Here is a 72,089-nt window from a genome sequence, read left to right on the forward strand (position 1 = left end):
TCTATTCTGTATTTATATTCTGGTGTTGGAGTATAAAATAAAGTTTTTAAAAAATATTGCTGTTACCATGTATAATGTTCTCCTGGTTCTGAAATCATTTTGCATCAGTTCATATAAGCCTTTCCAGGTTTTCCTAGGGAAACCATCCTTTTCGTTATATCTTATAACACAATAATATTCTGTCAGAATCACATACCATGACTTGTTCAACTGTCTCCAATTGATGAGCATCTCCTCAATTTCCAATTCTTTGCCACCATAAAAAGAGCTGCTATAATTATTTTTGTAAATGTGGGTCCTTTTCTTTTTTCTTTGATCTCTTTGGGATACAGACCTCATAGTGAAATTGCTGGGTCAAAGAGTATGCAATTTTATAGTCCTTTAGGCATAGTTTGAAATTGTTTTCCGGAATGATTGGACCAGTTTATAATTCCACCAACAGTACATTAGTGGACTTATTTCTCCACATCCTATCCAGCATTTGTCATTTTTTTCCTTTTCTGTAATGGTAGCCAATGTGATAGGTGTGAGGTGGTACCTCAGAGTTGTCTTAATTTGCATTTTCTACTTAGTGGCAATTTAGAACATTTTTATATGACTATTGATAGTTCAGTTTCTTCTTCTGAAACTGCCTGTTTATATCCTTTGACTATTTGTCCATTGGAAGGTGGCTTTAATTTTTAAAAAATTTGACTTACTTCCCTATGTATTTAAGAAATGAGACCTTTATAAGAGAAACTTATCATCAAAAAATGTTCCCAGTTATCTGCTTTCCTTCTAACTTTGGCTACATTGGTTTTGTTTGTGCAAAAAGTTTTTAATTTCATGTAATCAAAATTATCCATTTTACTTCTCATGATACACTCTCCCTCTCTCTCTCTCTCTCTCTCTCCCTCTCTCTCTTTCTTTCTCTCTCTCTCTCTCTTTAGCATTTGGCCTATGGCCACTCTTCTCTTATCCATAGATCTGACAGGTAATTTTTTCCATACTCCCTTAATTTGTTTATGATATGTAACCATTTTGACATTATCTTAGTATTCAATGTGAGATGTTGGTGTATGCCCAGTTTCTGTCAGACTGCTTTCCAGTTATCCCAGAGGTTTTTGTCAAATAGTGAGTTCTTGCTGCCTCCAAAAAAAAAGTTTGAATCTCTGGGTTTATCAAACATTAGGTTACTATGGTCATTTACTTCTGTATATTTTGTGCCCAATATATTCTACTCCAATGTCACAGTCCTCTCCTTTCAATCTCTTAAGTTGTCTTAGGCTAGAAAAAAATGTCTTACCTCTACAATTTATTTGAATATGTCTCTCCGGAATTCAATTTGAGGTGTTATTTTAAAGTTGTTTGGAGGGGAATGTTGAGAGAGCTTGGCTGTAGTATTTCCTTTACTACACCGTCTACAGCTCTATCTATGCTTCAAGGTTTTAAAGTGAGCTCAGGGCAGTTTTGGCTTTAAACTTTGGCAATCTGAGGGCAAGTGGAGATGATGTGAAACACTGCATAAGCAGGGCGTAGAGATGACCACAATGGAATTCAGCTTTGTTAACCAAGGCCAAATGGGTCATGTCTGGGGCTAAGGCAAAAAGTGGTTCTGATGATGCTAAACTTTCCAATTTCTTTGAGAGAACTCATTTGGACGGTAATTTTTCCTTTTCCTTTTTTCTTTCCTTTTTTTCTTCATTTTCTCCCATCAGAAAAGCATATGTTAAAAAAAATTCCAAATTTTCCTGTACTTCAGAGATACACTGATCATTTCTGTTCAATTAGTTTTGAATTTACCAGCTGTATAAAATTATTGATCGTAACTGCCCTTCATTTGTGAATGGAAATGTGGAAAAAAGAGAGAACAGTGACTGGAAAATATGAGAGAGAGATTAAAGTTCAAACCTTTTTGATTCTATCCTGATTGGGGGTTCCTACACTTAATGAAAGAGAATCTTAAGGGATGTGTATTGTATAACTTTCCCAAACCAGAGCAAAAGATGAATTTAAGATTTCCCCCTGGGAAAAGTCTGAGTCATAAGTAAGCAGATTTAAGTGGAGGAAGAGGGTTGGCTTAGTAAATGCAGAAGATACTTCCTCCAGATTTAGGCACTTCAGCCAAGTTTACTCACCTCCAGCAGAGCCTGGGTCCTGAGTAAAGGTATTGTCTAAGAGAAAGTCATCCCTTTCACTGGCTAAAATGAAGAGTTGAGAAAGTGTCACCTTACCCATATAAAGGTGGAGGCCAGCAAAGAAGGAATAACCATTACTGCTACCTAAGTATTTAACACAAATGTCTCTGTGTCCTTGGCTATCCAGTGTCAAAAAAAAAAAACCTGTTACAGTTCTCAAAAAATCCATAGCAGGCCACAATGTTTTTTCAAAAGTGCTATTATCAGGGCAGCTAGGTGGTACAGTGGATAGAGTTCTGGCCTTGGAGTCAGAGGACCTGAGCTCAAATCCAGCCTCAGATGTAACACTTACTACCCTGATTGCCTCACCAAAAACAAACAAAAGTACATTTATCCTTTCATAAGCACTCCCAAAGTTGACAGTCTTTTTTGAAAGTACATATCCATCTGTATTCCAGTACTGAGCAGCCATGGAAGTCACTTACTCCAAACACATAAAAATCTGCAATTATTCAGAGGTCCCTTGGCTCATGCCTGTCTTTTTTTTTTTTCAGGCAACTGGGGTTAAGTGACTTGCCCAGGGTCACACAGCTACTAAGTGTTAAGTGGTTGGTCTGAGGCTGGATTTGAACTCAGGTCCTACTGACTTCAGGGCTGGTACTCTAACTACTGCATCACCTAGCTGCCCCAAAAAGGGATTCTTTTTTTTTTTTGGCTAGGCAATGGGGTTAAGTGACTTGCCCAGGGTCACAGAGGTAGTTAAGTATTAAGTGTCTGAGGCCGGATTTGAACGCAGGTCCTCCTGAATTCAGGGCCAATGCTCTATCCACTGCACCACCTAGCTGCCCCTCTTTTTTTTTTTCAGTGAAGCAATTGGAATTAAGTGACTTGTCCACAGTCACACAGCTAGGAAGTATTATTTGCCTGAGGCCAGATTTGAACTCAGGTCCTGCTGATGCCAGGGCCGAAGCTCTAGCCACTGTGACACCTAACTGCCCCAGCTCATGCCTGTCTTGATGCTTGTAAGGTTGCTATTACAATAGCCACTTACAGTGCAGAAAATCTAGGCTAAAAAATATTAAATCCTGATGAGTTCCCCAGTTGTAATCCTCATGTCAGAAGCTACTTTTTGACAGAAGGGGCCTGGATTATTTTGAAGACATCTTACTTCTTACTGACTGGGCTGCAAAGGTGTGCTGGAGTCAATTCAAAGGGGCTTGGTTGAGCTGATTTTTAAATCTCAGTGTGAGCATTTATACCTCAGAAATAGACAAGTGCTGCAAATCAGAGCTTAATGTATTGTGTTGCTGATCGTATAGACTTAAGAAAATGAAAAAGAAAATGTTAATAATTCAGATTAAACTTAAAAGAGTACATACTGGGAGGGCAGAGCAAAGATGGTGGAGAAAAGGCAGAAACTTACTAGAAGTCTCCCCAGACTGCTCCAAACGACTTTAAATAATACCTCAAAACAAATTCTGCAGTGGCAAAACCCACAAAAGGACAGGGTGAAAAAATGCTCTAGGCCATAACAACTCAAAAGGTTGTCAAGTAAAGTCTATCATACTGAGGTAAGACTGGAACACAGTGCTGTGCAGGCTGTGCCCCAGCAAAGTAGTGGTAGGCCATGGGGGGTGACTGAATCAGTGGTGGCAGTGGGGTTTCTGGATCTCTCAACCCACAGAGAGTAAGGAGGTATGGGGGTTAGAGAACTGATCAGAAGGAGATCACAGGGGTCCCTTTGATGGCATCGTACAAAACTCTGTTGCATTGCCCATACTTGTATCTAGGTCATAGTCTTGGGTCTCAGAGCAAGAAGAAGCACTAGCACACTAGAGCTTGCAGCTGCAAGGGGAGCTGGGACCCTGATCACAGTTCCAGGGCTGAAAAGAATGCTTGTGGTCACTCACAGACCAGAGTACAGGCCAGGAGAGTAGTAAACACACTGCTCCCTAGATCATACCACCTTGGAAGAACTAAAAAGTTATCTCCAGAATTGTCTCTGAACACAGCTGCACAAAAAACGTGAAACAGTGATCCCTGAACTCCAGAAGCAGAGCCACAATTTAGCACAAACTTCAAAGTCAAGAAATAGACTGGGGAAATGGGGAAACAGAAGAAGAAAAAAATCCTGATTATAGAAAGTCACTATGGGAACAGGAAAAATCCAAACACTAACTCAGAAAAACAACAAAGTCAAAACTGCTACATCCAAAGCCTCAAAGGAAAATAAGAATTGGTCTCAGGTCATGGAACAGCTTAAAAGGGATTTTAAAAATCAAGTAAAAGAGGTAGAGGAAAAATTGGGGAAGAAAAATGAGAGTGGTGCAAGAAATCATGAAAAAAGTCAACAGCTTAGTAAAGGAGGCACAAAAAAAATACTGAAGAAAATAACACCTTAAAGAACAGAATAGGCCAAAAAGTAAAAGAGGCACAAAAATCCAATGAAAAGAAGAATGCCTTGAAAAGCAGAATTGGCCACATGGAAAAAGATTTACAAAAATTCACTGAAGAACACCTTTAAAAGTAGAATTGGCCAAATAGAAAGAGATACAAAAATTCACTGAAGAAAAGTAGAATTGGCCAAATGGAAAAGGAGGTACAAAAGTCCACTGAAGAAAGTAATTCCTTAACAAAGTTCATCTGGAAGAACAAAAGGTCCAGACTATCAAGGGAATTAATGAAAAGAAATGCAAGTGAAAGTGGCCTACTCATGCCATATCTCAAATTGTGTTATAGAGTAGCAATCATCAAAACTATTTGGTACTGGCTAAGAAATAGAGTGGTGGATCAGTGGAATAGGCTAGATATGCAAGACACAATCAGTAGTCAATGACTATAGTAATTTATGTTTGATAAATCCAAAGACTCCAGCTTCTGGGATAAGAACTCACTATTTAACAAAAACTTCTGAGAAAACTGGAAAATAGTATGACAGAAATTAGGCATAGACCAACGTCTTACACCCTATACCAAGATAAAGTCAAAATGGGTATATGATTTAGATATGAAGGCTGATGCTATAAGCAAACTAGGAGAGCAAAGAATAGTTTACCTGTCAGATCTATGGAGAAGGGAAGAATTTATGACCAAAAAAGAGATAGAGAACATTATGAAATGGAAAATGGATGATTTTGATTATATTAAATTGAAAATTTTTTGCACAAACAAAGCCGATGCAACTAAGATTAGAAGGGAAGCAAAAAACTGGGAAGCAATGTTTATTGCCAATGTCTCTGATAAAGCCTCATTTCTAAAATGTATAGAGAACTGAGTCAAATTTATAAGAATAGAAGTCATTCTCCAGTTGATAAATGGTTAAAGGATATGAACAGGCAGTTTTCAGATAAAGAAATCAAAGCTATCTGTAGTCATGTGAAAAATGCCCTAAATCATTATTAATTAGAGAAATGCTAATCAAAACAATTCTGAGGTACCACATCATACCTATCAGGTTGGCTAACATGATAAAACAGGAAAATGATAAATGTTGGAGAAGATATGGGAAAATTGGGACCCTAATGCAATGTTGGTGGGTTTGTGAACTGGTCCAATCATTTTGGAGATCAGTTTGGAACTATGCCCAAAGGGCTATAAAACTGTGCATACCCTTTGATGCAACAATACCACTTCTAGGTCTGCATTCCAAAAGATCATAAAAAAGGGAAAAGAACCTACATGTACAGAAATATTTATAGCAGCTCTTTTTGTGGTGGCCAAGAATTGGAAATTGAGGGGATGCCCACCAATTGGGGAATGGCTGAACAAGTTGTGGTATTATGAATGTAATGGAATATTACTGTACTATAAGAAATGATGAGCAGGTGGACTTCAGGAAAACCTGGAAAGACATATAAACTGATGCTGAGTGAAATGAGCAGAACCAGGAGAACATTGTACACAATAACAACCATGTTGTGTGATGACTAACTTTCATAGACTTGGCTCTTCTCAGGAATGCAAAGATCTAAGACAACTCCAAAAGACTCATGATGGAAAATGTTGTCCACATCCAGAGAAAGAACTATGAAGTGTGAATGCAGATAGAAGCATACTATTTGCTCTCTTTTTTTGGTTATTGTTTTGTTTTGTTTCTTCTTTCTCATGATTCTTCCCATTGGTTCTAATTCTTCTTTACAATATGATTAATGTGAAAATATGCTTAATATGAATATATAGAGAGACTATATCATATTGCATGCCATCTTGGGGATGGAGGAGGGAAGGGGGAGGGAGAAAATTTAAAACTCAAAAGCTTATGGAAGTGAATATTGAAGACTAAAAATAAAATAATTGTAAAAAAAGAAAATAATTCCTTAAAAAATTAGAATTGGGCAAGTAGACGCTGATGAACTAGTGAGACATCAAGAAACAATAAAACAAAATCAAAAGAATAAAAAAAACAGAAGAAAATGTGAAATATCTCATTAAAAACAACTGACTTGGAAAATAGATCAAAGAGAGATAATTTAAGAAGTATTGGACTAGGGAGAGGATTCTGGGAACATGGTAGAGTAGGTCAGAAAACTTTTGACTCTCCAAACTTCCTCCACAAAAAGAGATAGAACATTGCCTCATTGGGAAAGTAGAGCAGCAGAAATGAGCAAAAGTCAGGTAAAACAGTTGTTCTCCCAAGACAACTTGAGAAGACCCCCAGGAAAGACTGAACCTCCAGAGGCTGAAGTTCAGCCTAAGTGAAGTGGAAATACCTCCATGCAGACTCTGCAGAATCTACAAACAACAAACCCTGGAGGCAGCTGGGGTTGGGAGGCAGCCTCAACCTTAGAAACTTTCATTTCATATACAGTGTGGGAGTCTGATGGCTTAGTAGGAGAAGATTGAAGGACCTTCCACTGTGAAGGAACACAAACACAGCTGTGCTGACCAGATGAGTCCTGAGCTGGGCTACCATTGCAGGGGAGAAGTAGCTAGCACACACCTAGTGAATGCAGTAGCAGAGGGGCGGGGAACCCGAGGAGAGCAAAGTCCCTGGTTTCAGTTCCAGAGCAGAGAGGACTGCTGTAGTTTGCAGCTACCAGAGGGATCTCAGGGAGCAAGAGAATTTGTGGCACAGCATGGCTGGAGGTCCTAACTCGGGCTTAGGAGGGAATTTAGGAGCCCAAGTTAAGAAAATAACAATAAGAAGGACCTGAGGCTTGAAGCATCATTCTCCATCTCTTTGAACTAGAACTTGATTACACTAATAGCTGCTAAAAAACAATAAAAAAATAAAATTAAAAAAAATAATGATAATAATGAGTAAGCAAAGGAGAAAGAACTCAGCCATAGATAGCTACTATGGGGATGGAGAAGATCGGGATTCATGTTCAGAGGAAGATAATGAAGCTTAAAAAGGCACTCCTTTTTCAATGAGAAACATCAAAGGGTCCCAAGCACAAAAGGAAAAATGTATAGTATTGCAAACTAATTAGAGACTAAATTCATGAATTGAAAGGAAATCTGTTTACATTCATGTCCTAAAATTATGATGAAAATGTAGCTCTTTTTTTTTTGAATGCTAAAATATTCAAGTGAGTGAGAGATTTATTGTTTTGGAGTAGACAGTGATTTATTTCACCAGCTAGAAAACATTAAGAAAGCCATAAAATAGGGGGGAAAGAGAAAAGAAATGAAAAAAAGCAAGAAACAAACAGTTTTGCAGTCTGTAGTTTCTAAACTTATCTGCTGTTTACCTACTACTATTACTAATTCTGTCTATCTTGGAAAGAAAGAGGCTTTTTTAAATCATGGCAAATGATTTAGAATAAGCAAAATTTAATTTTAGGAAAATATTTTACCTTACCATTGTGTTATGTAAGTGATTTAACAGAATTGAAATACCTAGACAAATTAGAAGAAAGCCATATAAAAGGAAGTGGAATACACTGCAGGAGGGCTCTAAGGAAGGCTTCCTTCAAGATGGTATCAGTGGGCTTATCAGTAAAATGCATACTAAGGATAATCTCTATTTACACAACCTTGCAACTGCTTCTTTGATCTCTGAGGTTACTTTTCTAAGAAGACATTTTCTCCAAACTCAAGTTGATCAGGGAAAAGTAAAAGTTGTGCAATTAATTCCTATTGTGCTAATTTGCTAAGGAAATATTTCACTTGAGTAAAGAAAACTAGTTTTGTAGATAATTTGGATATTATTGGGAATTTAAAACATGAAGGATTGAGAAAAGTGAAGGATTGAAAAAGATTGTGGAGGTACAATTTTAGAGGGCTTTAATCGAAGTCCATGGGAAGAAAAAGAAAGAAAGTTAAAAGAGGATTGGAGGGGCAGCTATGTGTAGCAGTGGATAAAGCTCCAGCTTTGGAGTCAGTAGGACCTGAGTTCAAATCCAGCCTCAGACACTTAACACTTACTAGCTATGTGACTGAGCAAATCACTTAATCTCAATTGCCTCAGGAACAAACACACACACAAAAAAAGAGGATTGGAGACTGGAAAGTAAAGATTAATTAGAAAGCAATGAGAGATAAGGGTTTGGATTTCCTGAAGAGCAGGTTTATAAAAATAGTGATTATCTTTAATCACATTGGCATGCTACAAAGTCATCATCTTTGCCAACTATCAAAACGTCCAGTATAGATTGAAAGAAAAGCCAAGAATGACGTAAAATATTACAGAAGAGTTTAGGTTGTCATATCTCATTTAGATAGAGAATAAGATTTCCATGTCTATAAAATATTATCCTATTTATAGTAACTTTTTTCCTCTTCAGGTAGTTAAAGTTAATTTTGAGATTTCTCATGATCTCCAAACTTTATTTCAGCAATTTAGATGTTTTTGTTGATGTGGAAATATACCAAGAATCATGTAGCACAACTTAAAATTGACAGTATCCTATACATTTACAACATTTACCAAATGGAGAATATAGAAATAAATTTGTAGCATGGAATTATTTGACTATAATATACTGAAATTCTGTCCTTGAAGGACAAAATCAAGGGTATATTCTAATCTTCATATTAGCAAGTATACATTAGCCAGTATAGATTCAAGATTTCATCACTTTGTAACTGAGGTTGTATTTGCAATTCTTGTGTTTTAGAAGAGGTGAAAATAAACAAACAAACAAACAAACACAATAAAAATGCATGGCTGCCATATCTTCTTTAGCAAGTATTAGGGTCTATAATTTTAAGTGCTTGTAGTGAATAGCCCTTGGGATAACTGAGATTCCATATTATACCATTTGTAACTGTAGATCTAGATTTGATTATATTGAGTTTGTCCTAAGCAAATTGTCATAACAATTTCACTTAAACTGAGGTTTGTATTTTCAATTAGGCCATTTGTGATATTTGACCTTCTCTCAATAGAACAGACTTTGATGGAAAATACACTTGAAATATGGCATTAATATAAAATGTTTGTAGACTTCAAAAATAGGAACTACTTTTGTAAGTATGAATGCAACTCGACTTCAATTACTCTATATTGTTCTCTGACTGCAAATTGTATAGAATGCCTAAATTGATAGATGGACGAAATGATCTTTTCTTTTTCTGTAAGATAATTCAGAAATGTTTTGTTTTGGGCCTGTATTTCAAATCCATGATATTATTGTTTTATGTTAGTATTGCCTTTAATTTCTTGTATGGTGATTTGGGGATCCTTATATAAGATATGCTGCTAATTTGAGATATGATAACTAGATGCAATGTGTTTGTTGGAGGGTAGCGCTTCTTGTGATCTGAATGCTGTGATTTTATAACTTTGAACTCTTACTTATTGGGACTTTTGTGGTTAAAGATTTTCTTCAATACTTCAAGGAGTACCTAAGTAACAGCTTTGGAAATTCTACTCTGAGATTAGAAATTATATAGGACATTATCTTAATCTTACGGAGGTACTAAGTCCTTCCCCCAATTCAAAGCCAAAGTGGGGAATGACCTAACTTTATTTATTGCATAGAAGTGATTTTATATGATGAATTGTCTGACTATTGATTATGAAAATTATGAAATCGCATCTGAGATAGTACGTATTTAAGTTATATCTTTGAGTCAACAGGCCCCAGTTTAAAAGGATTTTTTCTCTTTATTTTAGGGATTAACTAATGCAATTCTTCAATACATCCAGGCTAACAATGCCCAGTTATTTTTTCTGGGTTATAAGTGAAATATCATGTTTTTACTTTCTATATAAAACCCTAGAATGTGATTGTTTTCTTAACCTTTAATAATTATTACATCAGGACATCTGAAAATGTGAATTAAAGAGATTTTGGGGGGAAGGCTTTTTATGTACTTGATAAGTACTTAAGATAAATGGTTTTTATTTATTATTTATTTTACCTGAACGTTATTATAATATGAAAAGCAACTATATCCTGCTCTTAAGTTATAAACAATGGAACTTGCTATGTGAAATAGAACTGTAATTTGATTTGGTCTGGGTTTTGAATTCAGGTATAACTGTCTGAATTATTATTAAGCCAGTATTCTACCATTCAAGGAAAAAGGGGTACCTTCCAGAAAATACTGCTGGTGAATGCAGATGACTAGGAAAGTTGAGAAGATGGCTTTATAAAAATAATGGCAGGAGCTTCCTGACTCAATTTCCTTATTGTGTTATTTCCTTTTTGAACAGGAATATGTCCTACTTGGTTGATTCTGAGCTCAGCTAGAATTCACCCTATGAATAAAATGGAACTCTGCTGCATGATTAGCTATTTCAAAAAGTATCTTTGCTTTTTACCTGAAATCAAATAGAGCTAGGAGAGTTTTCCCTTGGTATACCTATGATAGGTTGGTTTGTGATTTTTGACTTAGGCCTAAGGGAGCAGTTTTGATTTTGCTACAACCTACCTTCTTTCAATAGCATATTTCTCTGACCATGTCAAGAGAACAGCAAGTGTTTTATAATGGATCTTTTTGTTACAATTATCTCTAAACTGCTATAATGCAACACAAGTACATAAGATCCTATTGTTTTGATTTTGCTGTTCCAAATACATGGCCATTCCTTGTCTCAATGTCCAATTCTAGGCAACTAGGGAAGATCATTTCCTAGACTTGTCATCTCTTTGTTCATTAGTTTAATAGTTGTATCTTCATATAGGTCCTTCAAGTTTAGGTCTGTGCAGCATCATGTCTTTTTTGAATTATATAGGGATAATTTATATTCTCAGAGAGGGGATAGGATAAAGATGTGATGTGATAAAAATGTAAAAGTTTTCATTTTTAATGGATTAATAAGCTTCACTTTGAAGAAAACAATGAGATTAGATTGTTTCAACTTGAGAACTTAGATTTATGTGATTGGCTTTCAAATTGACTAAAAGAATATACTTAAAGAACTCATGATTACTGTAACTGTATTCGTAGTCTTAGATTTTCAGCTGTTATGACAGTGAAAAACAGTGGAAAATGCCAAATAAAAATGATGGACCTAAATGATATATATTAAATTTCATCCTGGAAATAATAAGGAATTGCTTACCTTCTTTCAGGTCTATTTGAGTATTTGTAGATGTCTATCCATACAAATGCCTAAATACACAGACTGAATATATTTCAGTTATCTGTCTTTGGATATGTTTTAGGAATTGCTTGCAAAATCTCAAGTTGGATTGAGACTTTCACATATAGAATTATTTTAATTCATTGTCAAGATATTTCTGTTCGAGATTTCTCTAATAACATCAAGAAAGACATATTTTACAAAGACAGTTCCTCAAGGATTCTTTTTTGAAAAGAGATTTTTCCTTTAACTTACAGATAGCATTATCCCTGCAAGGGGACAGGGTTCAGAAAATATTGACAAAACAAGTAGAGTGTAAAGACTGAAATTCTCTAAACTTTCAAATGAATTTCAAATAGCTTAATGTGATGTCCTTGCTTTATCTCTTATGTTTACAATGTAAAATTCATCAGGCATTCACCACATGAACATGAACATGATACTGGATGGTCAATGTGATTAGGATTTGCAAAGTACTATTAAATTATATAAACTTATTTCTAGCAGGTTTCAGCATCATTATGTAGGAAATCTCCACAATTGGCTCGGAAACTGGAAAGTTGATCTAATGGAAGGAACCATTTCTCAAGTCTACCCTAGAAACAAAGCCCATTCCAGGTGTTGTTAACAATTGACACACAAGTTAAAGATATAGAGATGTTGATTCAGAAATACATGTATCTGAATTTGAATGGACCAAACTGGATAATTTGTCAAGGATAGACCCCTTTAACACAGAATTTCAAAGGAAAAATTTCCCAGAAGCAGACACTTTCATGAAATAGACAGCTAAACCCAAGATGACAAAATTAGAAATTTGCTGTTTCAACATACGTTAACTGAATGTTGCACATGTGTGTTTGCCCAAACTCTTAATATTAGCCAGCACCTGAATTGCATTGTGGATTTAAGGAAGGGTTTGAATTAGACTAAACACGAAGGAATAACTGACTGGGTCATTTGGAGTTCGTTGCCAGGAACAGGCTGGATCACGAAGTTAGTTTGGAAAATCTGTGTTTTATAATACTAATAATTGTTATTGCATTAATTTGCTTTACCTTTGCATTAAATGCTTCCCAATTCTTATATCTGACTATGAAATGCCTTACAGAAAACTTAAATTTTCTATAGAGGACATTGACAGGATGTGGTCAAGATGCACACATTGTATGATCTATGTCCAAAGGGGGATTGTCTTAAAAGCATTTCTGGCTTAACTTTTGTTGAAATTGAGTATTTGGGAGAACATAACTGACTGCATTTTGCTATATATTCATCATTTTCCTGTGTATGACACTTGCATGAACTGTAGAACTAGCTATGTTAGTGGTTTTCTTCAGTGTCTTTATTTGCTCCCCTAACTGGTACAAGACTTAATTGCTGAAAAGGAAAGATTTAATTTTTTTGCTTGTTTGGCAAGGCAATTGAGGTTAAGTGACTTGCCCAGAGTCACACAGCTAGTGTCAAATGTTTGGTCTGAGACTGGATTTGAACTCAGGTCCTCCTGACTCCAGGGCTGGTGCTCTATCTACTTCACCACCTAGCTGCCCCCAAAATGAAAGATTTAAGTCTCTCTTATCTACCTGGCAAGCAGTCTTTTTGGTTTAGTGAAACTAGCTATACTAACAAGGATACTTTCCTTATTTATCTCCTGTAGCTAATGATATACATTCTCGTTAACAAACATGCTTTTTTTTTTAAGGAGCAGCTATCTTTTTTTTCTTTGCCTCAGGTAACATATAATTGCTACTTGCTGAATTGTGAATTGTGAAGAGCACATTCCTGCTTAAAATCTATTCCCTGATTCATTCTGGCTTAATTGGCATTAGCTAGTCAAAGTGATTTCTAGGGGCAGCTAGGTGGCAAAGTGGATAGAGCACAAGTCAGGAGGACCTGAGTTCAAATCCAGCCCCAGACACCTAACACTCACTAGCTCTCTGACTCTGTGCAAGTCACTTAACCCCAAGTGCCTCACACATAACAAAAATAAAGTGATTTCTAAATTCATGCAACAGTATCCTAGGTCCTCATTTCTTCACTAATAGGGCCTTTATTCTGGCATTTACTCAAGTCTGGTTTCTATTCAAAACAGTGAAGATCCTCAATCTGCCATCTCAAGAATGATAAAATTCATACTGAACTGGACCTTGGACTTGGCCTTTAAAAGGAGGTGGGTGAAGGGAAAGTAAGGGGAAGAAAATAAGCATTATATAATGTCTACTATGTGCCAGGCATTATGCTAAGCACTTTAAAAAATATTATCTCATTTGATCCTCACAACTCTGCAAGGTAGGTACTACTATGACCTCCATTTTACAGGTAAAGAATTTTTTTTAAATGAAGGGGAAAGCCCAAGATAAATGGTTACAAGATGACTACCAGAGTCTCAGGATCATAAAAGCAAAAAATTTTATTGGAGGATTGGGAGAAATCTCAGTGGCCATTTCATCCAACCCACACCTGAAAAAGAGCCATGACATCTGGCAATCCAGCTTTTGCTTATTGTTGTTCAGTCATTTTAGTCATGTGCAACCCTTCATGATCCCATTTTGGAGTTTTCTTGGCAAAGATACTGTAGTGGTTTGCTATTTCCTTCTCCAACTTATTTTACAGATGAGGAAACTAAACCAAACAGGGTTAAGTGACTTACCCATGGTCACACAGCTAGTGTCTGAGGCCAGATTTAAACTAAGAAGGTAAGTCTTGCTACTCAAGACCTGGCATTCTATGCACTGCACCCAGCTTTTGCTCATAGACTTCTAATAAGTAGAAGCTGATTTCTTCCTGAGATGGCCTGTTCTACATGGGAAGGCTTTCTTGACATCAAGGTTATGTTTTTCTATTTACAACTTTTATCCATTGCTCCCAGTCCAGACCTCTGGGGCCAAGAAGAGTAAGTCCAGTCTTTTTCCATATTTCAGCCCTTTAAATACTTGAAAGCAGTAATCATAGCCTTTCTTCTCTGTCCCCTACCCCCATCTTCTTTTCTCTACGTTTACCATCCTATCATCCCCTTCAACTGATCCTCATGTGGCATGGATTCAAGGTACTTTATCATCCTTGATGTTCTCCAGCTTAGAGATTTCATCTTGTCTTTGTGTCCCAGTGCCTAGTAGTACTTATGTCAGTGCCAGATGAATAAGCAGGCACTTAATAAATGCTTATTGATTATTAATTACTTCTAATGAGCTTACTCTTGTGTATTACTCCTTTTTCCCCTTGTAAAAATATCTTAGAACACAAATACTCATGATTTCCAGTAGGCAGACAATAGGGAAAAGGAAAAGAGGAAGCATTAATCCCAGATCTAGTGACAGAAGAATGGTGGTAAGGTAATTAGGTTACAAATGAAGCTAATCTCTCATTCCTTCTCTCGAAATTGAGGTCATGAATTCAAGCATTCAAGGACCTGGAAAAGATTAGGAGATACTGGAAAATGAACCCTTGGGACCTAGGACAAAGGTTCCATGGCTCACCTAGTATCAGAGAAACTGGTACCGTAAGAAGCAGAATGAAATCAGGTAGGCCTAAGGCACAAAAATGGATCCCTCACAAGGGCCCTGAATTTCTTTGGGCTTCCAGGGCCATAAAAGTGGTTTGGCTGGAGTTCCTCTCCTTCTCTGTCCCCACTCCCTGTCCAGGTAGACAGTACAATAAATAAGTCAGTGTGCTTAAGCTTTATTGGGGACATGACTGATTACAAGGGGTCAAGTCCAGCTGACATTTGCCTATAAATTCAAGGGAAGCAGCACAGATGAAGAGAAGGCTTCCCAGAACCTGTAAAAAAAGAGACAGAGACAGTATTGAGGCCTGCCTTGAAACCTGAAATCCCTAAACCTGGGATACTAAGTCTGCCCTGCCCAAACCCACCCTCTAAACCCTGCATCTAAACAGGTACCTGCCCTTAGTTCACCCCAAACAGCCTGTAAGTCTCCAACTTGTTTTCTAAACTACACCCTCTAAGGACTGGTGTCAGAAATAATGATAAAGGGCAGGCTAAAAGACCCAGAATTAACTTTGCATATTGCCCATTTACTTGGGCAAACTTGTCAAGGGTGAGCTATTACCTGGGTTTACTTGAAGGTATGACTTTCAGCACCTCCTCTCCCAAAGCCTGAGGGAAAAAAACAAGTCAGAAATTATGGGCTGAAGAATGGCTTAGGGAAAGAAAAGATGAGAGGAAGAAAATGGGGCAGGGGAATAGGACCATACAGAAGGTAGGGATATTGTGGGGAGAACAGTTAGAAGGCAACATAGAGTATCTCACCTTTGGGACCAAACATGGCTGCATAGCAAGGATGGTTACAATAGGGCTTCCCTTCATGCTACAAACAAGAAAGGGAAAATTTGATGTTAAGCATGGCTCTTGCTTGTATAGTCTAACGCTGAGTGAAGTGAGCAGAACCAAGAAAACACTGTATACAGTAACAGACACATTGTGCAATGACTAATATTGATAGACTTAACCCTTCTCAGCAATACAAGGATTTAGGACATCTCCAAAGGCTTCATGATGGAAAATGCTATCCACAACCAAAGAAAGAACTACGGAGTTTGAATGCAGATTGAAGCATGCTATTTACTATTTTTTTTAGTTCCGTTGTTTTGTTTCCTCTTTCTGGTGGTTCCTCCTATTGGTTCTAATTCTTACTTACAACATCACTAATGTGAAAATATGTTTAATAGGAATGTATATGTACAGCCTATATCAGATTGCACACCATCTTGGGGAGGGAGGGGGAAAAAATTTAAAACTCAAAAGCTTATGGAAGTGATTGTTGATAAATCAAAACAAGTTAATTTTTAAAAAATTAAAAAAGAATAAAGAAAAAAAAGATGGCCTCTTTAAAAAATTAAAAAAGGAAAAAAAAGGATAGCCTCAAAGGGCAATCCTCCCTAGTCATGGTATTTTCACCCACCCATGGCTTCCTTACCTCTGAGTCCCCTCACACTCTCTCTGTACCCTAGGGCTTCCTCACCTCTGCATGGCCTCCTGACGTCAGCGTCTTTCCACATTTTTCACATTTCAGGCAGGGGCGATGCCAGTCCTTCCCCAAAGATGTCACCCGTTCAGCTGGGAAGATACAGAGAGAGTGACCCCAAGATCCCCTCACCAGGTTACAGACACATATATGTAAAGACTTCTCATTCACTCTGATCTTCTCTGCAGCTTTCAGATACTATTAGAGATGGTTCCTCTTCCTACCCTAAGACTTGCAGATTCCTCTCTTCATTTCCTTTGATGGGAGAATGAGGATGTATGCGCATGGTGGCAAAGGAGATAAATGATCCAAATCATCACCAAATGGATATTCCACTAGCTCCTCAAATTCATTATATTCCAAATCAATTTACCCCCAATTTACATCCCTATCTCACCACCATTCCCATTCATCATAACTCATAACTTCTGGTATCTTTGTCTCACTATTATATTAGTGAATAATTGATTCTAAGCCTTCAGTCTGCCCTATGTATTCTGCCCAAGTATTCTTCCCAATTCATGTCCCACCAGGTCACTCTCATGATCTGATCTCCCTCCTCCCTTGTTCTTTCCCTTCTGGCAGAATCTAGACATGCCCCAGGGTCTCAGACTCCTGAAAGAGGCTGCCTCCCTCTTGTAAACAGTGAACAGAGAGAGGAGGGAAGGATGGTTTAGAGTCCTGTAAGTAATAGGACTGTGAATGAGGTAAAAGAGTCAATGCCAGGTCTCAGAGGAAAAGCTGAGGGTGTTGGGAGAGGGAAAATCCCATGGAGACAGCAAGGAGGGTTACACAGTGGATACAGTCGAAAATAGACAGAGAGGTGGGAACAGCCATCAGATTGACTGAGGACCAAGTTCCCTGTTTCCTGTCTGTCTGTTTCCACTTAGCACATAGTGGGTAGGGCACAGAGCCCAATTCTGGCTTGCCTCTTTGACAAAGGGTCTGGGGATTGCTCTCATTCACTAATGTTTCTGTTTTGTTTTCAAATAGGTTCCACTCTCTGCCTAACTAGGAATTCTAGTCAGAGCCCAAAGAGTTTGCAGGAAAGTTGAATACACTATGGAAAGGAGAAAATAATGCCAGAGAGAGTGAGAGACAAAGTCAGAATAACATAGAGACTGATATAAACTTAGGTAAAGAAAGAAACACAATGAATTAGTCAAAGAAACAGATATCTGGAGATACAGGAAATGACAAAGATGGCAGGAGATGCAGAGAGAGAGAAGCTGGGCAGACAGAGGTAGAAGCCAAGACAGGAAATGTCCTCTTCTGCAGCAAATAATAGGGCCTCTGGTTCATCATGTCTTTACCTTCTCCCCCAACCAATGATGTCTCCTCCTAGATGGAACTCAGGGATGGGAGAGGAATTCTTCTTCTGACTAGCCTGACTGGTTTCCATCTTTCTGCCCTAGTCCTCAACACCCAACTTCATCCATCTACATGGCCACTGAGATTGGTGGGTGGTAAATAGAAGAGATAAAGATGGGGGGAGGGATATACTATATTGTAGAAACCTCCAGAGGCCCCAGTGTGGTAGAAAAGGGGATCCCAGACCCAGAGAGCAGGGATAGATGTGTCACAGAGAGGGGACCTTCCCATACCTGTTAGGGGAAACTTACTAGCAGTCTACAAACAACTGAGGAAGTTCCAGCATGGGAACAAGCAGAACACATAACGAGCTGCAGTGAGGCTGACTCTCCATAATATACCAGCAGATATTTCCATTCACACAGACACTTGCTCACTCATAATAACACAAAGTGTGTAAGGTCCCCTCCAACTCTAAAGGTCTATGATTCCAAGACATATGTAGATAAGGGCACACACATATGCATGTGCACACTTTCACACAGGCATCATGCAGCTCACTCTGGCTAAAGCTCAGCTGCCACACCCAGATCTCTAACTTTCTTCAGAGAAGCCTGCCAGAGAAGTTTAAGGCATTTCCGCGTTTATCACACCAGGTTCTCAGTTTGCTCCAGTCCCCACATCTGCTCAGGGTTCGTGTTTGGAGAGAAGATCTGGAAGTTGGAAAGGGCGGGGAGGGGAAGGGTGGGAGGCAGAAGGATGGGGAGATGGAAGCAGGGGGTGGCGGTAAACCACAGCCACTGACTGGAATTGAAGCCCAGCGAGGTAGAAACCTTCACATACTCGTGAGAAACCTCTTAACAAGGCCACTTGTCAACTAGGGAGGAGGCAGGTGAAATGGAGAAGGAAACCTGGAAGTTCTCTTGTAGCGCTGGACAGGAGAGTGTGCGGGGGAAAGGACGGATAAGAGAAAAGGATTGCTCTGGGCAGGCTCCCCTGCCGAGGATAGGGCAGGGAGCTTAGTGTATTGCGGACAGTGTCCAGGCCCCAATCTGGGTCCCTGGGGATGGTTCAGCACTCTCAGGAGCCCAAGGAGAATGTCCGAGAGGAGAAAGGCTTGGGCAGTGTATCCAGGATCCCACGGGAGAGAAGTGGTGGCCGGGATGGGTGGGGAGGGTATCTCCTAGAGACTGGGGAAAGGGATTGTCCCAAAGCTGTTGGGTGGCGCGCGGGAAACAGCATCCAAGATCAGGGTCCGTTCTTCGGGCCAGGGTCCCGTAGCTTCTAGGACGCTGTGAAAGTACGAGGAATTGGGGAAAAGAGATAGGGAGAGGGTCAAGAGTCGGGAGATGGGGTTGGGTAAATGTAGGGTTCGAATTTACTCACCAAAATAAACTTCCTTCTGGCACTTGGGACACGGGAGATGGGGTTGGGTAAATGTAGGGTTCGAATTTACTCACCAAAATAAACTTCCTTCTGGCACTTGGGACACTTGGGCATGTTGGCAGGCGGGAAAAGAAAAAGCTCAGTAAGGAACTTTGGTGAAAATGAGCACAGCTCGGGCTAGGTCCTTTCTTTTCACTAGCCCCAAGTCCCACACCCTCCTCTACTAATTTCCCCGCCTCCACCCTTCCTCCACCAGGCAGTGGTGACCGCGCCCCACCCAGCCCTGCGGCGGCATTTCCCTTCCTAGATCTCCCTTCCCCCAATCTGGTTATTTCATCCCTACTCTTCCATCAATAGAAGTCCCCCTAGCCCTAGCCTATTTCTGTTCACAGAATCATAGGAGTATAGATTTAGAATCAGAAATGCCCTTCAAGATCCGTTGAGTCCAAACTTCTCATTTTACCGTCATGAAAGTGCAGGGGAGAGGGTTTAAGTGGCTTCTTAAACTTTCTTCTCTCAACCCCTTTTTGCATGAGAAATTTTTACTCCACCAGGGTATATAAAATAGGTATACAAATCAAACATTTACTGATAATAAAGCATAAAGAAATTTATTTTATGATATTTGGTAAACATATAATTTTGCCATTTATTAAAGAAAGAGAGCAAATCTGCATACAAAGATGGATGTGCTTGCTTATTTTTACATAAAGAAATTTTGGTGAATATTTGATACTGCAGGACATAGAGCATCTTCAACAGTTTTTCAGAGTTGATCAATATTTTGATTTTATGATATCAATATTGAGAACACAGCTTGGCATAAATAAGTAGTACAAAAAAATAGGTAGAAGTAAGTTTAGGGCCATTTCAGAAATTGTTGGAAATTCTGTCCTAATCCCAACCCAAAATTCATTTACTGATTTTTTTTTTAGGAAACTCAAGTTTTAAACCTATGTCGTTTGATAACTCGGCAAATTCTTCTTGAACTTTTAATGGCACATGATAGATTTTTTTTTATTTCAATTGAGTATATTTTATGCACACAACTTAGTTTTTTAGAATCAAAATCTGAAGGGAAATATTTCTGAAACTGTGTCTTCAGGCTCCAGATGATCAATTGTAACTCTTACAATTAAATCTTTGGGAAGGTTATTTTCAATTATAAAGTTATCTGTAGCTATAAACATTTGGGGGAGGGGGGCTGGGAATGGAGGTAAGTGACTTGCCCAGGGTCACATAGCTAGTAAATGTCAAGTGTCTGAGGCAGAATTTGAACTCAGGTTCTCCTGATTTCAGGGCCCAAGCTCTGTCCACTGTGCCACCTGCTATAAACATTTCTAAAGAACCATTTCCCACCCTATTCTTTCTTTCTTTTTCTTTTTTTTTTTTGGGCAACTGGGGTTAAGTGACTTGCCCAGGGTCACACAGCTAGTAAGCATCAAGTGTTTAGTCTGAGGCCGGATTTGAACTCAGCTCCTCCTGACTTCAGGGCCAGTGCTTTATCCACTGCTCCACCTAGCTGCCCCCCACCCTATTCTTCCACATGTTAACTTTCTTAGTAAAACTTTCAATTTTATCTTTTAACATAAATATGTTACAATTTTTTTTCCTTGAAATGTTTAAATCATTGAGTTTTTCGAAAATATCCAACAAATAATAGTTTTGAAAGTCATAAGTCATTATGAAAAAAATTAACAAAATCAGATTTCTGCTCAGTCAAAAATATAACTTCATCTTTCAGTTTCAGTAATCTATTTAAACTGCAGCCTCTTGAGAGCCGCCTTACCTCTGCACGTAGCAATAACCTTTTGTAATCAAAGTCCATGCCTTTCCAAAGGTTTGAAAACAAACGACTGCCAAGGGCACAGCTTTTAATGAAGTTAATGTTTTTGATAGTATCGAGAAGCATATCTAACTTTGGCAATATTTTTTTGGCTATGAGTGTCTCCCGATGGACCATGAAGTGGGTAAAAGTGTATATTTATTGCTACCAGCTTTAACTTTTGCTACAAATCTAAAATTCTTGCCCATCATTGCTCTAGCACCATCTGTCCAGACTCCTATGCAATTTTTCCACTGTAAACCTTCATTTGTGAAAAATTCATTGCCTTTAAGATAAATATCTTCTTCTCTTCTGTGCCCTTCCAAAGACTGATAAAACAATAATTCCTCATGTATGCTTCCTTCATAAACATAACTTACATAAAGTAACAACTGTGCCATGTTAGAAATATCAGTTGTTTCCTCTATCTGAATTGCAAACTTTGGCTGCCCTGAAGGCTGGTAATAAGCTGCCAGACTTGGTCATTACTAATTTCAGAAATTCTTTTGGAAACAGTATCATTCAATAAAGGAATTTTATGAATTTCATCCTCATACTTTTTCCCATGAACTATTTCTAACATTTTAATAGAACAGGTAACACAAGCTCTCCTATTGAGTAGGGCTTTTTAGTTCTGCAATTAAATAATAAGGTACATAAGCTGCAAGTAAACACTTTTCCTTGACAGTAACAAATTTCTCAAAACATTGTTTTTCTTTATTTGAAGATTTTAAAAGTCATTCAAAATATTCCTTTGCTTTATTGCAGTACACTGCATGCTTGGTATTAAGATATCAATTTAGTTTGGCTGGTTTCATGCTCTCTGCAGCCAAAACTTCATCATAAATTAAGCAAAGAGGTTTTTCCACACCATAATCATTATTAGAAGTAAATCCATATTGCAAAAATGATTTGACATATTTTCATTTTCTTGTCAATTTAGGGGTACTACACTTGGTAGCAAAGACTCTGCCACGTTGTCATCGGTATTTTTACCTCTTCTGTCTAAATTTAGCCATTTATACTTACCTGAAAAATATTTTGTCCTAAAATATAAATAAATATTGCTAATCAATTTTCAAATAAATACTAGCTTTAGTTTATGAAATTACATTTGTTTGTGCTTAATTTTTAAAACTGATATTCACACTTATATACAGTAGTGATGGTAGAGAAACACTACTAAAAGGCTTTTGTCTTTATTTGCTGCAATTAAGCACATGTTCCTATAAAAGAAGGAGATAACAGCAATTTTAAAAATCAAATATTCTAACACAATACAATCCAAAGATATACTCATTTGATATTTACATGCTGAGGAATGATGGTAGGAAAATATTAAAAGTCTTTATTTTCTGTAATTAAACTATTACATTTCTGTAAGAGCAGAAAATTTTGTATGTACAGTAAAAACACTGTAATTCATAACATACAATAGTCTCGAATCTGAGCCAAGGTGGTTCTGGGCAGCGTTTGTTGGCATTGTGTGGTGTGACGGCATGTGCAGTGCAAAGTGGGCATGTTGTATGTTCAGAAGCAAGGTTGCAGTGAAGTTATGCAATGCAACACAGGCATGTGTTGCCAGAAAGACCTTGAATTCATTACATGTTTGATTTTGAATTGTTAGTCATTGCATGTTCAGGAATCTTTTACTGTTGCAAAATTTTTCAAGACCTACAGTTTAAGAAGTTTTGTCTTAGAAAATCGAATAGCAATCAAATCAAATTGGTTAAGGTGATTGGAGGTAGGCAACATTAAAATGAAGGGCTGAGTATCTCTTGGATAAGGAAAGTATCTCTATAGTAGTAGACCACCCATAGTTCCAGACTATCAATTCAAGCCTAAGCAGAACACAATGGGCTCCCACCACCACTACCACCACCATCAAATTCCTTTCAAGGTTGGGTGGGGTCTGACCAAGATCTGGAGAGTTAATGCAATCTCATTATCAGTAATGTCCTTCAGGAAAAGGGAATTTTTTGAGGAATTTAGGAAAAAGGGAGAGCCTCTGAATCTCCCCAAGATAATGGTTATCTTTCTCACATTTCTCACATCACAAAGATGAGTCTTCCTGATTTCAGGCCTGGCACTCCATCCACTGTGCCACCTTGCCTCCCCCGGCACATAGCACGCACCTAATAAACTTGCTGATGATGATAGAGAACAGAACCTAGAGTCAGGAAGATGTAAGATCAAATTTTGACTCAGCTGTGCAAACCTTAAATTGCTAGATAAATGTCAGGTAATTATTATGACAATAGCTAGGTCTTAATTTTCCCTCTCTAAAATGGTACCTACATTGCCTACTTCATAGGGATGTTGTTTAAGAAAGCACTTTGTGAACCTTAAAAAGATAACGAAATGGGAGCTTGCTGCTTGTATCTTTAAAAGCATGTGCTTTCAAAGTTGCCATAGCCATCAAAGAATCGAGGGTTTTTTCCCCACCACAATAAGGATTCAAAGGAAGACTTTAGTGAAGGGTCACTATAGTTCAACAATAGAAAAATACTTATCACAAAGAATAACAGTAATAGTTTCTATCAATTATAAGAAAGAAGTGCTATTGTCTGACAATACCAATATTGTTGGGGCTCATGGCACCCCAATATGTTGGGGTTCACCAGAACAATGAGGAATAGATGTGTAGGTCACAGGGTCTGTCCTGCAAAGAATTCACTCAGATTGTCTTCAACTTAAAAAAGACATTTATTGGGATTACAAGGAGCAGGCCCTGCTCCACCTGGGAAAAACAGAGCAATTAGCCAGGTTAGGTGTCTGGTCTATACACAGTTCGATAGAATAGGGGGAAGGGCGAGCAGGAGAAGAGGAGGAGAGGCAAACATAGCTCTGAAATGCCTGGAGTATCAGATAGTCCAGAGGTGTCTTTGTCATACGGATGAGCAAAAACAGGAGAGGGGCAAGGGGAGCTCTGTTCTGGAATGTCAGGTAGTTGTGGGGTACTTTGTGAAAGCACACAGATAAATCCACAGTGGGGGTATCAATATATAGTCTATGGCTGGTCACATCCTGCATCCTGCCTGCCCAATCTGCCTCAAACACTCTATTTACCTCATCAAATATCACAAGAATTCTAAGGAGTAAATTCAGTACTGAGGGAAGCCAGAGGACTAGACTTTGGCTCTAGGTTCCAATGAACATTAGAGCTAAGGGAAAACTAGGAATCCAGTAGGAGTCAAGGGACAGTGAAAGGAATAGAGAAACTTGACTGAGAGTTTTCCCTGGGGACACGGTGAGGGAAATGGCAGGGAGTAGAGAAGGAACAAGAAGCTCAGGTCAACCTAGGAAAGGGACAACTGAGAGCAGCAGGAGATTCCAGCCTCCTGAAGATAGAGCCATGAGATGGGAAATAAATAGAGCTTTTGGCCAAGAAGTGTTAAAGTGAGTTCTGTTATTGGGCCTTATTTGCTAGTGATTGAAGCGTACACTTCCATCCCACCACCTTTCTTCCTTTCCCTATAGGCGATGTGAAAAAGTGCCAGATTTGGAGTTAGGAGACACTAGCTGTTTGACACTTTTCCATCTTTCAACATATAGTTATTTAAAGGCCTACCCTATGCTAGTTGTCTTGCATCTATAGAAAGAAATCACAGGACCAGACCAAAATAAAATAAAATTGAAGTAATTAGACTAGATAACCTCTAAAGTTCCTTCCAACTAGGAATATAGGATCCTATGATCGCGGGGCTGCTAGAAAGAACTGAGATATAGATGACACAGCCTAGTCCAGCTGTCTCACCCTCAGTTTGGACTTGAACTTTGTCCTCTCTAGCCTGTAGCAGGGAGAAAAGAGTAGGGAGTGCCTCTGCACAATTCAGAGCTGCTGCTACTCCTCCCTTGCATTTGTGTTTGCCAATGTTGTTTCTGTAGCCATAGCTACTGACTACCCAGTTCCTTCCACATACTGGTACTGACCCTGACACAAAAAGACGTATTTCAGAACAAAGTTCCAACTTTGCCCATCATCTCTGAGTCCCAAGATCCAAAGGTGGTAGACAGAGTAAAGAAATCATGAGGTAGATCTACAGGGAAAGTTTTTAAAAAAGAAACCTCAGACTTTTGGGTCTGTGTATATACTGCGTGACTTTGCTGGCATCACCATTATAGACTCCTCATGCTGTCTAAACTGCATCCTTACCGCACCTTCAATCTGTGATTAATTGTTTCACCAATGCCCAGCGAGGGATGATTTCTCACCACATATTTTGTTAGTCTCCTCCACTCATGACTGGCTCAAAAAAAACAGAAGCTGAAAGAGGAAGCCCCAGTAGGGTCTTGGAAGAGGTCAACCTCTCCTATATGTATGTAACATGTGTTTCCCTGAACACATAACTTCCAAGTCCTTACATACCAACCTATACATACCATCTGTGTACCTCCCCTCCCTTCCCCTGCAGCTATCCCTGAATCCCTACACTGTACTGGAAAGACACATAGGAGAAGGGGAGGGGACTGCAGGTTTGACCATGGCCTTGGATAGGCTGGGAGCTCTCCTATTTGAGACTACCTGACACCAGCAAAGGGAGTTCACAGAAAGGAAACTGAAGCAGAACTGCAGGGAAGGAACTGATTTGGAAGGGGAAGCTGAAAGCAATCTCCCTACAAAGACTGACGTCTAGTTTGATCTGTTCCTCTCCACTTCCATCTCCCCACTTTGCCCCTCCTTTCAGTTTTCTCCTTCATACTTTTCATTTTTGCCCTTTCCCCAGGGACATTTCTGAGTCATTATTAAGCAGACTCCTTAATAGTTCCCAGGGCTTATTTTCTGCTTCTCCATCCCCAGGGTCCCTTCTCTGTGTCTCCCCACCCCCATCTTGACTTAACCAGGCATGGCTGACTCAAGAGGGTGGGAAGAGAAAGCAGGCATGGTTTTCCTACCAACATGATCACAGGACACAAGATTCTCAGATCTGGGAAGCTCAAAGGTCCTTAGTCTTCCCTCTCTCCAGCAGAGGAATCTCTTTCACAGTCTCCCTAGCCCTGCTTGGACATCTCCAATGATGAGCAGATCATTACCTCATGGCAGCCCATTCTATTATGGTATGACTGTATGTATGTATTTTTTAAAAGATTTTCAGCCAACTTGGTAAGGAAATCCAAGTTCTCAGCTCTAAGCCTTGGTAGGCTCCAATAGCCACTTGTCTTTGAGGGGAAGATGTAGCCCTGCTCTCAGAGAACCTAGTCTAAAGGAAACATAGCTTTGCCTTTGGAAGGCTGGGGCCTGAGAACATACTTGTCTTACAGTCTTCTTCTCCCAATTCCTGTCCTTATCAACTTATGTGTTGATGTCCCTCAAATTACCTTGCTTCCCAATACATTGTCATCTGAATCTTCTTACCATCAGGGCTGCATACAGAAATAGAATCCCCTTCATCTCATCATTGCTCACACATATTTTTATCCCTGCAACCTATAATTCTGAAATTTCTCTAGCTATCTTTCCACCTTCCTTCACAATCTCTAGTCACTCCATCTGCCCTGCTTTCATAGGCCATCACCTCTGCTTTGATCTTACTTTCCTCCCCTCAAAATCTCAACCTTATAGTTTTCCTCCATGAACCCCAGAAGATATCTGAAAAGAATACCAGGAGGACCAATATTAAAGAAAACTGAAAATAAGCAGAAATAGGCTGTTCCACCCAAAAAGATGGCCAGAAGCTGATTGGGGGGAAAAGGGGAAGGGCACATGTTATTATTAGGAAAGCCAGCCTGGTAAATGAATCTAGAGTTGCTAGAGACAGAGAAAGGAACTATACTGTGGAAGGCAGTATGAACTCATGTATTAAATGAGCAAGAAGCCTAACTATGTAGATGAGCTAAGTCAAAGAAGCTAGTATAAGCTCACATAGATGGACCTGAAGCCAGGCAGAATCTCTAAACACAACAGAATCAAGCCAGCAGAAGCTCCAATAATAGGAGACAAGAGGCCAGATCCCAACCCTTCTCACCTGTCAGAAAAGAAATGGAAAGAGTCTTACACACTTCAGAGCACTGGAGTCACATCAGGAGACAAGGCCAGCTCAGAGCCTGAGTACCAGTGACAGGGCATGTGTGCAGAAAATCTGAGGCTAGTGTGACAAGCCTACAGGGGCTTGTCAGAGCCACAGTATGGGATAGAACCAACTCTCTATTGGGAATACTGCAAAGAGAAGAAGACAAGAATTCTGGTTCAAGGCCAGAACCTAACATGGACCACCAGGAGACTGAGATAGAAGCCATGAACTGAGGAAGAAGATCAGGCCACTTCATCTGGATCAGCAGTGGCAGTGGCATCCAGACTACAGAGGGGATAGGACCAAAAAAGTCCTACTTAACCCATTCAAGAATGCCAGAAAAGATTGGCTCAAACATGAAATCCCAAACCAAGAATTGAGGTTGAATAGATGAGTAAAGAGACGAAAACATGGAACAAAATGAAGCAATCATATAGTTTAAGAAAAGCTAAAGAAGTAAAACCACAAGTACAAGCAGAGTCTCAGAGGGAAAACGGGCTTGACCTCAAGGACCATAAGAATGACTGGAAAGAATGAAGCAAAAGATTAAAAAGGAAATCATAAATAAAATAGAAGGTGGCAAATCCCAAGTAGTAAACCCCCTGAAAAAAACAGAATGAAGCAAACAGAACCCAATTATAAGAAGAGTGCTTCATACCCCCAACTCCAACTAACTTAATTTAACAAGACACTTAATGCCCAAATACTATCATCAGGTAAGCATTCCTCTTTGTTATTGAATCAATCGATCAAAGATATAACAATTACTAGACATTCTAGTCATTGAAATAAATGAGATGATGCCACACCAGAAGTACACTGGAACTGAGGGCTTAGGTAAAACAGAAAGCCAGTCTAGAATCCAGAATTCTAATAACAAGCCACCTTAGTGGTGGAGCAGCTCCAAGGCAAGTCCTTGAGAAGGAATTCATTGGGGAGGAGAAAAGGAGGAAGCCTCTGTTCTCCCCCACCCAAGCCCATCAAAGGAAGTGTTTTTAAACTACTAAAGATAGGAAGATTTAATGATAAGAGTATTACTGAAATTGCAGACTCATAGAAGAAAGGCAGCATCAGCACTTTACAAGAGACCTGACCACTGGAACCCAACAAAGAGCTACATTGTAAAGGAACAACATGAGGACTCCAGAAAGACAGAAAAAGACTTCCATCCTTGTACTGTGAGTTACCCCTTTATTACATGCAGTTGAGACCATTTTGTTTTATGTTAACCTCTCTACTTTTGGGAGGGATATTATATTTTGCTTATTTCTATGACTTCTTATAAAAACTAATTGATGTTAATTGATGTTGCAGAGATATCAACTGGTTAAACGATGTTGAGAAGCACTCTGGATGGGGACTCACGAACAAAAGTATTAGACAATTTTCCAGGGACTATCATCCCTTGGAAATGAGGTGGGTGACATCTCAGATCAGATATCTATCTGTGGAAGCATATTTGATCCTGGAGGCAATGGGGAGCCACTGGGGTTCAGGAGAGGGGTGATATGGTCAAAATTTCACTTAAAAATCACTTTGGAAGTCAAGTGGAGGACTGACTCGATTGGGGAAAGATTTGAGGCAGGTCTATTACAACAGTCCAGGTATGAGGTGATAAGGGCCTACACCAGGGTGGTGGCAGTGTCAGAGTAGAGAAGCAATCATATACAATAGAGGCTGTAAAGGCAGAAGCAATTATCAATAGATTGGATAGGAAACATGAGATAAAGTAAGGAGTCAAGGATGACTTCTTGACAATTAAGTTGTAAGCCTGGGTGACTAAGAGGATGGTAGTACTCTTTTTTTTTCTTTGCCTTTTTGATGAGACAATCAGGGTTAAGTGACTTTCCCAGGGTCACACAGCTAGTAAGTATCATGTGTCTGAGGCCAGATTTGAACTCAGGTCCTCCTGACTCCAAGGCTGGAGCTCTATCCACTGCACCACCTAGCTGCCCCTATGGTAGTACTCTTGATAGTAATAGGGAAGTTAGGAAGAAGAGGAAAGTGAAGGGAAGGGAATAAGAATTTATGTAGCACCTACTAGATGCTGAGCACTTTACAAACATGATCTCATTTGATCCTCAGAATAAGCCTTCAAGGTAGGTGCTATTATTATCCTCAATTTGCACTTGATGAAACTGAGGCAATCAAAGGTTAAGTGACTTGCCCAGGGTCAAACAGCTAGTATCTGGCTGAGTCTGGAATTGAACTCATTACAGGCCCAGCTCTCTATCCTCTGTGCTACCAGCTGGCACAGTATAGAGGATTATGCATGTGTTGGGAGTGGGGAAGGGGGTTGATAATGAGTATGATTTGGGAAAAGTTGAGTTCAAGATGTCTATAAAATATCCAGTTCAAAATATCCAATAAACAGTTACACATTCAAGACAGGAGTTCAGGAAAGAGGTTAGGGCTAGATAAGTAGATCTGAAAATCATCTGCATAGATGATTACTCAACAATTCTGGAATATTAACTCAAACTGTACTTTTACATGTTATGATCTTTCCCTTATTCAAGATTACTATAAACGTTACCTGAAATCTTGGGGTAGAGAATCATGCTGGGAGGGCATAGGAAACTATGCTAGTTCAGACATCTATGTTTCTTCAAGCTAGAAATGGCTTGGATATAGAATATTGACAAATCAAATAAAATTATTCCTTATAGGCTTGAGCCTAAAAACAGAGTACAGTATTAGTATTAATTTTTTTCCCTTATATGTAGCTATCTATGCCACACACAGGCATGGATACTTGTATATGAGACAGGCCATTCTATCTATTATTTATACTACATAGCTATGTTTAAAAGAAATAGTAAAACCTTACTACGCTTAAGGGCACCATAGACAATGAAATAATATCAATACTTGATACACATATACACGCATATATATGTAGCAAGCCTGTCCCCTAAATGTAGCATGGGGGTAGGATATCATTGTGCGAATGGACATCTTTAGCCCCTTCCCCCAATCCTTCTCCAAGGGAATCCTTGCCAGAAGGGGAAGCAGGAGATGGAGGCCAAAAGCTTGTCTCCTCTACTCTCCTCAGAGAGAGGAGGTAGCAGATTAGAACTATCTGCTCCCTTAAATAGTATTAGTCTCACTGACCCCATGTGGAGGTGCAACCCACAGTTTAATATGCACTTCAAAGGATCAAGAGTGGAAAAAGTTTAAGAAGCCCTAGACTCTAGGGGATGTGATTTTCAGGTTCAAGCTAAACTTCTGAACTCTATTCATCAATGAGGAAAGGAAAACTACAAGTTCTATATCCAAGGCTTAACCTACCCTTCTCACTAAATAGCTGTTCCAAAGTGAACACACACAATGATTAGCAAAGAAATGATTTATCCAAGTCAATAGCAAAACAGAAATCAGAGGAAGTATATGCAGATTATATACTAGACAGTATAGAGTACAGGAGCTCTCCCCTGGGAATGATATAACTCAACTCAACAAAGAAAGAGAGTCCCAGATCTGACCCTAGGGAAAATTCCCTGAAGTCCCTACTGTAGCAAGCTGGGCATAGGGACATGATGGAGGCTGTCAGCTCTTCTTATATCAGCTTCTTCCCAGAGTCTCATTCTCTCTTTAGACCTGAAATGGAGTTGGCATTGTCCATCTTTTCTTTCAAAGCTGAAAACCAGAAGAACACAAAGCATTTGCAGAGCCACAAAGAGAATGAAGAACCTACAGAGAGTGAAGAGATTGAAGGTCTCCTCTGTCCTGCTCTGGCCAGCTCTGGCCACCCTTCATGCAGTTGAGAGGGACATTGATAAAGATAGAGTCCCATACCTTTGAGACTTGGGTTACATTCAAATATACTCAAACCAAATGATGGAATATGTAAGTATTATCTTCACAGATTAGAGTCACAGGCTCTTTGAAGGACAGGGATTGTCTTGTTTACTTGTATTTATATCCCCAGCACTTAGCACAGTATCTGACACATCGTAAGTGCTTACTAAATTTTTTTTCATTCATTCATCCATTTACTCACTCATTCAGTCTCCCTGGCTTAGGCCTCTTATTGATTACTGTTTCATGTTTTAAGTCTTTGACAATGTGTCTGTTACACTAACAATATCTTAACTCCTCCCCTCCTCATGCAGAACAGACTAGTTTTTCCTTTAAAAGTATCAAGACATTTCTCAAGTCTTGGTTTGCCCAGGACACTAACGGCTCAGATTGTTAATGTCATTTCCTCATTTCCTGAGTAAAAAGGGGCTATGAGGACCTGGGGTAAGAAGGTTCAGAGGTTTGGTTGATGGATCAAGATGGGAGTTGCTAGTAAAGGATCTTTGCTCAGCTGAATCAACTCAAGATCTTGTTTTATATCCTTCTCCTGCTATGGCTAAGTAAATCTCCTCTTGTTAACTGTTCAATCACTTACAGAGTGTAAAGTCTTAACTACTCAGGAGCTGGCCTGACTCAGAACCAGCCCAGAACTGTAACCCTATGAATCTTTTGTGTTTTAAGCCTTTCTCTTCTTCCTGATATACTTTGTACACTGAAAGGGAACCTAATAATCTCTTTGAAGAGATTCTAGATATGAGCCATAATTAAGCCATAATGTTCCCTGGGACAAGGACAGGGAGCACAAAAAGCAAGACACACAAAAAAAAAATCCCAAGGCCTTTCTTTGGAGTCAGACATCCTCAGGAGTTAAACTTGTTCAATCGAATCCAGTTCTCAGGTTGCTTAATGGTAGCAGCTCTGTAGATAAATATATTTTTCCTAATTAATTATTTATGGACATCTTCCAACACACACACACACACACACACACACACACACACACACGAGAATGCAGAGACTGTTTCATTTTTGTCTTTGTAATCCTAGCATCTAGCACAATATCTAGGACATCGTAAGCACTTAATAACTACTGAATGAAGAAATGACATCTGAACACTGCCTATAAGAAAGCCCCATCTCTTAAGATTAAGAAGGTAATTGCAGGGGTATGCTGGAATTGGCTCCTACTAGCTCTCAGCCAATTATTAAATTTTCATTGTGAATAATTTTCAAATTTCAAAATAAATTTCATTTATTTCACTTCAGAAATCAGGAAATGCTATAAATCAGGGCTTGATTTATTTATTTGTTGGTCATGCAGATTAAACTTAAAAGTATATTGTATGTACATTCCTTCCCCCTCCCCCCGAAAAAAACCTGGTTGTTAAACACTTATGAGCACACCACTGGACTGCAATCCATCTAATCCAAGATTTATAGATGAGGAATCAGAGGACTACCACTTGGTTTACCTCAGGTTACATAAGAAGAAAACATCAGAGGAAGAATTTGAACCTTGATCCTATTAATGGGTCATTGATCTTTATACTTTGCTACAGGAGAAAGGCCCTGGCCAAACAGTATTAGGGGAAAGAGGAGCATTAAAAAGCCACTGCCTCCTTCTTATATGTTTGTTTGTCTCTGTCTCCAGGAAGTGAGAAATTATTTGAGGCTGTACCCTCTCTCCTTCTTCTTCTTCTTCTTCTTCCTGTGGTTCAAACTTCGTCTAAAGCATCAGATACTTGGATGGCAGGCTGGAGGGAGAAGACTGAGGGGAGGCTAGATCAAGTCTGCCTTAGTGCTGGCAGATGCACTTAGCATCCCACAGCATTCTAGACCAGAAATTTCTGACCTGCCAGAGTCAAGTTTAATATTCATAGATACTGACTTTACAGTATTTTTACAGAGAAGGAATAGCCTATCCAAGCCCAAGCCTCCTCAGAGACCCTGAGAAGCCTCAGAACCCTATTTTTTCCTTCAGTGTCATATAATCCCTCAGCCCCATCCACATTTGTCACATATTCCCCCCTCAGCCATATTCATCCCTCTCAGCCATATATACAGTCCTCCAGCCTCATGTACCTCCTTAGCATCCATCTTCAACTCCATCTAACCCTCAGACCTATACTCCCCACAGACATATACACCTAATCACCAAAACAACTGAGGGCACTTGCCATAAACTCCCCCTTCTCCCCTCCTCCTCTTTTCATCACTCAGACATTTTCCCCCACCATCTTCTATATTGTCTCAGATGATTATGTGGCCCTCTACATGCACCCTTGATGCCATGCCTCCTATCTTCTCCAAAAGATTGTAGCCACTTTCATTCTTATTCTCTCTCTCTTTCTCTCTCTCTCCTTAAATATCTCACTATCTAGTAGCTCCATCTGTGCCGATTAAAAACACACCTATGTCTTCCTTATTCTAAAAAAAAAAAGTTAAAAAACACACTTGATCCTACCATTCTGCTTAGTTATTGTCCTATGTCTGTTTCTCCCTTCACACCTAAACACCTTGAGAAAGGTGATTACACTCTGCCTCCACTTACTCTCCTCTCATTGTCTTCTAAATCTCATAATCTGCTTCACTAGACCATGAAGTCTCAGTCTCTCCTTTTGGGGTGGGGGTGGGGAAATATTTTTATTTTAGAGAGTTCTCCACATTTGAATCTTTTTTGCTTCTAAATATTCCTAGTTTGATAATTTGAAAGGTTATTTGTTTCTTACATGTGAATGCAGATCGGTTTTGTGAATTGCTTTGGCTGAAACATCTTTTAGTAGGTAACCTTTTTTTTTAAACTTCTAAATAATATTTTTTTCCAATTACATGTAGAGACAATTTTAATATTCTTTTTTTGTAAATTTTTAATTCATTTTAAGATGAGAAAAGGAAAAAAAGAACATTGTCATAAACATAGTAGAATATAAGAGAGGATTCAATATAAAACAATAAATTTCCATTTCAAGAAAACCTATATAATAAATATTATGCATTGTTTTCCAAGTTACCCAGCATTTTTTTTGGCTACCTTGTAGGTTTTCTTTTGTCCTCTCCTGTGCACTTTTTACTTTATTTTCCCCTCCCCTTCCCCCACATACTGTAGTTTCCCTCTTTTTCTGTTTTGATTAAAGTCTATTTTAGCTTTAACTTTGTCTGAGATCATGATTATTAACCATGCTTTTTTTCTTAATATAATAAATTCTATTCCTTTATATTATCTTTGTGTATTATATTATATTATTGTGCTTCCTAAAAGCCATATATTGTTGAATTCAAATTTTTAATCTGCTATTTCCTTTTATGGGTAAATATTCATTCACATTCTAAGCCATAATAACTTGTATATTTTCCTCCAACCTATTTTTTTCTCACTGTCCTTCTTGCACTATTTACCATATCCCTCCTAACTTCTCTACTTCTGTCCGATACCTTGCCCTCCTATTCCTTAACCTACCCAGCCCTCTAAAAGTCTTTCCCTTATTCTCTCCCCCTGCCCTATCCCCTTGCCCTCTTATTTCTTTCTGAATTTAGAAGACTTGTATACCCTTCTAGATATGTATATCTCTTTAACCCATTTCTGATGACAGTAAAGTTCCAGCACTACCTGCCCTCCCCCCTACAAGCTTCTTCTGTATCAATTTTTCCTTTTATGCCTCATTTGTATGAGATACGTAGTCCTTTTTATCTCTCATTATAGTTTTATTTTTAGAATCACCCCATTATATTCCAGCTCAGCTCAAGCCTTTCTTTCAAACTACCCAAATAATGATAAGTCATAAGAGTACTGATAACATTTTCATACAGAAGAAGTAAACCATTTGACCATATTGAGTCTCATAATTGGTCTTTAATGTTTACTTTGTATTTCTCCTGGATCTTAAATGTTAAATTTTCCATTAAGTTCTGCTGTTTTTGTCACAACTACCTGAAAGGCTTTCAGTTCGTTAAATGTCCATTTTTTTTCCCATTCAGGATCATACTTAACTTTGCTGGGTAAATTACCCCTGGTCATAATCCCAGGTCTTTTAATCTATGAAATATAGTATTCTAAGATTTAAGGTCCTTCAATGGAGTAGCTGTTAGGTCTTATGTAATCCTTATTATAGCTCCATGGTATTTAAATTGCTTTTTCTCCCCCCTGTTGCTTGCAATATTTTGTCCTTAGCCTGGGAGCTTTTAAACTTGGCTATGATATTCCTGGGGTCTCTTTCAGGTGGTGATTGGAGGATTTTTTTTCTCTATTTCTGCTTTGCCTTCTTGTTCTAGAATTTCAGGACAATTTTCCTTGATAATTTCTTATAATATTGTATCAAGATTTTTTTTTATGTGCATACCCTTTGACCCAGCAATAGCACTTCTAGGACTGTTTCCCAAAAAGATCATAAAAATGGGAAAAGGACCCACATGTACAAAAATATTTATAGCTGCTCTTTTTGTGGTGGCAAAGAATTGGAAATTGAAGGGATGCCCATCAATTGAGGAATGACTGAACAAGTCGTGGTATATGAATGTAATGGAATACTGTTGTGCTACAAGAAATGATTAGCAAGCAGACTTCAGAAAAACCTGGAAAGGCTTGCATTGACTGATGCCAAGTTAAAGTGAGCAGAACCAGGAGAATGTTGTACACAATAACAGCCATGTTGTGCGACTTACCCCTTCTCAGCATCTCCAAAGGTCTCATGATGGAAAATGCTATCCACATCCAAAGAAAGAACTATGGAGTTTGAATGCTGACTGAAGCATGCTATTTGCTATTTTTTTTCTTCCGTTTTGTTTTGTTTCTTCTTTCTGGTGGTTCCTCCTATTGGTTCTAATTCTTCCTTACAACATCACTAACTGAAAATATGTTTAATAGGAATGTATAGGTATAGTCTATATCAGATTGCATGCTGTCTCGAGGAGGGAGGGGGAGAAAAATTTAAAACTCAAAAGCTTATGGAAGTGATTGTTGCTAAATCAAAATAAATATATTAATACAAAAATTTTTTAGAGGCAGCTAGATGGCGCAGTTCATAGAGCACCAGCCCTGAAGTCAGGAGGAGCTGAGTTCAAATCTGTCCTCACACCAAACACTTGACACTTACTAGCTGTGTGACTCTGGGCAAGTCGCTTAACCCCAATTGCCTAAAAAAATAAATAAATAAAAAGATTCTTTTTTTTTAATTGTAATTTTTAAATACTCTGACTATTCTTATATTATTTTTCCTCAATCTGTTCTCCAGATCAAATTTTTTTTCTGATGAGATGTTTTACATTCTCTCCTATTTTTTCATTCTTTTGATTTTGTTTTATTATTTCTTGGTGTCTTATAACAAGTTTCCCCTTGCACAATTCTAGTTTTCAAGGAATTATTTTCTTCCTTAAGTTTTTGATTCTCTATTTCAAGTTGGCTGGCTTTCTTTTCATAATTTTCTTGATTTTCTTGGATTGCTCTTATTTTTTTTTCTAATTTTTCCTTGATCTCTCCTATTTGATTTTTAAAGTCTTTTTAAGTTCTTCTAAGAACTCTTTTTGTACATAACTGTGAAAGTTGAATTGCTATCTTTTTTTTTCTCTTCTGTTGAGTTTTGTTTCCTCTTTCTGATGGTTCCTCCTATTGGTTTTAATTTTTACTTACAACTTCACTAATGTGAAAACATGTTTAATAGGAATATAAATGTATAGCCTATATCATATTGTGCACCGTCTTGGGGAGGGTGGTAGGGAGGAAGGGGGAGAAAAATTGTTGATAAATCAAAATAAATTATTAAATATGCAAAAAAAAAAAGAACTCTTTTTGTGCTTAGGACCCTTTGATGTTTCTCAATGAAAAAGGAGTACCTTTTTTAGCTCCATTTTCTTCCTCTGAATATGAACTATGATCTTTCCTATCCCTCACAGTAACTATCTATGGTTGAATTCTTTCTCTTTTGCTTGCTCATTTTAATTTTAATTTTGTTTTATTTTGTTTTTAGCAGCTATTAGTATAATCAAGTTGTAGGCCCAAGGAGTGCAGAATGATGCCCCAAATTTCAAGTCTGTTCTTACTGTTATTTTCTGAAGTCTGTCAGAGGTGTTCCTTTCTATTCAGAAGCCTCCAGCCACACTGTGTCACAAATGCTCTGGCTCTCTGAGATCCCTCTGGTGGTTGCAAACTACAGCTGTCCTCTCTGCTCTGGAACTGAAGCCAGAGACTCTGCTCTCTTGTCAGTGCCCACAGACAACAGGGTCCCTGTCTCTCTGCTCCTGTGCTCATGAGGTGTGTGTTAGCTACTTCTCCCCACAGCCTCAGCCCTGGACAGGTCTGGTCAGTACAGCTGTGCTTGGTGTCCTCTGACAATGGAAGATCCTTTAATCTACCCAGCCTTCTGACCCTGACACTGTCCTTGAAGTGAAAGCTCCTGAGGCTGAGGCTGCCTCCCAACCCAGCTGCCCAGGGCTTGTTCTTTGTAGATTCTGAAGAGTCAGCCCAGAGGTGTTTGCACTTTGCTCGGGCTGAACCCTGGAGGTCAAGTCTTTCCTGGGGACTTTTTAGTTTGTCTTAGGAGGCTAACTGCTTTACTCCAATTTTTGTTTATTTCCACTGTTCAATATTCCCCCTGAAGCAATGTACTGCCTTTTTTTGTGGAGGAAATTTGGAGAGCTGAACATTTTCTGACCTACTCCATCATCTTCTTAGAATCCTTTCAACATGCTTTTTAAATAAGATTTTGAGTTCCAAGTTTTCTCCCTTTGCCCCCTCCCTAAGGCAGTAAGCAATTTTATATAGGTTATATATGTGCAATCATGTAAAACATATTTCCATATTTGTCACGTCAAAGCCATGTCAAAGAAGAAACAGAACAAAAGAAAAATACAAATACAAAAATACAAAAAAATTAAAGAAAATGGAAAAAGTATGCTTTGATCTGCATTCAGAGTCCATCAGTTCTTTCTTTACCTCTCTTACTTGATTTTCAAAATCCTTTTTGAGCTCTTCCATGGCCTGTGACAAATTTATATTTTTCTTGGAGGCTTTGGATGTAGGAACTTTGACTTTGTTATCATCTGAGTGTGTGTTCTGATCTTCCTTGCCACCATATAACTCCGGAAGCAGCCATTGCCTCTGCCACTGCTGATTCATTCATTCCCAAGGCCTGTTCCTGGTTTGCTGGGGCTGCAGCTATGCTGGCACAGCTTGTGCTGGACTATGCTCCTCTCTCACCCAGATGTGACAGACCTTTTCTGCTGACCTTCTAAGTTGTCTTTGGTGTCTGTGGGCTGAGAGGTCTGGCAACCTCCACTGCTGCCACTTATTCAGTGGCTCAAGGCCTGCTCTGGGTTTACTGGGGTTTACTGTGCTGGACTGTACTCCTCTACTGCCCTGGTGCAACAGATCTTTCCTGCCAAACTTCCAAGTTGTCTTGGGCTGGAAATTTCTTTCACTTCCCTCTTTTTGAGGGTTCTGCTGCTCTAGAATTTGCTTAGAGTCATTTTTAAAGGTATTTGGATAGGTTTGGGGGAGAGCTCAGGCAAGTCCCTGCCTTATCTATCTTTGCTTGGCCTTAGCATCAGTTCTTTCTCTGGATATGTATAGCATTTTCCATCACAATTTTTTTGGAATTGTCTTGGATTGCTGAGAAGAACTAAGTCAACGATAGTTGATCATTGCACAATTACTGCATACAATGTTTTCCTGGTTCTGTTCACTTTACTTTGCATTAGTTCGTATAAGCTTTTCCAGTTTTTCCTGAAGTCTGCCTGCTCATCATTTCTGATAGCACAATAGTATTCCATTCATATACAACAGCTTCTTCAGTCATTCTCCAATTGATGGGCATCCCCTCAATTTTATGATCTCTTTGAGATACAGACCTAGTAGTGGTATTGCCAGATCAAAGGGTATGAAGAGTTTGGTTGCCCTTTGGGCATTGTTCCAAATTGTTCTCCAGAATCAGATCAGTTCATAACTCTACCAACAATGCGTTAGTGTCCCAATTTTCTCACATCCTCTCCAACATTTATCATTTCCATTTTTTTTATAGCAGCCAATCTGATAGGTGTGAGGTGGTACCTCAGAGTTGTCTTAATTTGAATTTTTCTACTCCATAGTGATTTAGAGCATTTTTTCATATTACTATGGATAGCTTTGATTCCTCCATCTGAAAACTGCCTGTTCAGATCTTTTGGCCATTTATCAATTGGAGAATTGCTTATATTCTTATAAATTTGTCAGTCTCTCTTAAGAGAGACGCCCCTAGAGAGAGAGAGAAAAACTTTGGTAAGCAGACATGTAGAGGAGCCAGGAAGACAATTCAACAGGCTCTTAATTTCCAAATTACTACAATAGAAACTTAGTGGAATTTTTCCCTTGGGTGAAATCAGGGATACTCTCTAGTTTGAGCTGAACTATTTTGCTCCCAGTATTTCTGTGTATTGTCTGTCATATTCTAATCTGTTAAGTGTGAGCCAAAGAAAAGAGAATTACTTCTTAAGTGAAATCCTAGAGGCTTAAGAACTTTTCTGGGATTTGGTAGTTGTAGAAAGTTTGTCAAGACTTATAATGCTATTTTGGAACTATGCCCAAAAGGCAAAGGTCTGCCAAGGACAGAAAAAATAAAAGAACCATATGTACAAAAATATTTATAGCTGTTCCTTTTGCAGTGTGAAAGAATTGGAAATCAAGGGGATGTCTATTAATTGGGGAATGGCTGAACAAGTTGTATTATATGTATATTGCATTATGATGGAATACTATTGTGCTATAAGAAATGAAGGAGATTGTTTCAGAAAAACCTTAGAAGATTTATATGAACTGATACAAAGAGAAATGAGCAGAACCAGGAGAATGGAACATTACACACAGTAACAGAAATACAGTAATGATAATCAATTGTGAAAGACTTAACTAGTCTGATCAATACAATGATCCACAAGAATTCCAAAGGACTTATGATGAAAAATGCCATTTATGTTCAGAAAGAGAACTAATTAACTCTGAGTACAGACTGAAGCATATTTTTTCACTTTATTTTTCTTGCTTTTTTTTTGTATATGCCTAATATGGAAATGGGGTTTTTTTGTTTGTTTTTTGGTGAGGCAATTGGGGTTAAGTGACTTGCCCAGAGTCGCAGAGCTAGTAAATGTTATTTGTCTAAGGCCAGATTTGAACTCAGATCCTCCTGACTCCAGGGCTGGTGCTCTATCCACTGCACCACCTAGCTGCCCTATAACATAGAAATGTTTTGCACGGCCTCACATGTATAATGGTTATCATATTGCTTGCTTTCTCAATGGGTGGGGGAGGGCCTGGAAGGAGGGAGAAAATTTGGAACTCAAAATTTTAAAAATGAATATAAAAGAAAAAAAAAGAAATTACATGTGATTGCAGAGACTCAGAACCAAAAAAGTCAAGAAAGGTAAAATTGTCAGCACCTACAAAGCTTCTGGAGTTATATAGACAGACAAATGTAAAAAAAAAAAACCTTCAAGACTTAATCAACTGCCTTCTCCATGCACATGAGGTTTTCACTGGAACAGCACTCAGACATTCCAGTTAGTCCATACTCCACATTCAACAGATCTCCCACTCTTTCTTTAAAAAAAAATATTCTTTTTATTTTTTATTTAGTATTTTATTTTTTCCCAGTTACATGTAAAACAATTTTAACATTCATTTTAAAAACTTTGAGTTCCAAATTCTCTCCCTTCCTCCCTCCTTCCCCCCTACTCCACTGAGAAAGTAAGCAATTCCAAATAGGTTATACATGTGTAGTTAAGCAAAACATTTCCATAACAGTCATGTTGTGAAAGACTAACTATATTTCACTTCATCCTATTCCCCCTCCCTGTTTATTCTATTCTCTCTCCTTTCACCTCATCCCTCCTCAAAAGTGTTTTGCTTCTGACTACCCCCTCCCCCAATCTGCCCTCCCTTCTATCATGCCCCACTTCTTTTATCCCCTTCCTCCCTACTTTCCTATAGAGTAAGATAGATTTCTATACCCAATTTAGTGTGTGTTATTCCCTCTTTGAGCCAATTCTGATAAGAGTAAGGTTCACTCACTCCCTCTCACCTCCTCCCTCTTGTAAAAGCTTTTTCTTGCCTCTTTTATGTGAGATAATTTACTCCGTTCTACCTCTCCCTTCCTCCTTTTCCCATTATATTCCTCTCTCACCCCTTAATTTTATTTTTTAGATATCATTCCTTCATATTCAACTCGCATCTCTGCCTTCTATCTATATATATTCCTTCTAACTACCCTAATAGTGAGAAAGGTCTTATGAGTTACAAATGTCTCTCCATGTAAATAGCCTGACTTTAATAAGTCTCTTATGTGTTCTCTTTTCTGTTTGCCTTTTCATGCTTCCCTTGAGTCTTGTATTTGAAAGTCATATTTTCTATTCAGCTCTGGTCTTTTCATCAGGAATGCTTGAAAGTGCTTTATTTCATTAAATGTCCATTTTTTCCCTTATAGGATTATACTCAGTTTTGCTGGGTAGGTGATTCTTGGTTGTAATCCTAGCTCCTTTGCCCTCTGAAATATCATATTCCAAACCCTCTTATCCTTTAACAAAGAAACTGCTAAATTTTGTGTTATCCTGACTGTGGCTCCACAATACTTGAATTGTTTCTTTCTGGCTGCTTGTGATACTTTGTCCTTGACCTGGGAACTCTGGAATTTGGTTATAATATTCCTGGCAGTTTTCATTTTGGGATTTCTTTCAGGAGGCGATCAATTGATTCTTTCAATTTCTATTCTACCTTCTGGTTCTTGAATCTCAGGGCCCTTTTCCTTGATAATTTCTTGAAAGATGATATCTAGACTCCTTTTTTGATCATGGCTTTCAGATAGTCCAATAATTTTTTTTATCCTTTTTTTGGGGGTGGGGGCAATCGGGGTTAAGTGACTTGCTCAGGGTCACACACCTAGTGTCAAGTGTTCGGTCTGAGGCCAGATCTGAACTCGGGTCTTCCTGACTTCAGGGCCGGTGTTCTTTCCACTGTACCACACAGCTGCCCCCAATAATTTTTAAATTATCTCTCCTGGATCTATTTTCTAGGTCAGTTGTTTTTCCAGTGAGATATTTCACAGTGTCTTTTATTTTTTCCATTCTTTTGGCTTTGTTCTATATTTTTTTCATTTATCATAAAGTCATTAGCTTCCATTTGCTCCATTCTAATTTTTAAGGAATTATTTTCTTCAACGAGCTCTTGGACCTCCTCTTCCATTTGGCCAATTCTGCTTTTTGAAGCATTCTTCTCATTGGCTTTTTGGGCCTCTTTTGCCATTTGGTCTAGTCTTTTTTTTAAGGTGTTATTTTCTTCAGTATTTTTGGGGGGATCTCCTTTACCAAGCTGTTGACTCTTTTTTTGCATCTCTCTCATTTCTCTTCTCCCATTTTTCTTCTACTTCTCTTGCTTGATTTTCAAAAATCCTTTTTGAGCTCTTCCATGTCCTGAGACCAATTCATATTTTTCTTTGTAGGTAGGAGCTTTGACTATGTTATCTTCTTCTGGCTGTGTGTTTTGATCTCCCTTGTCACCAAAGTAAGTTTCTATAGTTGTTTTTTTTTTACATTGTTTCTTCATTTTCCCAGCCTATTACTTGACTTTTTAACTCTTTGTTAAACTCTTTTTGGCTCTGCTTCCAGGGTAGAGGGTGCTGCTGATCCAGTCACTCCCAAGGTGTGGTTTGCTGGGGCTGGGGCTGTGCTGGCACAGCCTGTACTGGACTGCACTCCTCTCTCACAGGACAGACCTTTTCTGCTGACCTTCTAAGTTGTCTTTGGCGTCTGTGGGCTGGGAAGTCTGGAAACCACCTCTGCTGCCAATGATCCAGTCCCCTGAGGCCTGCTCCAGGTTTGCTGGGGCATGGTCTGTACTGGTGCAGCCTGTACTGGACTGCACTCCTCTCTCAGCCCAATGCAACAGATCTTTCCTGTCAACCTTTCAGGTTGTCTTGGGCTGGCAATTTGTTTCACTCCATATTTTTGTAGGTTCTGCTATTCTAGAATTTGTTGAGTCATTTTTAAAGGTATTTGGAGGTGTTTAAGGGAGAGTCCAGGTGAGTCCCTGACTTTACACTGCCATCTTGGCTCCATCCCTAAGAAGTCAGATCTCACAGTCCTGGCTAATTGTATCATCTAATAGTTTGGACTGCCTTGAACCAATGCTAACAGGAAAGTGATCCTCAGTTCTGGTGAATCCCTTTCTCACCATCATCACCTCCCAGACTTTCTGTCAGTCAGTCAGCTTACAAATATTTATTAAGCAATTATTTTGTAACATGTATGTCACAAAATTTTGTGACTTAGTATGCTAAGTACTGGGAATGCAAAGAAAAGCAAAAATGACTCCTGCCCTTGAAGAGCTTACATTCTGCTTGGAAGAACAACATGTAAATTAGTAGGTACATACAAGATATGTACAGAAAAATGGCAGTCTGAGAAAAGAACATTGTATGCAGCAGGTGCTTAATAAATGCTTGATTTGATAGGAGACTTTGTAATTTCCTTTGTAAGAAAACATTTAAATTGAAATAGTTATTAAAATATTAACAAAAAAACCAAGTTTATGCATCTTAAAGCAAGGTTGAGAACTTCTACATGAAACTTCATCCCTTTCTATATCCCATCTACATACCTAGGCTCCATCATACTCTAACATACCTATGATCATATTCTATTATAACCTATATACTCTAACCCCTTCACCCCCATCCACTCCCTCAACCTCATCTGTTCCTCTCAAGCCTATATTTCCTCCCTGTCCCATTTACTATCAAAGACCTACTGACATCTCCCCAACCCTATCAACTCCTCCAGAAGTGTCTGTGTGTGTGTGCATGCCATATGTGTGTATATGCACACACACACACACGTATATATACCCAGAATCTCATCTATACTCATCAGCATCTACCACCCCATCAATCCTGCTAAAGTTAACTATTGTCATTACTATAACTGACTTTATAGTAGTAGTAGATCAAACATGGGGTAAATCTCAAACCCAAATCCCCAAATTCGAATTACACCCAATCGGTATGAGAGAAAAAGGGGAAAAAAACCACCACATTATGTAGTAGATAGAGATTTGGCCTTAAAGTCAACAAATCCTAGGTTCAAGATCCATCTCTGATACATACTGGCTTACATACATACATATAAGTACTTTCCTCACCTGAAAATTCTCTGTATTAATGAAATCACAGATCCAAGCCCTATACCTATCCCCGTCTAGCACCTAGGACATTCCTCCCTCCACACAGGGACCACAGAGAAGGTTCAAAAGGTACTGTTACTAGTCAGCAGTACTATACAATTAATTCAAGGCAAGTTACACATAGGAGTCACATACAGGAAACACACTTATAGGTAAGCTATATGCATGGAAGGGCAGCTCACTCCTCACTGTATGTCAGCCAATGTCTTTTGGTGACACATCACATGTCTCTGCTATTTCTTCCTGGGTGTTGCACCTCTGTTGCTGTCTGTCTCTATTTCTTTCTCTCCTTTCTCTACCCTTTGCTGTATGCATCATTGCACAAGTTTAATGTCTTTGCCCAGCTACCAGCTTTTGGCTTTCAGTAGTATTTTTTTTAATAAATTAAGATTATTTATTTATTTTGGTGAGGTAATTGGGGTTAAGTGACTTGCCCAGAGTCACACAGCTAGTAAATGTTATGTGTCTGAGGCCAGATTTGAACTCAGGTCCTCCTGACTCCAGGGCCAGTACTCTATCCCCTGCCCCACCTAGCTGCTCCAGCTTTTGACTTTCATCTCTTTACAGACATGTGCCAGCCATATCAGTTCCAATCTATCAGGTAATGGTGAATAGAAAGCCTCTCTCTGATAAAACCAGGGTGGATGCTTTCTAGTCATAGCCAGAATCTATGAATCATAACATCTTCAAAAAATCAGGCAGAATGTCACCAGTCTAAGATTAAGTCTTTTCCTCTAACCCCCAATATCTGGTGTTGGAGGCAAGGTTGTCCTCTAACCAACCAGCCCACATGCCTATCTTTATTATCTATATCTATAAGCAACAAAACTTCCTAGCCTCAATGCTGTATTTTGGACAGTGAAAAAAAAAATCTAATTATATTTCTACAGTCATCTTACATATTTTAACATGATTAAGTCAAACACAACAAGCAAGAAACAAAAATATTTTAATTGGTCTGAAGCTCCATTTAAATGTTCTTATTATGTAATTATAATTAATGTGCTTACTATCCTAGTTCATCTTGGATCTCTTCATTATGTCTTCCCATATCAATCAATTAACTAATAAACGTTTATTAAGCACCTACTATGTTCCAAACATGGTTCCTGGGGATACAAAAGGAGACAAAGGATAGTCTCTACCCTCAAGGAGCTTACAGTCTAACGAGGGAGACAATATGCAAACAAATATGTACAAAGCAAACTATATGCAGGATAAATAGGAAATAATTAACAGAGAGAAGGCTCTAGAAGAGGGATTGGGGAAGAATACCCATAGAGTGTATGTAGGATTTTAGTTGGGACTTAAAGCCAGGGAGGTCAGTAGTCAGACAGGAGGAGGGAGAGGATTCCAGACATGGGGGACAGGCAGAGAAAATGCCCCAAAAGAAGAGATAGGGTGTCTTGTTTGTGGAACAGCCAGGAGTCAATGTCACTGGATGGAAGAATACATGTCAGGGAATAAGGTGCAAGAAAGATAGGAGGGGGCTATGCTATAAAGGCTAAACATTTTGTTTTTTTCTCCTGAAGGCAATAGGGAGCCACTGGGGTTGATTCGAGTAGTGGGGGAGAGGTATATGACATGATCAGACCTGTGTTTTAGGAAAATCACTTTAGTGCCTGAATGAAAAATGGATTGGAGTGGGGAGAGACTTGGAGCAGCTGTTATTATAACCAGCAAGATATTGTAATAGTCCAGGTGTAACATCCAAAGATGTCACAAAGGTAAAATTGACAGGCCTTGGTAACAGCATGAATATGGAAGATGAGAGTGAGGAATACGGGATGATTCCTAGACTGGGAGCCCGAGGGACTGAGAGGATGGTGTTGCCTTCTACAGTAATAGGGAAGGTAGGAGGGAAAGAGTTTAGGGGGAGAAATAATGAGGTCAGTTCTGGACATATGAAGTTTAAGATGTCTACTGGACATTCAGTTTGAGATGATTGAAAGGCAATTGGAGATGCAAGATTGGAGGTCAGCAGAGAGACTCAGTCAGAAAAGGTGTATTTGAGAATCATCAGCAAAGAGATATTAATTAAATCCATGACAGTTGATGAGATCACCAAGTGAAGTAGAATAGAGGGAGAGGAGAAGAACCAGGATAGAACCCTGAAGGACACCTACAGTTAGAAGGCATAATCCGGAAGAGGATCCAGCAAAGGAAACAGAGGAGTGGTCAGATAGATAAAAGGAAAACCAGGGGAGAGTAGTGTCCTGAAAACCTAGAAAGAAGACAGTGTCAAGGAAGAAAGAGTGATTGAGGACTGAGAAAAGATCACTGGATTTGTTAGGGAGGTGGGGAGGCAATCAGAATTATGTGATTTACCCAGGGTCACAAAGCTAATGTCTGAGGATTTAAATTCAGGTCCTCCTGACTCCAGGGCCAGTTCTCTGTGCCACCTAGCTACCTCCTTTTTTTGGAGGTGGGGGGAAGTAATTGGGGTTAAGTGACTTGCCCAGGGTAACATAGCTAGAGAAAAGGTTATTGAATTTGGCAACTGAGATCATTAATAACTTTGAAGAGAGCAATTTCAGTGGTCAGAAGTCAGACTGTAAGAACAGTGTGAGGGAAGGGAAAGTTACAGGCACCTGTTATAGATGGCCTTTTTGAGGTGTTTACTTAAATGGAGGAGAAGAGATATATGACAATAATTAGCTAAGATGGAAGGATTAAGTGAGGGTTTTTTCAGGATAGGGGAGACATGGGCCTCTTTTGCAGGTAGTAGGAAATGAGCCAGCAGAGAGGAAGATATATAAAATAAGTGGAAGTGCTGGGATCACAGAAGGGAAAATCTGTTGCAGGAGACAGGAGGAATAGAATCTCTCTCTCTCTCTCTTTTTTTTTTGCTAAATAGTATTTTATTTTTTCCCATTACATATAAAGATAGTTTTCAACACTCATATTTTTCTTTATTTATTTTTAGCAATTTATTTTTAGTTTTCAACAATCACTTCCATAAGCTTTTGAGTTTTAAATTTTTCTCCCCCTCCCTGCTACCTCTCCAAGATGGTTTGCAATCTGATATAGGCTCTACATATACATTTCTATTAAACATATTTTCACATTAATCATGTTGTAAGGAACAATTAAAACTAATAGGAGGAACTACAAGAAAGAGGAAACAAAACAAAACAAAACAAAAAAAGAGCAAATAGTATGCTTCGATCTGCATTCAAATTCCATAGTTCTTTCTCTGGATGTGGATAGCATTTTCCATCATGAGGCTTTTAGAGATGTCTAAGATCCTTACACAGCTGAGAAGAGCTAAGTCTATCAAAGTTAGTCATCACACAACATGCCTATTACGCTGTACAATGTTCTTCTGGTTCTGCTCACTTCCCTCAGCATCAGTCCATACAGGTCTTTCCAGTCAACACTCATTTAAACTTTATTTAGTATTTTATTTTTCCCCAGTTACATGTGAAAACAATTTTTAACATTCTTTTTTAAAACTCTGAGTTTGAAATTCTCTCCCTTTCTCTCTCCCCACCCCTCCTCATTGAGAAGGCAAGCAAGTTGATATAGGTTACACATGTCTACTCATTCAAAACATTTCCATAATCGTCATGTTGTAAAAGAAAACATAGACAAAAAAAAACTCAAGAAAAATAAAGAAAGTAAAAAAAAAGTATGCTTCAATCTGTATTCAGACACCATCAGTTCTTTTTCTGGGGGATGGACAGCATTTTTCGTTATAAGTCCTTCAGAGTAGTCTTGGATCATTCACAGCTGATCATTGCACAATATTGCTGTTACTTTGTATACAGTACATTTCACTTTGCATCAGCTCACGTAAGTCTTTCCAGGTTTTTCTGAGAGCATCCTCCTCATCATTTCTTATAGCACAATAGTATTCCATCATAATTGCATACCACAATTTGTTCAGCTATTCCGCAATTGCTTCCCCTCAATTTCCAATTCTTTGCCACCAGAAAAAAGCTACTATAAATATTTGTGTACATATAGGTCCTTTTCCTTTTTTTTTTTTTATCTCTCTGGGGATACAGACCTAGCAGTGGTATTACGAGGTCAAGGGGCATAGTTCCAAACTGCTCTACAGAATGGTTGAATTTGCATTTCTCCAATCAATAGTGATTTAGAGCATTTTTTTATATGGCTATAGATAGCTTTGACTACTTCATCTAAAAACTGGTCATATCTTTTGATCATTTATCAAGTGGGGAATGGCTCTTATTTTTATAAAATTGAGTCAGTACTCTATATATTTGAGAAATGAGACTTTTATCAGAGAATCTTGCTTCAAAATTCTTTTCACAGTTACTACAGCTAACTGTATTCCCCTCCATTTATTTTCCCCCATTTATTCTATTCTCTCTCCTTTCATGCTGTTCCTCTTCAAAAGTGTTTTGCTTCTGACTACACCCTCCCCCAAACTGCCCTGTCTTCTATCACCCCCCCTTCTCTAATCCCCTTCCCCTCCTACTTTCCTGTAGGGTAAGATAGATTTCTATACCCAATTGAGTGTGCATGTTATTCCCTCTTTGGGCCAATTCTGATGAGAATAAGGTTTGCTCATTCCTCCTCACCTCTCCCCTCTTCCCCTCCCCTGTAAAAGCTTTTGCTTGCCTCTTTTATGTGAGATAACTTACCCTATTCTACCTCTCCTTTTTCCTTTCTCCCAGTACATTCCTCTCTCTCACCCCTTAATTTTATTTTTTTAGATATCATCTCTTCATATTCAATTCACATCTATGCCCTCTGCCTAACTGCCCTAGTAATGAGAAAGTTCTTATGAGTTACAAGCATCATCTTCCCATATAGGAATGTAAACAGTTTAACCTTATTAAGTCCCATATGATTTCCCTCCCATTTACCTTTTTATGCTTCTCTTAAGTCTTGTATTGAAAGTCAAATCTATTCAGCTGTGGTCTTTTCATCAAGCTTGAAAGTCCTTTATTTCATTGAATATCCATTTTTCCCCGAATAATTAAACTCAGTTTTGCTGGCTAGGTGATTCTTAGTTATAATCCTAGATCCTTTGCCCTCTGGAATATCATTCCAAGTCCTCAGATCCTTTAATGTAGAAGCTGCTAAATCTTGTGTTATCCTGACCACGTCACCATGATACTTGGAATTGTTTCTTTCTGGCTGCTTGCATTATTTTCTTCTTCACCTGGGAGCTTTGGAACTTGGCTATAATATTCCCGGCAGTTTTTATTTTGGGATCTCTTTCAGAAGGCAATCAGTGGATAATTTCAATTTCTATTTTACTTTCTGTTTCTAGAATCTCAGGGCAGCTTTCCTTGAAAGATGATGTCTAGGGTCCTTTTTTGTTCATGGCTTTCAGACAGTCCAATAATTTTTAAATTATTTCTTCTGGATCTATTTTCCAGGTATGTTGTTGAGATGAGATATTTCACATTTTCTTCTATTTTTCATTCTTTTGATTTTTTAAAATTGCTTCTTGATGTCTCATGGAGTCATTAGTTTTCACTTGCCCAATTCTATTTTTTAAGGAGTTCTTTCCTTCAGTGAATTTTTATACATCTTTTTCCATTTGGCCAATTCTACTTTTAAAGGCATTCTTCTCTTCATTGGATTTTTGTACCGCTTTTACCATTTGGCCTAGTCTGTTATTTAAGGGTTATTTTCTACAGTATTTTTTTGTGTTTCCTTTACCAAGCTGTTGACTCTGTTTTCACAATTTTCTTGCATCACTCTCATTTCTCTTTTCAATTTTTCCTCTACCACTCTTATTTGATTTTCAAAATCCTTTTTGAGCTCTTCCATGGCCTGAGACCAATTCATATTTTTCTTGGAGCTTTGGATGTAGGTAGCTTTGACTTTGTTTTTTGTTTTGTTTTGTTTTGTTCTTGGTGAGGTAATTGGGGGTTAAGTTACTTGCCCAGGGTCACACAGCTAATGAGTATCATGTGTCTGAGGCCAAATTTGAACTCAGGCCCTCCTGACTCCAGGGCTAGTGCTCTATTCATTGCACCATCTAGCTGCCCCTGACTTTGTTATCTTTTTCTGAATGTGTGTTTTGATCTTCCATATCACCACGGTAACTTTATATGGTCAGAATTTTTTTCTCTGTTTGCTCATTTTCTCAGCCTATGACTTGACTTTTCACTCTTTGTTAAAGTAGGGCTCTGCTTTCAGGGTGGAGGGCACACTCTCCCAAACTTGGGGGGTTTTGTGCAGCTGTTTTCAGAGATACTTCTAGGGACCTGTAAGTTTTCAGTTCTCCCAAAATGGTAATATCTAAGGAGAGGTGATTATTCTCCTGGCTTGTGCTCTGGTCTGTGAGTGACCACAAGCACTCTTTTCTGCCCTGAAATTGTGACGAGGGTCCCCCCTCCACTATGACCACAAGCTCTGGTGTGCTTGTGCTCCAACTTGCCCTGGGACTGCCACCCAGGATTGTTACCGAGATTCAAATAAGGAGAAAGCAACAGAGTCCTACCTCAGTCTAGCAAAGAGATCCCTATAATCTCCTTCTGACCAGTTGTTTGACCCCCTTACCATCTGTGGGCTGAGAGCTCTGGAGGTAGCTACTGCCACTGCTGATTCAGTAGCTCCCAAGACCTGCTCCTGGTTTTCTGTGGCCAGGGCTACATTGACCTGACCTGCACTAAACTGTACTCCACTCTCACCTGGGTGTGACAGACCTTTCCTCCTGACTTTCTAAATTGTCTTTGGCATCTGTGGGCTGAGAGGTCTAGAAACCGCCACTGCTGCCACTGATTCAGTCACCCTGGGCCTATTCCTGGTTTGTTGGGGCCTGTTCTGCACTGGCTCAGCCTGCACTGGACTATGCTCCTCCCTCACTCTGGTGCAACTGATCTTTCCTGCTGACCTTCCCAGTTGTCTTGGGCTGGAATCTTGTTTCACTCTGCTTTTTTGTGGGTTCTACTGCTTTAGAATTTGTTTAGAGTCACTATTTAAAGGTATTTGGATGGGTTTGTGGGAGAGCTCAGGAAAGTCTCTGCCTTGACTCCTCCATCTTGGCTCTACCTCAACATTAATTTTTTAAATAAGATTTTGAGTTTCAAATTTTTTCTCCCTCCTTCCCATCCCTCCTCCCCAAGGCAGCAAGCTATCTGATATAGGTTATACATGTGCAATCATGTAAACATTTCCACATTAGTCAAGTTGTAAAAGAAAACAGAACAAAAGAGAAAAGCCATGAAAAAAAAAGTGAAAATAGTATGCTTTAATCTGCATTCAGACTGCACAGTTCTTTCTCTGAATGTGGGTAGCATTTTCTGTCATGAGTCTTTTGGAATTGTCTTGGATCATTGTATTGCTGAGAAGAGCTAAGTCAGTCATAGCTGATCACGGCACAATATTGCTGTTACTGTGGTCTCCTGGTTCTGTTCACTTCACTCAGCATCAGTTCATGTAAATCTTTTCACGTAAAACTGCCCACTCATCATTTCTTATAGTACAATAGTAAGGAATGGAATCTCTTGAACAAGAAGAGGGTTAGAGTTGGTAAAGAGTAAAACTTCATCATGCGAGTCAGGAGTGAAGGAGGAGAAAGTGGCAGAAGGCACCTGAATGAAAGATAAAGAGGAAGAGAGTTCATGGCAAATAGCCTCAATGTTTTCTGTAAAATATGAGAAAAAGTTCTCAGCTGAGAGTAGGGGGAGAGGAAATCATGAGAGGTTTGAGGAGAGATGAAACGATTTTGAAGAGCTGCTGCAGAGAATGGAACAGTTACTTGATAATGCAGGTATGGAAGGATTGCCTGGCAGAAAGGAGGGTCCAGTTGAGGTTGTGTGACATAAATGTGTAGTGGACTCACTCAGAATGATTGCATGGCTTTCTCCACCTTTATTCTACTACATGTAAGTAGGAGCAAAGGTGGTAAATGGTGGAAGTGATCCAAGGCTGAGGCTTGGCTGGGCATAATCACTGATATAATATGGGGGCTACAGAATCAAAAGAGGATGACAATGTGGAGTTGAATTAGTTCACCAGGGAATCAAGATTGAGACAAGAGAGGAAGGGGCTAATGTCAGGGAGATAGCCTGGGAGAGAATTGAGGGGCAGAGGGGCAAAGGGACATGGTACAGGTAAAGACTAGGATTTAATAAGAGAAGGCAGAGGGAGAAGTGAAAAGCCAATAGATTATGATTGGATAAGGGGATTTCAGAATTCTTGAACATGGAGGTGGTACATTTGTGAGTGAGGAAAGATCAAGATGTGACCATCTTTGTGTGTAGCTGAGGTGAGGTGCAGGTATGTTGAGGAACTGAGTGGTTAGGGTATTTGAGGGAGAATCGATATGTGTGCTAAAGTCTCCTAGTATGAAGGCAGGAGTTGGGGAGGAAAGAAAAATTGTAAGCCAGGTATCATACTCATTGAGGAAGGAAGGGAAGTGACCTGGGGGTCTGTAGACAACAACTACTAGGATTTTGATTAATAGTGGATATGAATAGCATGGATCTCAATAGAAGAGAGGTTACCAAGGGATGAAAGAAGGGGAGAACCTGGAAGTAGTGATGGAGGCAAGGAGTATTGCCTCTCCCCCATCTTGACTAGTGAGCCTCAGAGAATGAATGAAGGTACAGCCAGTACCGGAACGGGTGGCCAAAGGAGGGTTATGTCATCAGCAAGAAGCCAGATTTTAGTAAAAGGTAGTAGATGTAAGGAGTGGAAAAGGAAAATACTTAAGATGAAGGGAAGTTTGTCACCTATGAAATTCCAGAGGGCACAATAGAAGGGCTGGGTGGAGTTGGGATGAAATTTTGGGATGGGAGGGTTGATGGGTATGGGAATGAGGAATCAGGTGGTAGGGGATATGGAATAAGGATCAGATTACAATCAACAGGAGTTCAGATGGGATGTGAAGGATATAACTATGTATTATTGAGTGGAGGGCATCATTGAGTAGAGGAATACCTTCAAAGGATAAGTATATCAGGAGGTCTGAAATCAAAGAGAGGGTCACTTTTCTTTGCACTGAAGGTTCTCCACATCCCAGTTGGAAGATTGGGCTTGCCGCAGGAGGTAGAAGATGCCAGGTACTGGTACAGATGGAAGTGGTTGCTTTGGGGCAGATGGAAGATGTCCAGCTTGGCCCAAACAGCCAAGGGACATGGTGTACCCATCACGTTTATGATGCCATAGGGGAGCGTTGTGGCATGTGGATAGGGAGCTAACCTGGAGGCCAGGAAGACCTGGATTCAAGCCCTGATTCTTACACATACTAGCCATGTGAGCCTGCACAAATCACCTGACTTTACAATACTATAAACAACTACCTAAGACAAGTTGCAGAGAAGGTGCAAATCTGCATCAATTGATAGAATTTCCTCTTCTGAGAATATCTCATATCAGTAATATCACAGGTTCTCATCCCCTACCCTTACTGTGCTTTAAGGTTTCATTGCATTAATATACAACAATTAGGTTTATTATTATTTTAAAAAGCAACTACAAGTATTTTTGTACCGGTAGATTCTTTGTTTCTCCTTTCTCATTTCCTCTTTAGGATAAAGTCCTAGCAATTGAATGATTTAATCAAAGCGTTGTTTTTCCCAGCCAGAAGACAGGACAGAAGCATTATGAAAGATGGGAGCTACATGCGACAGGGGAGCCCAAGTACTTTTGATTACTAGAGACAGCAAAAATGGCACTTATTTTTACCCAAGGGAGAGGAAAGGAAAACCTTGGATCCAGTTTAGCTCAACCTTTTGGCAAGTTTTTTTTTTAATAAGTCAAAGCCATTACATTCTTTATTTCATTCCCCACCTCCTACCCCCAACCAGGAGAAAGCCTGGAATTTTTGGACCAGAGCTCACACACCAGGTCTCACACACCATTCTCTGGATACTAACCCAAACACTGTTCCTCCCTCCTGATGCTCCCTGTTTACAAAAAAGGCAACGCAGAACAACAGCAGTTGGTTTGATTGGATTTAACTAGCTGACAAAAGAAATTCGAACTACTGAAACGGAAATTATAAAAGTAACTTTGCAGAAAAAAATAAGCTTTGTGATTCACTTGCCCTACTCTGGCAGAAAGGAGGGAAGGAGTGGCGACCATACTTCACAGTCTAATGCCTATTTTTCCAATAGAAAATTGCCCCTGCCCTTAGCCACTGAAAGGGAAGATAGCTGTAATGTGAGGAGGCAGCACCCATTTCCTAATCCCAAGTCTCTTGCTCCAGGGTCCATTTCATTTCTTTGTTCACAAAAAACATGAACACCACAACCAACTCTGCTGTCACAGCCAGCTACTCCTTTTGTCGTTTCAGTATTTGGTTAAAAAAAAATCGCAGCATGGATTGTTTGTCTCACCACTTACACTCCTGCAGCTGTGCCCAGGTCAGAACTAATAAGAGTCTCATTTGGGACAAGGAGAGGAAGGAGATTAGACTGCCTCTCCCAGAAACCCACACAACTGGGCTCATTGCCCACAATACTCCCTAACCACAGGAGTCTCTCTCAAAAGCCATCTACATAAACAGCCATCAAAAAGGCACAAATATTCAAACTTATAAACAAAATTAACACACAAAACCATAAATTGCTATTTACAATTTGCTTTTTTAAAACGTGTATGTTAACTTTAACAAAGTGGTTTGCCCCCCCCATTGCCTCACCAAAAAAACAAAAACAAAAACAAAAAACCAAAGTGGTTTGCCTCCATATCCCTCTGAACTTTTTTTCCTTCCATTTTCTACATATTTTTCTAGATTTCCTAGGTATTATTATCAGTGTAGTGAAGACTGCAAAATTTCCTCTTCTCCGTGAAGTAAGCTGGGAATACTTTCCCTGCCCATAACACTCCACCCCATGTTGTTTTCCAGACCTAGCTATCCAGTGATGATATGGGAGGGGAATGGCTTTTTTTCTTTTTTTTGGCAGTCTCATGATCTTGAGAAGTTAGTGGGGGGAGGAGAAAGGAGCAAAGTTAATAGGTCCAGAAGTGGGAGCATCTGAGAATAAAAGTGTGATGTACCACATGGCCAGGGTGAGGTAAGAGACTTGCAGAGCTGTGGCAGAGTTCCATGTCGAGCACTGGAGATGCATCAGTCACAAATCAGTCCCAGGGTCATCTGGGAGCCCTAGGGGTCGGAAAGGTGGAAAAGGACAGGGAAGGGGAAAATAACCAGGACCTCTCCATCAGCTTGCTTAGCTAATGCAGCAGCTATAGTTTCCAGGGATGGACTTTGGGGAGCTTACTTCTGAGAGAATCATGACATGACTTGGAAAGACTGTGGAGCATTGTGATTGGTTCTATCTGGCCAACCACATGATTGGGAGGAGCCTTTCTCAATTGGCCACACATCTGGAATTGTTGGGATTTTCAAAAACATCTGAGTCAGCTTTGGCTGGCTCTTTTCAGCTTCATTTGCACAGAATTCAGTGCTCTCCTTATGGCTCCCAAATCCTTACTTAGCCTCTGGGTTTAATCTTTTCCACTTTAGGTAGAAGGAATGAAGTCTCTGCAGCCTTATGAGTTTGAAGAGTCTGGAGGATACCTCAGGGCTTTGGCACTCCAGACTGGATTTTCAACCATCCAAGCATAGATGCCCTGAGGAGCTAGACCTACGCCAGTGAAGGTTGAGACAAGGACTTACCTGGCGTCAGTGCTGCCTTTAGATGTAAACGTCCCTCTCTTCTCCTCTCCCTTCCCCCATCCCTTTACCTGAGTGTGTTCTGCCCAAAGGAAGGTAAATTTTGATGGCCAAAAGCTGCCTACTTACCTTGGGGTTTACTGGCTAGATTCTTCTCTCAACACCAAGCCTTAACCACCACTCTGGGGCTCATAGATTGGGCAGCAATAGGTCCCTGCCCAACCACCACTCAATGGTTAATTTTTGGGCCCTCCTGGCTGAGACTGAATGTAAATAGAAACTGTTTCTCTTTTGGTGAGCAACCCTGAGGGTTTTCCCGCCCAGTTTTTTGTTTTGTTTTTTTTTAATTAAAGGGGCCGTCCCTTGACTCTCTCTTAAAGAGGCTTATTCACTGAATGGGCCCGGTCTCACTCAAAGTGAGAACTTAAGGAGACCTCTGCTTAAAAAGGCCAAGGTCTCCCACTGTATGAGAGCCATCTCCAGTCATCCTGATCTGTATCTCGCCACTGGATCCAGATGGCTCTGAAGGACAAAGTGAAGCTGGTAACCTTGCACAGCTCTCCCTCATTCAAATCAAGTCAATTGCAAGTCGTGTCATCAACTCCTTGATACCATGGTCCCCTTCCAGAACAAAGGACAAACACAACAAACACAGCAATTGGTCCCCCTGGTGGGACCAATGTTATATAGAAACTGAGATAAATTTTGAACCTACTCCCCCCAGATGTGGTAGAAGACAAAGTATATCTCCTACAGATACTAGGGGGAGGGGGAGAACGTATATTTGTTCTTACTATATCTTTAAAGGAAATAACCTTTGTAAAAGCTAATCAATTTTAAAATTCAATTTCACTTTATTTTCTGTACTGAAAACCCTTCTACCTCCCCCCAGACCCATTGAGAAAGCCAAAAAAAAAAAACCCCACCAAAATTCTTTACAAATATATACATTGAATTTGAAGGAAAAACAAATTCCTGTGTTAGCCATTTAAAAAAATTTACATATTAGTTCAATTTGCACTCTGACTCAGTCATCACCTCTGGAATCAAAGACAGGCTATACGGCAAGGTATATATAGTACTAGAGTCAGGAAGACTTGAATTCATATTCAGCCTCAGACACTTGCTTGCTATAAGTAGGTAAGTCACTTAATCTCTATTTGCCTCAGTTTTCTCAACAGTAAAAGGGGGGTAATAATAGCACCTACATCTCAGAGTCGTTGTTAGGAGCAAATGATACATTTATAAAACACTTAGCACAATGCCTGGCACGTAGTAAGTGGTATATATAAATGCTAGTTGTTATTACCATTTTATCCAGATGTGAATAACATTTTCATCAGGAGTCTTCTGGAATTGTGGTTGATCATTGTGTTTATGAAGGTTCCTACACCTTTCAAATGATTTCTTATAACATAATAGTAATTCTATCACATTCACATACCATAACTTATGCAGGTATTCTCCAAGTGTTGGGCATCCTCTCAGTTTCCAGTTTTGGGTCATATGAGAAAAACTGCCATAAATATTTTTGTCATGTGGGTCCTTTATCTCTTTCTTTGATCTCTTTAGAGTATAGACCTAGTAGCCACATATCTGGGTCAAAAGGGATAAAAAAGCTAAAAAGTGGTTAAATGGAATTGAGTAGCTAGTCACAGGCCCCAACGATGGATTGAACGTACCTGTTTAGGGCTCAAGCCGTTGGCAGTAATGAGGAGACATCTCAAACCCTCAAGGTTACCCTCTGGAACCCTTGAGGGGGAGTTGTAGTCCACCTGACTCTGGAAGGGATGGCTAGACCATACATGTTATGAAAGGAAATATGGAGTAGAGAGCCAGGATTGTAAAGGCCTAGAGCTGAAAGCACGTAAGTAGTGTCTACCATAGTAGAATAGAGGCAACATCTCCCATGTTTACTATGACAAAAATGTCTAAAGGCCAAGCCTCTGAGGATAGAGCTGCTGGCTGATAGGTACTTTTAGGCTTCTAAGGACACTAATTCCATTTTATTTATTTGACTTGTACTTGTCTTTAATAGTGTTTCATGGGTCAGTGGAAAGAGTTCTGGTTTTGAAGACTTGGGTTTGAATGCTACCTCAGACACTTGTGCTGGGCACAATACTTAACTTCTCAGAGTCACAATTCTCTTTTCTGTAAAATTGGAATAACGCTTGTACTACATACCTCCAGGTTTCTAATTAGTGGGACGAGTGATATGGGGCTAACTGTGCATTTGATGATGATACTACAGCTATACCCATCCACTCCTGGCTCATTCCCCTGGTTTTTGCAATCTACTGAAAAGCAGCCTATCTTTGAATTAATTAGCCACATAAAGAGTATAGATATTTTGGATACTAGATGGCATGGGTAGGTTTTGCTCATCAAAGGGCATTAATTTATATGCCCTTATACCTCTACTGATCTTTGGGGAAAATGACTAGCCAAAGTTTCATATAGATTATAGGATGACAGACTTGAAGCTGGAAGGGACCTCAGAGACCTTCTAGTCTAACACCCTCTTCTGCACATGAGCAAGTCAAGAAGTAAGCATCAGAGCTTTAATGTGCTCAAAAATTATAAAAAGAAAAACATTTCTCATCTCTGTTGAGCTCTCATTATGCCTTAGAGAATCTCTCATTCTCAGACTAGCCAATCTGATAAGATGGAGAAAATTGATTTCTTTTTTTAAAATTTTATTTTTGTCATTTACATGTAAACTACTTTAACATTCATGTAAAAAAATTTAATTCATTTTAAACTTAAATACAAAATTAGAAAAGGAAAAAAAGAACATTGCCATGTACACAGCAGAATGTAAGAGAGGATTCAATAAAAAAATCTTACACATTGTTTCCAAAGCAACCCAGCTTTTCTGTACTTCCTTCTAGGTTTTCCTTTGTTCTCTGCTGTGTACATTTTTTTTCTCCCTCTCCCCCACCCCAGAAGGCTACAATTAAATGTGAATATATATACATATATATATGTACACACACACATACACACATATATATACATACACACATGCATACATATCTATAAACATACAAACATCTACAACACATATATATGTATGTAATGTATACATGCCTACCCACACACATGTACGTATATATACATGCATGTATATGTATATATAAAACATATACACATACACATACATGTACATATATGTAAGACCATAGTATGCATATTTCTATTTGTCAGTTCTTTTTTTGGAGGTAGATAGCATCTTCCTTCATAAGTCCAAATCTTTCAGTATTTTTTAAAATCAGTTACCCCATCATATCTCATATCACAACAGTATTCCATCACAATCATATTCTATCTGAAAGATTATCTATGAAAATTTTTCCCCAATTTTATGCTTTCCTTCTAATCTTGGCTATATTGGTTTTATTTGTACAAGAAAATTTTAATTTAAAATAATTGAAATTATCCACTTTATACTTCAACAATGCTCTCACATATAATGGTTTATGTTCTGGTACTGCTGAATCTCCTGTTGCATTTTTTCCTTTAGTTTCCTTGAAATTCATGACCTTTTGTTCTTCTAAATCAATTTTGTTATTTTTTCTAACTCAGTAAAATAATTTTTTATTAATTTAATTGGAATAACATCGAATGAACTGATTAGTTAAGTAAAATAATCATTTAAAAATTATGTTGGCTTTACCTACCCATAAATATTTCTCCAATTATTTAAATCTGACTTTAATTGTATAAAGAGTGTTTTATGTTTATATTCATGTGATTCTTGTGTCTGTTTTGGCAGGTACTCTCAGGTATTTTATGCTTTCTAGTTATTTTAAATGGTCTATCTAAAACAATATTGAATGATATTGGTGACACATAATGTAGTTTCCTTGTTTTCTCTTTTGATTAAATATATTTTAGCTTTACCTTTGTCTGAGATCGTGATTGCTGTCTCTGATTTCTTTAACACAATAAATTCTACCCCAGCACTTTATTTTATCTCTGTGTGTATCTCTCTTTTTATTGTTTCCTGATGTTGTTGAATTCAGATTTTTAATCCGTTCTATTTTTAATTTTAACCCACTTCTGTTATTGCATCATAGTCAATTCACACCTGTGCCCCTTGTCTATGTATGCTCTTTCCAACTGCCCTAATACTGAAAAAGTTGTTAGGAATGTAAATCGAACTGAGCCAGCCTCTAATCTGTGGAAAGTCAGAGCTGAACAGAGCAGGCTAGAGATAGTAGAATCAGGAATCAAACAGAAGTTTAATTTCAAAGTAAGGGAAATACATGTGTCTCACACACACACACTCATTGGGGAAACCTACTTTAGTGTGGGCAAATCTTAATACTTATACCAATGGGTATATAGTAAGCTGTAGTCCTGACAGTGAAGGGTAACAGCAACTATGTGATTCATAGCAGTGCTTCATGATTGGAACATAGATACTATAGGTGTTTGTCTGAGCTTAGAGAACACTTGGTGCTGGTCAAAGCAATACAATAATTATGTGAAATGAGTTTGTGATTTTGCTGTGGCTCAGATCATCCACAGAGGGTGAGCACAAAGGATTGTTGTTATGCCAAGTTCAAGGCACAGATTGCTTGCTGGACTGGAAAACAGAGTGGCTCCTAATAGTATCTTGACAGGAATTATAAATATCAACTTCCTATGTTGGAATGTAAACAATTTAACTTTATTCAATGACACGTGATTTTTCTTTCCTGTTTACCTTTTTTATGTTTCTCTTAAGTTTTCTTTTCATCAGGAATGCTTGAAAATCTTCTATTTCATTAAATATCCGTTTTCCCCCCTGAAGGATTATACTCAGTTGTGCTTTGTAGGTGATTCTTGGTTGTAATCCTAGCTCCTTTGCCTTCCAGAATATCATATCCCAAGCCCTCTGATCCTTTAATGCAGAAGCTGCTAAATCTCATGTTATACTGACTCTGACTTCACAATATTTGAATTGTTTCTTCTTGGCTGCTTGCAATATTTTCTCCTTGACCTGGGACCTCTGGATTTTGGCTAGACAATTCCTGAGAGTTTTCATTTTGGGATGCCTTTTAGTGGATTCTTTCAATGTCTATTTCATCCTCTAGTTCTAGAATATCAGGGCAAATTTCCTTTCTTTCAAAGATGATGTCTAGGCTCTATTTTTGACCATGGCTTTTAGGGAGTCCAATAATTCTTAAATTATTTCTCCTGGATCTATTTTCCAGGTCAGTTGTTTTTCCAATGAAATATTTCAAATTTTCTTATTTTTTTTTCTTCCTTTGCCTTTGTTTTATTGTTTCTTGATTTCTCATGAAGTCATTAGCTTCTACTTGCCCAATTCTAATTTTTTTTCCAGTTCTGTCATTTTATTTACTCTAGAAGGTTTTTTTTACATTTTTATTTGAAGTTTTGAGTTCCAAAATCTATTCTTTCCTTCTTCCCTCCCCTCCCTCCTGTCTGAGATGGTAAGCAATAGCTTATACATGTGCAATTATGTAAAACATTTCCATATTAGTCATTTTGTACAAGAAGACTGGAATAAAAGAAAAAAACAAAAGAAAGAAAGTAAAAAATAGCACACTTCAGTCTGTATTTAATCAATATCAGTTCTTTCTCTGGAGGTGGTTAGTATGCTTCATCACTAGTTCTTTGGGATTATCTTGGATCATTGTATTGCTAAAAATAGCTAAGTAATTCACAGTTCTTCATCAAACAATATTGCTGTTACTCTGTACAAGATTATCCTGGTTCTGTTCACTTCACTATGCATCAGTTCATGTAAATCTTTCCAGGTTTTTCTGAAATCATGCTGCTTGTCATTTCTTATAGCACAATAATATTCCATTATACTCATATATTGCAGCTTATTTAGCCATTCCCCAGTTGATGGGCATCTTTTTGATTTCCAATTCTTAGCCATCACAAAAAGAGCTCCTATAAGTATTTTTTATACAAATAGGCCCTTTTCCCTTTTTTTGGATGTCTTTGAGATATAGACCTAGCAGTAGTATTGTGGATCAAAGGGTATGCACAGTTTTATAGCCCTGTGGGCATATTTCCAAATTGCTCTCCAAAATAGTTGGATCACTTCACAACTCCACAAACATTAGGTCCCAGTTTTCCCAGATTCCCTCCAACATCCAACATTTCCCTTTTTTTGTCATGTTAGCCACTCTGATAGGCATGAGGTGGCATCTCAGAGTTGTTTTAATTTGCATTTCTTTGATAAGTAGTGATTTAGAGCATTTTTTCATATGATTACAGATAGCTTTGATTTCTTTGTCTGAAAACTGCCTGTTCATAATCTTTGACCATTTGTCAATTGGAGAATGACTTATATTTTTATAAATTTGGAACAATTCTCTCTATATTTGAAAAATGAAGCCTTTATCAGAGATACTTATTGCAAAATTTTCCTCCCAGTTTTCTGCTTTCCTTATAATTTTGGTTGCATTGGTTTTGTTTGTGCAAAACCTTTTTAATTTAATAAAATCAAAATTATCTATTTTACATTTTGTAATGCTCTCTATATCTTCTAAATTCTTCCCTTATCCATAAATCTGAGAAACTATTCCATGTACCCATTTTGACCTTATCTTTGTATACTGTACAAGATGTTGGTCTTTACCTAATTTCTGCCATATTGTTTTCCAGTTTTCCCAGCAGTTTTTGTCAAATAATGAGTTTTTGTTCTAAAAGCTTGGATCTTTGGGTTTATCACATAATTTACTATAATATAATTTGTACCTAATCTATTCCACTGATCCACCACTCTATTTCTTAGCCAGTACCATATTGTTTTGATAATTATCACTTTATAATACAGTTTGAAATCTGGTATGGCTAGACTACTCTCTTTTGCTTTTTTTTCCCATTGATTCCCTTGATATCCTTGAGCTTTTGTTCTTCCAGATGAATTTTGTTATTACTTTTTCTAGCTCTACAAAATAATTTTTGGATAATTTGATTGGTATGTCACTGAATAAATAGACTATTTTAGGTAGAATTGTCATTTTTATTTTATTGGCTGAACCTATGAACAATTAATACTTTTCCAGTTGTTTAGATTTAATTTTACTTCTGTGGAAAGTGTTTTGTTGTCATTCTCCGATTGATAAATGGTCAAAGGATATGAACAGACAGTTCTCAGATGAAGAAATTAAAGCCATCTATAGTCATATGAAAAAATGCTCTAAATCACTACAATTAGAGAAATGCAAATCAAAACAACTCTGAAGTACCACATCACACCTATCAGATTGGCCAACATGACAAGACAGGAAAATGATAAATATTGGAGATATGGGAAAATTGGAACAGTAATGCATTGTTGGTGGAGTTGTGAAATGTTCCAACCGTTTTGGAGAGCAATTTGGAACTATGCCCAAAGGGCTATAAAAATGTGCATACTCTTTGACCCAGCAATAGCACTTCTAGGGCTTTATCCTAAAGAGATCATACAGATGGAAAAAGGACCTACATGTACAAAAGATATTTATAGCAGCTCTTTTTGTGGTGGCAAAGAATTGGAAACTGAGAGGATGCCCATCAATTGGGGAATGGCTGAATAAGTTGTGGTATATAAATGTAATGGAATACTATTGTGCTGTAAGAAATGATGAATAGACTGACTTCAGAAAAACCTGGAAAGACTTGTATGGTCTGATGCTGAGTGAAATGAGCAGAACCAGGAGACATTGTACACAGTAACAGCCATGTTGTGCGATGACTAATATTGATAGACTTAACTTTAGGAATGCAAGGATCTAAGACATCTACAAAGGTCTCATGATGGAAAATGCTATCCACATCCAAAGAAAGAACTATGGAGTTTGAATGCAGATCGAAGCATACTATTTGCTATTTTTTTTCTTCCATTGTGTTTTGTTTCCTCTTTCTGGTGGTTCCTCCTATTGGTTCTAATTCTTACTTATAACATCACTAATGTAAAAATATGTGTAACAGGAATGTATATGTATTGCCTATATCAGATTGTGCGCCATCTTCAAGAAGGAGATGGGGAGGGAGGTAGAGAAAAATTTAAAATTCAAAAGCTTATGGAAGTGATTGTTGATAGTTCAAAATAAATTAATTTTAAAAAGAGGAAAAGTGTTTTGTTATTGTGTTCATATAGTTTCTGGATTTGTCTTGTCAGGTAGACTCCCAAGTATTTTATATTGTTTACAATTATTTTAATGGAATTTCTCTTTCTATCTCTTGCTGCTGGACTTTATTGGTAATATATAAAAATGCTAATGGTTTATATGGGTTTATTTTGTATCTTGCAACTTTGTTAAAGTTGTTAATAATTTCAAGTAGTTTTTTAGTTGATTCTCTAGGATTTTCTAAGTATAATATCATATCATCTGCAAAGAGTGATAGTTTTGTTTCTTCATTGCCTATTCTAATACCTTTAATTTCTTTTTCTTCTCTTATTGCTAAAGTTAAGATTTCTAGTACAATATTAACTAATAGAGGTGATAATGGTCATAGTTGCTTCACCCCTGATTGTATTAGGAAGGCTTCTAGCTTATTCCCATTATAGATAATTCTTGCTAATGGTTTTAGATAAATATTATTTTTCATTTCAAAGTAAGCTCCATTTATTCCTATGCTCCCCCATGTTTTTAATAGGAATGGATGCTGTATTTTGTCAAAGGTTTTTTTCTGCATCTTTTGAGATAATCATATGATTTCTGTGGTTTTGTTATTGATATGGTCAATCATGCTGATAGTTTTCCTAATATTGAACCAGCCCTGCATTCCTGGTATAAATTCTACCTGGTCATAGTGTATGATCCTTGTGATATATTGCTGTAATCTCTTTGATAGTATTGTATTTAAAATTTTTTGCATCAGTATTCTTTAGGAAAATTGGTTTTCTTTGTTTTTGCTGTTACTGTTTTGGGTATCAGCACCATTTTGTGTCATAAAAGAAATTTGGTAGGACTCCACCTATTTTTCCAAATAGTTTATATATAGCATTGCGATTAATTATTTTTTAAATGTTTGGTAGAATTCGCTTGTGAATCCATCTGGTCCTGGGGATTTTTTTCTTAAGAAGTTCATCAATTGCTTGTTCAATTTCTTTTTCTAAGATTGGGTTAAGTATTTTATTTCTTCTTCTGTTAATCTGGGTAATTTATATTTTGTAGATATTCATCCATTTCATTTAGATTGTCAAATTTATTGGCGTATAATTGGGCAAAATAGCTCCTAATAATTGTCTTGGTTTACTCGTCATGGGTGGTGAATTTACCCCTTTCATTTTTGATACTAGTAATTTGGTTTTCTTCTTTCCTTTTTTTAAATCAAATTAACCAGTGGTTTATCTATTTATTGGTTGTTTCATAAACTCAGCTTCTAGTTGTATTCATTAGTTCAATGGTTTTCTTGCTTTCAGCTTTATTAATCTCTCCTTTGATTTTTAGTATTTCCAATTTGGTGTCTAAATGAGGATTTTTAATTTGTTCTTTTTCTCGTTTTTTAGTTGCATGCCCAGTTCACTGATCTGCTTTTTCTCTATTTTATTGATGTAAGCAATTAGAGATATAATTTTTCCCCTAAGTACTGCTTTGGCTGAATCCCATAAATTTTGGTATATTGTCTCATTGTTGTCATTTTCTTTAATGAAATTATCACTTGTTTCTATGATTTGTTCTTTGACCCACTTGTTTTTTGTGATTAGATTATTTAATTTCTGAATAATTTTTAATCTTTTTCCATTGTCCTTAATTATATATTTTAAGGATTATTTTCTTCAACAAGTTTTTATATCTCCTTTTTCATGTGACCAATTCCGCTTTTTAAAGAGTTCTTCTCTTCACTGGATTTTTGTGCCTTTTTTAACCATTTGGCCTATTCTGTTTTTTAAGGTGTTATTCTCTTCAGTATTTTTTGTGCTTCCTTTACCAACCTGTTGCCTTTTTGTTCATGATTTTCTTGTATCACTCTCATTTCTTTTCTCAATTTTTCCTTTACCTCTCTCATTTGATTTTAAAATGCCTTTTGGAACTCTTCCAGGAATTCTTTTTGGGCCTGAGACCAATTCACATTTTTTTTGGTGGGGGGAGGTGTTGGATGTAGCAGTTTTGACTTTGTCATCTTTTTCTAAGTTTGTGTTTTGATCTTTCTTGTCACCATAGTAACCTTCTATACTCAGGTTCTTTTTTTGTTTGCTCATTTTTCCAGCCTTTTTCTTGACTTTGAGCTTTATGTTAAAGTTGGGTTCTGCTCCTGGAGTACAGTGTCCCAGGCTTCAGGTTTTTTGCACAGCAGTTTTCAGAGCCAGTTCTGGGGATCTGTAAGTTTTCAGCTTTTCCAATATGGTATGATCTAAGGAGAGGTATATTTACTACTCTCCTAGCCTTTGGTCTGGTCCTTGAATGACCATAAGCTTTTTTTCTACCATGGAACTGTGACCAGGGTTCCGCCTGCCCTGCAGCCACAAGCTCTGGTATGCTAGTGTTTCCTCTCATCCTCGAGCTGTGACCCAGAAGCAGGTAAGGGCAATGTAATGAGTCCTGCACCCAGTGTCTCCTTCTGACCTGTTGTCTGATCCCTTTACCTTCTGTAGGCTGAGACCTCCTGAAGCCACTGCTGCCAATTCAATTGTCCCCAAGGCCTTCTGTGATGGACTGCTGCTGTCTTGCCTAGGTTTTGCCTCCACGGGACTGCACTTCAATCTCACCCTAGTACAACAGTTCTTTCCTGCCAACTTCCTAAGTTGTCTAGGGCTGGAAAATTGTTTCACCCTATCCTTTCACAGGTTCTGCTACTCCAGAATTCATTTTAAGGTATTATTTTAAAGTTGTTTGGAAGGGAATTTGGGAGAGCTCCAGCAAATCCCTGTCTTCTCTCTGCTAACTTGGCTCTGCACTTTTTTTTAAAAAAAAAAATTATGATTTATTATCTCTTTCTCCTGCCCCACTAACTGAACAATAAAAAATGAAAAATAAAATTCTCATAACTAATATGTATATTCCAGCAAAACAAATTCCCACATTGGCCATGTCCAAAAATGTATGCATCATTCTGCATCTCGAGTTCATCATTTAAAGGTAGGTCTACAATCTTTCAAAGTTTTTTTCCTTTACAATATTGTCATCATATAAATTGTTCTCTTAGTTCTGCTCAGTTCACTCTTCATTAAGAAGTCTTTCTAATTTCTTCTAAAATTATTAATTTCATCATTTTTATGACATAATAAAATTCTATTGCGTTGATATAGCACAATTTGTTTAGCCTTAACCCAGTAGGTGGGCTCTCTCTTAGTCTGAATTTTTAAGCTACTATGAAAAGACCTGCTATAAATATTTTTACACATATGGGTCCTTTTCTTCTTCCTTTGACTTCTTTGGGGCATAGAACTAGTAGTAATAGTAGAGTTGGGTCAATAGCATAGTTTAGTAATTTCGGAGGCATAGTTTTAAATTGCTTTCCAGAATGCCTAGAACAATTCAAACTATACCAACAGTGAACAAGTGAGTCTGTTTTCTCACAGCCTTTCCAACATTTGTCATTTTCATCTTTTGTCATCTTTACTAGTCTAAGGGGTATGATGTGGAACTTCAAAGTCACTTCAATTTGAATTTCTCTAATTAGTGATTTAGAGCATTTTATATGATTGCTGATAGCTTGAATTTCTTCCTGTGAAAAGTGCCTGTCATTTATCGATGGTAGAATCAAACTTAGTCTTATAAAATTTAATCAATTTCTTATGTATCTTCAATACCAGACCTTTATCAATTTCCTATAAAGATTTTTCCTAATTACTGACTTCCTTTCCAATTTTAGCTGCATTTGATTTATTTGTGCAGACAACTTTATAATTTATGTTTTAATAAATTGTGCATTTTATCTTTTGTGATCCTATTGATTGTTTAATCATGAATTTCCCCTAGCCATAGAGCTGAAAGGTAATTTCTTCCTAGCTCCTTTAGTTTGTTGTGATGTCACCTTTTATTGTCTGTCATATATTCATTTGGAATTTATCTGGGTTTATATTGTAAGATGCTAGTCTATACCTAACTTCTGACAAATTGCTTTCTTAATAGTTTTTGTCAAATAGCGAGTCCTTATTGCAACAATGGACTTCTTAGTGGGCAATTTATTAAAACACGGTAAAGCAACTGTAAAAGAGCCATAGCACAGCAAAATAAAATACAAAGAAACTTTCAAGCATCAAAAACTGGAACGAAGCAGATTCCATCATTTAGGTCCTCACCCTTCAAGCCTCTCCTGGGGAGAGATGGAGGAAAGAATAAAAGAAAGGATTTTAGGCTTTGGGGAATCCACCAAGATGGGCTTAACAAGCAGTAACAGAAAAACAAGAGGAATAAAGATCTAACGGAAGTTGAAACTGCCTGTCCCTTGATCTCACCATGGTTGAGGTTTCAGAGCAGTTGCTACTCTTACTCTGCCTTTGTGTCAAAATGCCAGTCTATCTCACATCCTAAACATTTTGCTCAGTCTAGGCTCTAGATCTCTATTATGACCACAGAATCTAAGAATTTATGGGTTGGAAGGGATCTCATCACCTGCTATGTTCCAGGCACTATGCTAAGGGCTAGTGATACAAAGAAAAGCAAAAGATGGTCGCTGCCGTCAAGGAGCTTAAAGTCTGATGGGGGCAACCACATACAAAACTATGTACAAACAAGATGGGATAGATGGAGCTGATCAATAGGAGGGAGTTACGATCACGAAGGAAGCTTTGGGAAAAGCTTCTTGTAGATGGTGGAATTTTAGTTGGAATTTGAAGGAAGCCAGGAAGCAGAGATGAAGAGACAGTGGAAATAGTTAGGAGGTGGGGTTGTCATGCGTGAGAAACAGCCAAGAGTCCAGAGTCAACAAATTAGAAAGTGCGTGGGGGCAGTAAGGTGTACAATTGAAAACGTAGGAAGGGGCCAAGTTCGAACACCAAGCAGAGGATTTTGTTGATTTTTATATTTAATCCTTGATGTCTTAGAGAGCCACTGGAGTTTATTGAATGGGGGTAGGGGGAGGGGTGATATGTTCAGACACGTGCTTTAGGAAAATCAATTTGATATCTGATGTCAAGGATGGCCAGGCATGGGGAAAGAGTTGAGGAAGAGGGGACTAATCAGCGGACTATTGCAATAGTTCAGACATGAGACCACCACGAAGGTGATGGCAGTGTCAGAGAAGAGAAGGGGACACATATGAGAGATGTTATGAAGATACAATCAACTTTCTTGGATTGAGCAACTGATTGGCTAAGAAATTAATTCCTACTTCACCCAACAAGTAGGTCAGCATCTGCTGGACTACCAAGGAAGGAAACTAGAGAGAGAATCTCTCTAACTCCCTATTCCACTTTTGGATAGCTCTAATTGTAGGAAGTTTTCCTGACCTCAAGCCTCAATTGGCCTCTTTGCAACTTCCACCCAGTGCTCCTGGTACTGCCCTCTAGCGCTAAACAGAAGTTAAATCAAGTCAAATCAACAGGTATTTATTAAATACCTGTTATGTGTCAGGGCACTGTGCTAACGGTTAGGGGGGAAAAACAAATGGGGAAAATTGTCCCTGCTCTCAAGGAAATCCCAGTCTAATGGGGAAGATAACACAAACAACTATGTGCCACTAATGTATATACAAGATGAATTGGAAACAACAAATTAAATACCTCACACATATAACAATCTTTAAATTTTTGAAGGCAGCTATCATGTCCTCTGAGTCTTCCCTTTTTCTAGCTAAATGTTCACTGTTCCTTCATATGATCCTATATGACATGAACTTAAGACACTTAATAATTCTGGTTGACCTCCTCTGGACATTCTCTAACTTATCACTGTCCAACTTAAACTGTGGTTCTCTTTCTCAGTCTCTTTTGCTGTATCCTCATCCAAATCACCCTGTCTAACTGTAGGTGTCCCTAAGGATTCCTTAGGTCCTCTTCTCTTCTCCCTCTCTACTATTTCACTTGGTGATCTCATCGACTACCAATGAATTTAATTACCATCTCTTGTGTTCATGATTCTTAAGACCACCTATCCTCTCTCAACTTCTTTGCTGATCTCCCATTGGCATCTCCAACTGCCTTTTAGACAGCTTGAACTTGATATCCAGTAGATAACTTAAACTAAACATATCCAAAATGGAGCTCATTGTCTTCCCCCCTAATCCCTCCCCACCTTCCCTTACTGTAGAGGGCAATACCATTCTCCCAGTCCCTTAAGCTCACATCCTAGGAATTATCCTCAATTGTCTATTTCACCTCTTCAACATCTCTCAAACATGCCCCATTGTCTCTTCTAACATAGCCATCACTCAAGTGCAGGCCCTTATTACCTTACACCTGGACTACTGCCATAGCCTGCTGATGGGTCTACCTGCTTGAAGTCTCTCCCCATTCCAATGTGAACCCAAAATTCCAATCCACAACAAAAGTAAACCGAGACAGATCTCCAAACATGAACAATCACTTCATTAGGGATACCAGTAGGCCCTAATCAATTGCATCTAAAACTCTCTGCAGTCAAGGATTCTTTCTGCCCAAGGGTTCAAATATTTATGGGGAATTAGAGAGTCGTAAAAATAGAATGAGGCAAGACAAATCTTCAATCGGTCAATAACAAAAGGGGGAAACTGCCATGATAGGTCAAAGGAAATGTCCATCAATCGCCAGAGTTTAATCATCAGGCTTCCTATATGTCATCAGTCCTGAGTGTTTTAACAGTGACTAGGCTGTTGCCTAGACTCGGGGACTTTCCACCAGCGTGTTACAAACGTTAGGGGCAAAAAAACCAAAACAAACAAACAAACAAACAAAAAAGTAAAAGGGGAAACTGTGGTTTTTCTGGAACAGAGCAGCTCTTCAGAGCACATTCATAGGAATGGGATGGGGGGTAGTACAACAAGTCTGTACTCTATCCCTAACACAGATTAATGCAGGCCTAAATAATCTATATGATACAAATCTATCAATTAAAATCAACATAATCATCAATAGTTTTCTTTCTACGTATTTGTATGTTGTTACCTCCATTAGATTGTAAACTTCTTGAGGGCAAGGACTTTCTTTTGCTTCTGGTTGTGTTCTCAACTCTTAGTACAATGCTTGACACATGGCGGGTGCACAATAAATATTTATTTGATAGCTTGATTGACCAATTGGCCCCAGAACTAAACACAGCACTCCCAGTGATGTGTGACAAGGGTGTAGCACTGTAGCACTATTACCTTCCAATTTCTGCAGATTGCATTAGTTTTTTTTGGCTGCCACAGCTCTGTGCTGACTCATACTGAGCTTTTAATTCACTAAAACCTCCAGATCTTTTTCAAAATAACTGTTATCTCTCTGCCTTTCTCATCTTATACTTGTAAATTAGATCTAATCTTCAATCCCTCTCAATTTTGTGACATCTATAAATTTGATGAGCATACCTATACATTTATCCAAGTCATTATAATAATGACTGCATCTTATGTCTGTCACCTCTCTGGCAGGTGGTAAGATCTTCACTTCATTCTACCCAGAAGAGTAAAGAAAATTCTAAGTCAGCATTTCTTTTTTTTTTTTGGCTAGGCAATGGGATTAAATGACTTGACCAGGGTCACACAGTTACTGATGGAGTGCTTGGGTGCTTATGTTTGGGTGCTTGTACTTGGACCCCAATTTCTCCCTAGCCTCAGAAACACTATCCCTGACAGTTTCTCCCCAGCCCAAGGACACTGTGCCTAGCAATTACTCATGAGTGGGCCCCAGCAAGACCTTATCTCTCTCCCTGGTACAGTAACAAACGGCACCTGAAGGAATTATCAGTTTAAACTGGCTTTGCACTGGGTCATAAAGATATTCTTACCCACTGGGCTATCCATACTACTGCCCTACATCATTATCTACATCCTGGACTCCTCATTAACTGTATTCTAGACCTAAGACACATGTATACTCCCTACATCTATCTTGTCAAACAAGACATTGCTTGGTGGCAGACTGGACAACTCTCAGTTGTCCCTGACCTCTAGTTAACTTAGTGATGTAGCAGGCCTACAACCACACCTCCATGTGGGCCCCCTCGTGGGCTTTTCCTAGTGAACTCTGGGTAAAACGCCTGTGCAGTAGGTACAAGAAGTGCATGTTCTTTTAAGAATTGACCACTCCTTAACCACTCCCTAATCCCACCCTGAATCACCTAGTTAGCATATTTGGCACATGTTTTATTGTATTTCATCCTATATAAACTTTAACTGTACCAGTTTAAGATTGCAGGATCCTCAAGAATCCTTGCCCACTGAAAAGCATAACAATAAACTTTTTGCCACCTTGACTTAAAGAATGCTTGAGTCTGTGAATTCATTCCAGATGACCCCGTCATGTACTTTAGTCTCTGAGGGGTCACAACCTCACAGCCTCTCATACCTAAACATTACTAAGTGTTATGTGTCTGCGATCAGATTTGAACTCAGATCCTCCTGACTCCAG

General features: G+C 38.5%; 1 protein-coding gene across 1 annotated transcript; it reads right to left on the bottom strand.

Moving 5' to 3' along the window:
• Positions 1-15,257: 15,257 nt before the first annotated feature.
• On the bottom strand, positions 15,258-19,512 carry CRIP1 (cysteine rich protein 1). The gene is made up of 5 exons (XM_020974888.2): positions 19,349-19,512; positions 16,575-16,669; positions 15,863-15,920; positions 15,663-15,709; positions 15,258-15,372 (listed from the first exon to the last, which is right to left on the bottom strand). Exons 1-4 carry the CDS (start codon positions 19,386-19,388, stop codon positions 15,669-15,671), a joined length of 234 nt encoding a protein of 77 aa, XP_020830547.1. The 5' UTR covers positions 19,389-19,512; the 3' UTR covers positions 15,258-15,372; positions 15,663-15,668.
• Between the last annotated feature and the right edge of the window lie 52,577 nt (positions 19,513-72,089).

This window comes from Phascolarctos cinereus, unplaced genomic scaffold, assembly GCF_003287225.1.
Source record: "Phascolarctos cinereus isolate Bilbo 61053 unplaced genomic scaffold, phaCin_HiC Scaffold_3;HRSCAF=262, whole genome shotgun sequence".
NCBI lineage: Eukaryota > Metazoa > Chordata > Mammalia > Diprotodontia > Phascolarctidae > Phascolarctos > Phascolarctos cinereus.

Excerpts from the sequence above, each read along its gene's own strand:
- CRIP1 (XM_020974888.2), bottom strand. The coding sequence starts at position 19,388 with ATGCCCAAGTGTCCCAAGTGCCAGAAGGAAGTTTATTTTG. Across the intron at positions 16,670-19,348 it reads CCAGAAGGAAGTTTATTTTG|CTGAACGGGTGACATCTTTG; the intron begins GTGAGTAAATTC and ends GTATCTTCCCAG. Across the intron at positions 15,710-15,862 it reads AGCCATGTTTGGTCCCAAAG|GCTTTGGGAGAGGAGGTGCT; the intron begins GTGAGATACTCT and ends TTTTTCCCTCAG.